The 69,430-nt window shown below is 41.0% G+C and overlaps 8 protein-coding genes across 10 annotated transcripts; 5 read left to right on the plus strand and 3 right to left on the minus strand.

Moving 5' to 3' along the window:
- Positions 1-234: 234 nt before the first annotated feature.
- LOC133954526 (ATP-sensitive inward rectifier potassium channel 12-like) lies at positions 235-9,796 on the minus strand. The gene is made up of 3 exons (XM_062388987.1): positions 9,555-9,796; positions 3,559-3,737; positions 235-3,046 (listed from the first exon to the last, which is right to left on the minus strand). Exons 2-3 carry the CDS (start codon positions 3,648-3,650, stop codon positions 1,414-1,416), a joined length of 1,725 nt encoding a protein of 574 aa, XP_062244971.1. The 5' UTR covers positions 3,651-3,737; positions 9,555-9,796; the 3' UTR covers positions 235-1,413.
- Positions 9,797-26,121: 16,325 nt separating this feature from the next.
- On the plus strand, positions 26,122-32,104 carry LOC133954424 (TRIO and F-actin-binding protein-like). The gene is made up of 11 exons (XM_062388848.1): positions 26,122-26,271; positions 26,504-26,572; positions 26,717-26,806; positions 27,001-27,095; positions 28,375-29,020; positions 29,126-29,360; positions 29,820-29,919; positions 30,070-30,229; positions 30,843-30,956; positions 31,571-31,657; positions 31,759-32,104. Exons 1-11 carry the CDS (start codon positions 26,140-26,142, stop codon positions 31,903-31,905), a joined length of 1,875 nt encoding a protein of 624 aa, XP_062244832.1. The 5' UTR covers positions 26,122-26,139; the 3' UTR covers positions 31,906-32,104.
- Positions 32,093-34,264, minus strand: smdt1b (single-pass membrane protein with aspartate-rich tail 1b). Its single transcript, XM_062388849.1, has 3 exons — positions 34,086-34,264; positions 32,496-32,654; positions 32,093-32,351 (listed from the first exon to the last, which is right to left on the minus strand). Exons 1-2 carry the CDS (start codon positions 34,245-34,247, stop codon positions 32,517-32,519), a joined length of 300 nt encoding a protein of 99 aa, XP_062244833.1. The 5' UTR covers positions 34,248-34,264; the 3' UTR covers positions 32,093-32,351; positions 32,496-32,516.
- A 1,133-nt stretch (positions 34,265-35,397) lies between these two features.
- zgc:158803 (LUC7 domain-containing protein) lies at positions 35,398-42,070 on the plus strand. The gene is made up of 10 exons (XM_062388041.1): positions 35,398-35,964; positions 36,429-36,523; positions 37,159-37,257; positions 37,910-38,020; positions 38,287-38,430; positions 38,737-38,913; positions 39,009-39,163; positions 39,258-39,287; positions 39,793-39,993; positions 41,058-42,070. Exons 1-10 carry the CDS (start codon positions 35,904-35,906, stop codon positions 41,293-41,295), a joined length of 1,311 nt encoding a protein of 436 aa, XP_062244025.1. The 5' UTR covers positions 35,398-35,903; the 3' UTR covers positions 41,296-42,070.
- Positions 42,071-42,806: 736 nt separating this feature from the next.
- Positions 42,807-46,747, plus strand: pane1 (proliferation associated nuclear element). The gene is made up of 6 exons (XM_062386990.1): positions 42,807-42,952; positions 43,805-43,881; positions 44,581-44,679; positions 45,200-45,279; positions 45,487-45,578; positions 45,777-46,747. The coding sequence occupies exons 1-6, from the start codon at positions 42,896-42,898 to the stop codon at positions 45,924-45,926; spliced, it is 555 nt and encodes a 184-aa protein (XP_062242974.1). The 5' UTR covers positions 42,807-42,895; the 3' UTR covers positions 45,927-46,747.
- Positions 46,748-48,895: 2,148 nt separating this feature from the next.
- Positions 48,896-51,059, minus strand: mb (myoglobin). Its single transcript, XM_062387974.1, has 4 exons — positions 50,920-51,059; positions 50,127-50,212; positions 49,799-50,018; positions 48,896-49,348 (listed from the first exon to the last, which is right to left on the minus strand). Exons 2-4 carry the CDS (start codon positions 50,207-50,209, stop codon positions 49,208-49,210), a joined length of 444 nt encoding a protein of 147 aa, XP_062243958.1. The 5' UTR covers positions 50,210-50,212; positions 50,920-51,059; the 3' UTR covers positions 48,896-49,207.
- Positions 51,060-51,715: 656 nt separating this feature from the next.
- LOC133953841 (serine hydrolase-like protein) lies at positions 51,716-58,341 on the plus strand. 2 transcript variants are annotated; one of them, XM_062387973.1, is made up of 13 exons: positions 51,716-51,908; positions 52,730-52,873; positions 53,851-53,964; positions 54,555-54,596; positions 54,736-54,755; positions 54,863-54,937; positions 55,990-56,099; positions 56,180-56,259; positions 56,376-56,410; positions 56,525-56,601; positions 56,693-56,780; positions 57,593-57,685; positions 58,222-58,341. In XM_062387973.1, the coding sequence occupies exons 1-13, from the start codon at positions 51,851-51,853 to the stop codon at positions 58,246-58,248; spliced, it is 963 nt and encodes a 320-aa protein (XP_062243957.1). In that variant the 5' UTR covers positions 51,716-51,850; the 3' UTR covers positions 58,249-58,341. The 2 variants fall into 2 exon arrangements, with proteins under 2 accessions (XP_062243957.1, XP_062243956.1); XM_062387972.1 differs by having other exon boundaries at positions 57,593-58,341.
- Positions 58,342-61,038: 2,697 nt separating this feature from the next.
- On the plus strand, positions 61,039-66,494 carry LOC133954391 (serine hydrolase-like protein). 2 transcript variants are annotated; one of them, XM_062388789.1, is made up of 12 exons: positions 61,039-61,171; positions 61,743-61,886; positions 63,000-63,113; positions 63,228-63,269; positions 63,376-63,395; positions 63,482-63,556; positions 64,444-64,550; positions 65,169-65,248; positions 65,327-65,364; positions 65,500-65,576; positions 66,039-66,126; positions 66,209-66,494. In XM_062388789.1, the coding sequence occupies exons 1-12, from the start codon at positions 61,138-61,140 to the stop codon at positions 66,335-66,337; spliced, it is 948 nt and encodes a 315-aa protein (XP_062244773.1). In that variant the 5' UTR covers positions 61,039-61,137; the 3' UTR covers positions 66,338-66,494. The 2 variants fall into 2 exon arrangements, with proteins under 2 accessions (XP_062244773.1, XP_062244774.1); XM_062388790.1 differs by having other exon boundaries at positions 65,330-65,364.
- Positions 66,495-69,430: the final 2,936 nt, after the last annotated feature.

Consider the following 69,430-nt stretch of genomic DNA (forward strand, 5'->3'; position numbering starts at 1 on the left):
TTTTTTCCAGATTCTTAAAAACTCTGAAGTCTCCTCCATCCGGTGAACCCGTTCATTCAGGAAGACTCTACATCTAGCAAGTTCATTGTTTTGATTGTTATTTTGCTTAGTTGTTGTCAAGTGTTTTATCAAATTGCATCTAATTTGTCTCAAGTTATTGTTTCACTTAAAAATCAGTTGATTAATCAAGTTAAGATCAATTGTTTTTGCAGGGCACAATCTCATACAAAAGGGAGGAACCAATTTGACGAAAGGGTTCAGAATTTAACCTAACTGTGACCCTGAATTTTTGTATCAAAATAAATGTATTAACCTGCAATAGTTATCGAGACATTTCACTCAAAATAATGGCTTGAAATGAAAGTTCAGGGCATCACCAAAGTAGTTATATGTTGTGTGGCAAACATGAATATCTTTGAAAAATGTCATTACAACCCATGTATTAAATATATGTCAATCGGTGGTACACAAAATAACTGAGCAACAGGACTTCCTCTAGATGTGTGTCAGCATCCACTGCACTGCACAAACCGCACACAGGAGGTCCCTAGTTGAGCAGCATGTGGTTTACAGGGTGGATGGATGCTGTGTAAATGCAACAGACGGTAAACAAATACAATTCAGGCATTAACACTACTATTTTATTGGATGTTTTGTTCAGACACTGTTGCAAAGAGTTTTATGATTAAAGTACGAATAAAGTGCTTGTTCTTCATCTGTACATGTGTAACTTGTTGTTTCCTTTGTCCTTCATTTATATTTGTCTTTCTTTTGTTGAACAAACTGTGATAAATCATGAGAGAAGAAAATAATTAATTTATAAAATAAGTTACAGAACTTAGGCCAGAAGACAGAAGTTTAAAATACAGAGGTTCTTTATTTTTAGTCAGAGAAAAAAAGTTTGTTGAAGTTGAGCATGTGAGTCATGCTTCCTTAAAGTAAATAGGTTTTCTCTTAGAACATTAATCTGCATATGATGTATGATCATTTTAAAATGAAAACAAAAGCATACCATATTCACAAAAGAAGAAAAGAATGGAAATCAAGAACAAAAAAGCTTGACTACAACTGTTGCTCATACACAGGTTATATTGAATAAAACAAGAAACCAGTAAAGTTTTAGAGGTTCCTCTTGAGAGAAATATCTGTTCACTATGTTCAAAAGTAGATGAGCTGATTGTTTTATAGATACTGATGTCGCAGCTGTGAGTGTGCAATACCTGAAACCAGAGCGAGTTATGAAATAAAGCTGAGTTGAGTTTGTGACAGCTGCAGATGAGATCCTTCTCTTTCAGCACATGTACTGATTAAAATGTGTCCACAATCTTAAATGTTTTACACTTGTTCAATACTTTGGTTGGATGTACACAGTCATAGAGAGGAAACAAATGGAAGGGCAGCCATTACCATGGATTAAACTCCTGACTCTCTGCTGATGTATAAAGGTAGGGTGGGCTGTAGTCTGTCAAGGCTGATTTGATTATCTGTGTCCAGAACACACAGCATCTCCGCTGTCTGCTCCTCCACAAATGTCTCCTTGAAACCCGAGTGAATGTCATCTCTCATCTTTAATTCTCTGTCACTTCTTATGTTCAGGCTTCCCGCCTCCTTCTTTGCGTTCTCCTCATCCTCATCGTCCCCACAACACAAAGCTACCTCGTTCTCGTAGCAAAAAGCACTGGGGGAGTGAGGGCCCAGGAGGCGGGACGGCCTCGGGGCAAACAGTGAGGGAGACCTGGAGTAACTCGAGCTGGAGGAAGAGGACTGCCCACCACGCACCTTCATGTGGCTCAGTTCCCTGGCACTACAGTGAGGCGTGGATGGCACTTCATAGGTCTTATGGAAGCGGGAATAGTCCACATGGTAGCGGTCACCCTTTTCAAAGACCACAGGCTCAAAGCGGTGGCCCCATAGAATCTCCTTGGCTAAGTAGGAGGTGCGGGCCTGAGTGGTCATAGCTGTGGCCTCGACCATTCCTTCCAGGATGACCACGATCTCAAAGTCCTCTTTGTGCAGGTCACTACAGCTCATGTCATACAGAGGGCTGTTCTTGTTGATCTCGTGGACCACCACCAAAGGCGACACTAGAAACAGCCGATCCAACCCGTCATCATAGCCGACGTCAATGTCTGTTTGCTCCAGAGGGAGGTACTCACCCTCTGCCGTCACTTTTGGCTTAATGAGCTGAGCACGAACATGTGCTTCAACTATGTGACTCTTGCGCATGTTTCCCAGACGCCACATGAGGCACAGCTTACCATCCCGCAGGGCGATGACGGCATTATGCGAGAACAGCAAGGTCTGAGCCCGCTTCTTGGGCCGCACCATCTTTGCCATGATGGTGCCGATCATGAAGGAGTCAATAATGCATCCCACGATGGACTGCACCACCACAGTCACCACAGCGACTGGGCACTCCTCAGTGACACACCGGAAACCATATCCAATGGTGGTCTGGGTTTCTATGGAGAAGAGGAATGCCCCAATGAAGCCCTGGATGTGGAGAATACATGGCCGCCATTCGTCTTTTCCTCCCTCAAAACCATTCCGAGGATCCCCGTCCTTAACAGGGAGGTGAAAGTCAAAGTCTCCATGTGCGAACGCCACTCCCCAGAAGATCAGGCCAAACAGCAGCCAGGATAGAAGGAAGGTGGTGGTGAAGATGAGTAACAGGTAGCGCCAGCGTATGTCCACACAGGTGGTGAAAATGTCAGCCAGGTATCGTCGTGGCTTGTCCTCCATGTTGTTGAACACCACATTGCACTGTCCGTTCTTCTTCACAAAGCGGCTGCGCAGGTGGCCGGTGCCCAGATCAAGGCCCAGATGACATGAAGGTGGTGCACGGCAGCTGTTGTGGACAATTGGCTCATTTGTTACCCTGAGAGACAAAGCCCCTCTTCTTTCTTCACTAACTGGACACTCTCCTCCTTCCTCACCTTGCATACAGGCCCCCGCCAGGGTCTGCTGAGTCAGAGGACTGTGGCCATTGTGAAGGCCCAAGGTGGAGATCTTCAGGGTATCTTCATCTGTGGAAACGATGCTGTATCTGGGAGAAGCAAGAAGAAGAAAAAGTTTCAAGAGAATTGACTAAACACCAGGGTCCCATTTTTAATCTTTGCAATGGCTCTAAAGCTTTCTATTTTCACACTCCACAGGGTGAATGGAACCTTAAAATTGAAAAGGAAATGATTTTCAATCGTAGGTAGCAACTAACAGTCACTAGCATCCTGCTGAGTTAATGATTCATGCAGTGTGGAGATAGGAGATGACGAAGGTCCATTGCTTGTGTCACAGGGTACATCTCTTTCGTCTTATTGTCAGAAATATGCTATGGAAAAATGTAAAATTAGGCGATCATTCCATATGACACAACCCTGTTGCTGACAAGCTTGTTTTAATTTTACAGGTAATGTTACAAGAGGGAATGGCTCATAGGAAGAACTAACCAGATTGTTTTGGCAAATGTAATTTAAGCAACCAAAATCTGCATCTACACAAAATGTCTTTGATGTTTCGTACCCATTACTTATGCACACACTATTTCCCATCCCCTCTCACCTGTTGACTCGCACCGCTCCCATGGCACCGGTGATCATCAGGCTTTGTCTGCGAGGGCAGTAATGCAGGTTGGGGCGGGCAGTTCCAACCATTAAAGTACTGTTGCTTGACTGGGGGGAGGTATGAGCTCAGGTCTGTCTTGCATTTGTTATCAGCACTGTTTTCTCATGACACATTTTCTGTCAACAAAGGGGACAAAGAGGAAATTTCTAAAGTCATTCCAAATGTGAAGGTCAAGGACGCTGTCTTAAACAAAACAAATCCAATGGGACCATACAGGGGTTAAACAAGAGGACATTGACTATGAGTGTTTCTGTCTTTGTCTGGCATGTTAGCATGCTACGATTCAATTATAACAAAATATGCTAGCAGCTGTGTGAGACCATAATTAGCCACATGAGTGCTGTAAGCTAAATGCTAAATGTCAGCATGCTAACCTGCTGACATAATGTTTTCCATGGTCACCGTTGTTTCACATGTTAGCATGCTAACATCACATATACTACTGCTAAGATTGAAGGGGGAAGTTTAGAGGTAGTTGATCATAAACTGTTTGATGGCTAAAATTAGATTTTGACTCAATGCATGAAAAGGTCAAAATCCTGTCCAGTAGATGATCAGGGACCAGGGCTCACCAATGTCGTAGTGAAACTCATGATGCTAAAGAAAGATCAGCCAGGTCACTGTCTGGAAAAGTTTTAAGCTAATCCTGTTTTGCAGCTTGCACCACCCTTTGTGTCTTTGCGGTTTGCTCTATCTTTTTTGTCCCCAGATCATCTCTATTCTTATCTATGTGTGTCTGTGTGTATGGGGCATGGTTATCTTGTTGCAGTTCCCGTCAACTCATCTAAACACCTCTGTCTCCTCACCTCATCTGTTTGTCAATCCATGAAATAAGGATTGATATTATAGAAGTTCAGTTTATCTCACAGTTTCGTTATCTTGATCCTGCTTGATTGCAACTTTTGCCGTTGAGAAAATCATTACTCCATTTGCTGTTAATACAGTACATTCCAGTGCGCTTTGCCCTTTTGCTGATCCCTCTCCACCCCAACTCATCAATGATCGTCCTGCCTTTTCCATGTGCCAACAGAGCAGGGATGTCTGGTATCTGGTAAATTGGGAGCCCCAGGGTCATGAGTCTTACATTTTTGGCTATAAAATGGTCAAGTAGTTTCATCATACCCATAACAGTTTCCAACCTCTTGTTAGAGAGGTGATACTTTTGCATATGGTTAATTACCTTTCACCTCACTTTCCATCTGACCTTGGTGTACCTTGTTTGTCCTCCAGTTCGTCTCTCTTCCTGTCTGTATGTATTTGTCCAGGGGTTACCTGGTTGCAGCTCCCACCTCCTCACCCTTGTTACAAGACAAGATTCAACCTTTGCCTTCAACTGAAGTTAATACAATCTTGAATAAAAGTGATGGACAGGTCAGATTATCATCCGTAGAACCACGCCACTAGCGGGGCTAATACTCAGAATCAAAAACCCTTGACTACACATTTTGGCCTTGCCCTAATGCACGGAGCAGACCAGACAGTTTTGTGTAATGACAGCTTATTGATTAGGTCCTTGCTAGTGGTTAGCCTCAGGTACCTTCAGGCCAACCAGTAGTGGAAAACAAAACAGCCATTGGAAGGGACAAGGTCTAAAAAAGAGATGAATCAGTGGTAATCTACTGTTAGAGGAACAATTGATCTGCTGTTTGGCCTGATGACAAGGTTGGAGGGTGATTTCGCCCGGCTTATTATGTCAGCAAGCTGCAAACCAGGAGAACAAAAAAGCAACTGGTTGCATAACCGACAAAAGGCCACACGCAAAAACCAAAGGGCCTAGTGGTTTATGTTATAATTTTATGTGAGTCTCATTGGCTGTCATGAATTTGCAGACAGGATAGGTCTGTATTATTAAATGGTAGTAGTGTATAGTCTTGGGAAAATGTCTGACAACTGCGGTTTAAAAGCCTTCGTTCAATATCACTGTCCCATCAATAACAAACACAAGCCCTGCTACACGCATGGAAACACACTTACGCTCATAAACACACAAGCAGCAACTTTGATGGGATTTGGCGTCACATAATGGGGGCTGTGTGAGTGTGTGTGTGACGCTTCCTGACTTCTTTCCCTGTGACACCAAGGACAGATGTAACGAACTGGCTCCTGATTGGCTGGATGAAGGGTGATTTTCGACCAGATAATCCCAAAAGGGCAGATGATTACGTCAGCTCAATAACTCCCACAGCTGGAGGAGAGTGTCATCTGCCGGGAAATCATGACCTTTTCCGACAGAGATCTTAAAGATGTCAGCCAATATGCTGGCTCACACAGGTCAGTCTGGTGTCAGTGCCTGAGGCAGTGTGCGGGAGCCGGACAGCACAACCTAGTTCACATGTTGGTCTGTTTGGATTTTCAATGGGGGCAAGAATGAGTGACTGGTGTAGATGTCGTTTCATTTAATTTTTTTACTTTTTTTTCCCCCATTTTAATCGGTGGGGGCTTCCCAGCATTTTCATAACACTATCATTTGATTGTTGTTTTTACTTATAGGTACTGGTATCCCAAATGATGTCAGCTAAAAAAATGTAGAAAAAGTAAAAACACATTACAAAATGATTAATCTTTATGATTTCACAAGGATTTCTGCTTTATCATGGTATAGATTTATTTTCTCATGCTTCCTCAGTAGTTGTTCATCATCTATATTTACCAAACCAATTTGCTTTATACTATGTAGTTCCGTAAAGCACCAAACATTATTGCCATCCTTGGAAATAATAGTTTCCTAACTCCATCTCCATGACAACAGAGCAAGCCTAAAGTTGATAAGCAAAGGTTAAAAAGCCTAAAAGTAGGTAACTGGAACCTTGAGCCGGATTGGTTTGGTCAGAATCACATGACATCAACTCAAAAAGGAAAACTTACTCTTCTCTGATGTAATCAAAACAAAAATGAAGTCAACTTTACAAATGTAAATCTGTTTGATTTGTTTGCTGGAATGTGTACTAGATTCAGATTTGTTTCTGCCCACAGTGCTCAGTATTTAATGACTCATGACAAATCGATCTCATAATTATATTTCTGTTGCCCTGGTGAAATATTCAATTTACGAGCTTTATTCACACTGTATTTCATGTTTGAACAACACCGAGGTAATAGCAGAGAGAATCTTTATTTTTCTTAAAGATCTTGGGAAGGTTTTGATTTTAAATAATTTATAGAGTTTTTATGTGTTTTATTTATTTCTTGTCCCAATTCCTATTAGTCATAACATTGTTAAGAGAAGTCCTATATGACTAAAGTTTATTATTATTATTAAAGCGTAAAATAAATATTCATGTTTTCATTCTTTAATGGCTACAAGTGAGATTTTGCATGGATGAAAAACTATGTGTACAAGTCAAAACTAAATAAAAAGATGAACACAACATTTGCTCTAACACAGCCGACTGTTGTCACTTCATACCTGACTGATGTATATTTACTTTCTTATCTAACAGGCGCCCTGGGGGAGAGTCACAGTAATTAATGGTCGATCATAGTTACTGTATTAGTCGTCTCCATAGGAACATCTCTACTCGATCTATGGGGAAGATTTGCTCTCTCTCAGTGTGTGAGTGTATGCGTGTGTGTGTATGTGTCTCTGTGTGCGTGTGAGACAAAAAGGAGAGGACTCTTTCACATTTCAACTCATAAAGACAAAACTTCTCTTAATGAACAGGGGACAAACCTTTGAAATTCTACACCAATTGCACAAAGAGTTTTACCCCTCAACTTTCACGGGAATATTTTTTTCTGACGTCGCTCTTATTGTAAGTACGTCAGAGGAACCAAACTGACGTATATTACAGGATAATCCCATGCAAAAGAAAGGATAGAGGAAGCCCTCGTCAAATACCAGATTACTGTGTCTCTTAATCTCCCAATCTAAACAACAGTATGAAAGGTGGATGGCTGTTGCTGTGTGACCTGGTTTAAGACCTTTTGTGTAATCTGAGATCTGATGATATGAGAAAGGAGGGAGGGAGGGAGTGAGGAACGGATGAGGAAGGAAAAAAAGGACGAAAGAAAGGACGAGAGAAAGGACGAAAGGACGAAAGAAAGGACGAAAGGACGAAAGAAAGAAAGAAAGAAAGAAAGCATTGTAAACCATCAAATGAGGTATGGGCTACACAGGTGTGAGGTTTTCAATGGGAAAAAATACAGTTAGGATGAAGAGATTATGATGTCACAGGGTGTTACTATAGTGTGTAAAACCATTTCCAGAAAAGTGGAAGAATCACATACACAGACAGATGCACACGCAAACGCACACACATGCACACACCTGAACACACACACACACACGCACACACATGCACAAACACACTGATACCGAATGCGTGAGAACAACTAAACAATTTGTTTTCTGTTCTTTTCCACCCAGTCTAGATGTTTTTTTCTAAAAAGCAAAGGACTATGTGAGAAAGTGTGAAAGACCTACATTTGGTCATGTTGTGCTTTGTGGGCAATTGTCCTTCGACTTCCTCTCTTTTTTTTTAAATAGTCTGTACAAGATGCTCACTGGAAAGTTACATTTAAAAAGGACATACTGGTCCCTGAAGACAACACTGGGAAACACAGTGTCCTACACAGAGGAAAAAATGGGTCTCGAGTGCCGGGAACTTAAGACAGGAATTTATTTTGACTTTCTGTAATTGAACAGGCTTACAATATTAGAAATAACACTCAAAGAACAGTGATATACAAATAATGAATTGTAGTATTTTTTCACAAGACAAAATTATATGGAGGAGGTGGAGCTTTAAAAACTGCATTAGTCAATTAATGTACTTATAATATTTTGGTATTTAATTCTTCATTCTACTCCAGTACGTTGATGTTACTGAAGATAAAAAATAACTAATCAGTTATTCATCATGATATTATATAAATTAATAAATATTAACCAATGGTAATGAACCCATAAACATTCTATTTTATTTTTATTATAATTTAATGACATTGTTTTGGGGTGTATTATCCTATTTTCTTTGTGTGATTAAATTTGCTTTATAGTGTCCAGACATGTAAGTCAAGTATTATTCAAATAAATTTGATACAAAATACACTTAATGGTACAATTCTACATTGTTAGATACTTTACTAGTGCAACAGATACTTTTCTTAGTCGTAATGCAGGACCTTTAATTATAATACTTTCCTTGTTTTGATATTTTTTGTAGTTTTTTCTTTCTAAGTTTTTGTAGTTTTTATCGTAATAGTTTCAAATCAGCACATGTCTTGACTCACACCCTAAATGTTGTGTTGTTGTTAATTGTGTTGTACCAATTCAAAATAGCATAGAGACATCAGGGAAGTTGTTCAAGTTTGTGAAGATGTCTCAAATATATATCAAAATGTTTAATCAAATCAATGGTTCAGACAGTTCAACCAGAAGTTGTGACGGGGCAGTTTGCAAACTAAGTAGCAGCTGTGACGTGTGTTGGTTTCATTGAGGCCACAGGAGCTGTCCAGTGCTGAAAATCAATCCAGGCCCTGCAGGAATAATCGACAGCAGAGAGCGCAGGGAGGAGGGAGGGGGGAGGGGGGTGGCAGAGGCGGCCCAATACTAACCTAACCTTGAAAGTGATGTTGGCCTTTAAAAATCTTTTCCTCCATCTGTTTACAACCCCCCCCCATTTTTTACAGTCGACTTACTCGACCTCATGAACGTTTTGTTGAAGCATCGATTGTGTTTTCTGAGTAGTAAGTTCATTAGTTACTCGGAAGGGACAGACAACCGATGCAGGGGTCATCGAGGAGGCATTCCTTATTATGCAATATTGAGATGTAGTGACTCAGAAGAGCCAACAAGTTAGAAAATGCGATTTTACGGCTTAAAACAGGATGTTACGGTATAAAACAGGATTTTGTTTTTGATTATCATACCATTTCAAACCAAAAGACCTCAGCATAACTTCCACAAAGAATTTTAAAATACAAAAACTTACCTTGGTATATAACTGCAGACTGAATCACTTGGAGACTAACACTGGTTTCCTCCTCATAAAAATATGCTTGCGTAGGTTTACAGATGGCACCGTCCGTTCTTCCTATTTTGTTTCCTATTAACACACGAGCACCTTCTTCACGACTCTGCCCCCAGATTTCTCCTGCACAAAGTTGCACATGTCTCCACACTGATCCTTGTCTTGTTGCTCCATAGCAGCTGAGCAGAGTCGCTCCTGCCTGGTGGTTGTGCATCTGCCCCGATCCCTGCTAGCGCGTGTGCGTGTGTGTGTGTGGGAGAGAGAGAGAGAGAGAGAGAGAGAGAGAGAGAGTGAGAGTGAGAGTGAGAGTGAGAGTGAGAGAGAGAGAGAGAGAGAGAGCGAGAGAGCGAGAGAGAGAGAGCTCTGATTATGTTCCTATTTATATATGCTATTGTTTTCCCCACTGTGTGGAGATGTGGATGTGTGAATTGTATAATTTAGACTCTAGCCCACTCAGACAGATGCCCTGACATACCAAAAAAACAACAACCCACAAGTGAAGACTTTTCTAATCCTTCAATATTCATGTAGAGACTGAGAAGTGTCTCTGAGGCCTTTTACTGCGTTTACATTTTGTTTGTATCACTTTGTAATATATATTGTGTATTCATAAATTGCTGCATTGTACATCTGCAGTAACTTAAATAGCATACTCCTGAATGCATACAATTTGCAATTTTTTTATTTTTACCTTTATAAGAGGGTAGATTACATCACAAAAACTACACCTGTCAGTTTTACTTAATACAGATCGGCAACACGACATACTCCAAATAGAGATGCATTATCTCCCCCAAGTAGAGTCGTCACAGACTTAATATCATAACCTCAACGAAGGGTGGATTTACTGCAGGACTGTTTTGCTACAGATTATGTTAATCTAGCAAGGTGTCCCTAATAAACTGGTAACAGAGTGACTGTCCCCAAGACCTGTATTAGTGTTCAATTCCAGAGATATGGACTTGAGTCCGACTTGATTCCGACTTGAGACAACTTGAAAAGAGAAGAATCAGTAAGGACTTGACCTTGACAGAGGTCACTCCTGACTTCATGTGCATGCATGTGAAACATATGCAAATGAACTCAACACCAATTATGCCTGAGACGGATGGAAATAACATTTTATCTTTATTTGATCAGATCTACGTTTGTATCCGTTGATGGTCCCATAAATGGTTTACTATAAATAAACCTTTACATATCATTATTATGCATCAACCAGTGGCTGGAGGCAATATGTTTCTGCATTGTCTGTCGTTCCCATTCTTGTGAACACAACATGATTTCTTCAAATTGGCTCAAAACGTTCAGTTGGACTCAAAGATGACCGATTAGATTTGGGTGTTCAAAGAACACGTTTTTGACCTCTTGAACATGAGCGCTCAGGCCTGTCTTCAGTTGAAATGGATTATGACTTTGGACTTTGCACGATTTGACCTGAAAAACATCAACTTTTCCCACCTGTTGTACACATGTGTGTAGTTATGGTATTCTTACCTCAATCTAACTTGTTTATTGTGAAAATACGAAGATACAGTCCAACACCCAACTAAACAGTTATTTCAGGAGTCAAGAGTCAAGAGGGAGATATTACAGTTTAGTATTTTATTCAAAACACAAATCACATGCAGTGTCAACCATAATGTGTGAATCAGTCTCCTGAACATAATCACAGAGGCAGAAGGTATTCACTGCAATATCTTTAACTTTCACCAGTTCCCAACATCCTCCTCCTCTGTCCTGCTGCAGGCCTCCTGCCAGGAGCTAACTAGTCAGTGTGGAAATTATTATAGCAGAAAACCACTTTAAGTGTTTCTTAATTCAAAACAAACCCTGTGAATTTACTAATTATTACACCAAAAGTAATGATACAAAAGTTAACATTTACATAAGTAGCAGTAGGGGAGACTTATATACACACAGAGGGGCTCAGGGGTGGTGAATTATAGTTGATGCTCTGATCTCTGTCGGTTCAGGGTTATTTAAGCAACAGTAATGAGCACAGGTTACATAATAGCGCCTTGTTTTCATGTCCTCTTGCAGCAACTGGAACTTTAAGTCCTCAAGTGGCTCTGAAGATGGAAATAAACACATGTTGTTGACATGCAGGTCACAGACAATCCAAAGCTGCAGCGACTAGTCAAGCAAAAGAAAAGGATTATTTCCATAATTTATTATTTGTTTTTTTCATTTCCCAAGAAGAATTCCCAAATATATTTAGTGCATCCAGTTTCTCAAACATGCCATATTGTTTTCCTTTGCTGTACTCACATTTAAAAACCAGAAAACGTATTTCCTGACTCATACAAAAAAACTACAATGTGAGCTGTACAATTAAGTGTTGATTTTCAGCTCTTCGTCGTTGCGGATCTAAATGAAGCAAAGGAACGATAAGATGAAATCTGATTGGGACCCCTAAAGCACCCCTTTCCTTACAGTGGTCTCACTAACAATGCCTACCATATTAACAAGAAATATGACAATGTGCTAAGAATTTTAAAGTTACACGATGTGCTTGAATAACAAACAATTTTTCAAAATACGTTTAATAATAGAAATCAATAGAGCCAACAGTCAAATGTGAATCTTACTGAATCGGGAATCGTGCATAGATGTTGGACATGTAATTGGCCCCTCTGTGTTAATTGTGGCCCGTTTATGGCCCCTGATTAACAAAAAAATCTGCCATCATTTATAATCTGAGATAACATGTGAATATGTTAAACCCAATAGTCCAGTAAAAGAGGGATTTTCCTTTGGCAGGCAGGTTGACATTTGATTGTGTGTGTGTGTGTGTTTGTGTGTGGGATGCTGAATCCATCTGGAGTGCTACCTATGCACCAAAATAATCTCCCCTGCATCCGTTTCTGATTTGTCCCAGAAATAGAGAGAACAGAGAAATTCTGGCTGCTGCGGCCAAAAGCGCTGCTGTGCTAGTTGCACTGGACAAACACCAACACTCTCTATAAATAAGTATAAATGTGAATAAATTAAAAGCAATATTGAGTGAACACAACAGCGTTAGCCATATCCATACGGCTGTGTGAGGCCAGTATCATGGTTTCTTATTCCTCTTTGAGGTGTTATTGGCAATTAGACAAAACCCTTTTAGTTCCCATGGAAACCTTATTTTCTCTCCTCTTCTTTCTGCTCTTTCTCTCGCACATCGATACGCAAACACACACATACTTTCTCTCCACACGGTTTATTTTGAAAACTCCTGGTCTTTTTAGGTTCATGAGACAACATGTGGGTGTTGCGTTGCGGAGGTGGGGCGTTGGGGCTGCAGTGATATGTGATCACGAGTCAGGGGTGAGAGGATTAAGTGAGTGGGCGCGAGGAGGGAATGAGTGGGCTGATGGCAACTCATGGTTGAAGGAACACAATGTCCTAAAGACTGAATGAAACAAAAGTTGTCACTGTGGTGTTGTAACAGTGAAGGTGTCAGTTTGTTAAAGTTCACAAACTTCCCCAATCAAATGCTAGGTGGCATTTTCACTTGGGAAATGTGGGTTGCACCTAAAGATAGGACAATGTCACACAAACAACAAGTTAATACTATCGAAGAATGATACAAAAAAAGTTGCCTGTGTGTCAGCATTTTCATTTTGCAGCCACACTATAGATGTCAAAAGCTTTGTCTAATGGAAAACCCTCTAATTAGAAAGAGTTAAGTCACGCAGCAGGAAGCTGAGCTGAGAGGTGAAGGAAAGGCCGTCCTTTCTGCCAACATGGCCTCCTGTGCATAGAAATAACACTAATCTGGGTGGCAGTGAGATAGTCATTCATTTTAGTCACGTATTTTGCTGGAGGCACTTCTTGAATTTCTCCTTGTTTTCGAGGTCAACGAAAGAAATCGCCACCAAAAATACCCCTCGACACCAATTTTGAAAAATCTTCCCCTCAGACCATTTTAAATATCATAAGCAGATGATGGGAGCTACTTTCTGTTCGTGCCGGCCGTCTCCGAGGCCCCGCTCGCTGACTCCCCCTCGAACGCCATGCGAGCCAATTTACTCAGACGCATGCAGCTGCCTCGTGTCTCACTTTGAGAGCTGATCCAGGTCAACGTGTTTTTAGAAAAGCAGGCCGAGGGTGGCGGAGGTAGTGCGGGGCAGTCACTCCCCACGGATGAATAAATTGCCTCTATATCAGGACTGAGTACAGTGCTCTCCACTATACACCAATAAGTCATGTGCGCTTTGTTTTTGTCTTTGTTGTCAGCTGAATCTTTGACTTCTTTGACATTTCAAGAGCTTAAACCTGCAGAGTGAAATTCTGTAGTCTCCGTCTGACAAGGACAGGAATTACACAAACACTGGTGACATATTTTAGATACGTATTCCCTCGCCATCGATCACCTTCTTTTTTTAGACTGTGGGCCTTCCTCTGAACTCCAAGTCTCTACTTTATCTGGTACTTCAGACATTTTTTTGCTGCAGTCGCTGTCTCTGTTTTGTTCCACAGTTGCTCTCTCTTCAGCTCTGACCTACCAACCGTTGCTGGTTGACGTAAAATGCGTCACTGCTGGTACACCAGTATGGGAATTTCACCACAGAAACCATATTTAAAACCCTGGCATACCGTGAAACACATAGAGATTTACCTGGTAATGATAGGCTTTACTTGTCAAGGGCCTCGATGTATAAGGTATATTAGGTTGTAATATTACGAATTCTTTCTCATAATATCAGGAGAATAAAGCCATCATTTTAGGCAAGGTGTCATAATGTTTATACAAATAACAAAATACTTGAAATGATTGTGAAATAAACTGAGTTTATTCTGAAAAAAGAGCAATGCCTACCTGAAGGAAATGTCCGGTTTTGGGGAGGTGGAAATGTTTGGTCGTAAGTGAGATTGGTTCAAGATTTTGGATCCAGAATGTGCAACGAGAGCATGGCTCCCTTTACTGGCTGTTTACTAAAAATAAGTTTCCTTTATTCTTGTGAAAATTACGACTTTTACTTTTCGGGATGTTCTAAGAGTTAACTCGTACGTTTCTTCTTAATAACAATTTTAGTCTCATGATATCACAACATAATTCTCGATGCCACCGATTTTTTTTCTTCAACATGGCTTAAACACTGTATGGATTTACCTGATGCTAATTTATATGTGAAAGTTCTGCATTTCAGATTTAACACAAAAACAACAAACTGCTGACATTTCTGGTTTTTGACCTTTTTCTTGACCTTAAATGCAATATTGACAACTTCTTTCTGAATATGTAAAATTATGTCAAACTTGAAAATACAAGATGCCATCACCTGCTTTTCTCCTGCATCTCACCATTATTAGACACCAAGATCAACTTCAATGCCTCAAATAACACAAAGTACACATTTATATAATTCATTGGTTTGTTGGTCAGACTGTGAAAAAGATGGTTAAAGTTGGTAAGTTCAGAAAGTTGTTGTGTGCAGAAGGACTGGTCATTGTTCAATACTTCCCTTTGGAGAGGGGCGGGATTATGATTAGAAGTGCTGGATCAATTTCTGCCCTCCGCTGAGTTGATGATGAATTGATCAATCATGTATGATCGGTTATAATAAATTAAAAAGGCTGGTACAGGTTCCTTTTCTTTGTTTTTATAATATTTGTTTCTTCTACCGCAGACCACAGATGATGGACTGGAAGAGAGAGAATTGATTACACATGATAATGTTGGTCTCTCTGCCCAAAAATGCAAAGAATGTTGCATTACATCTAAAACATCGTACAATGGAGTACAATGAAAATTCAGATATTTCAAGAATGAAGTCATAATGTTATCATAGTAAAGTCATTTGTCATGTTAGAAAGTATCATTCTTTTCCCTGTGTTAAGATAAGGAATGTGAAGAATCATGTTAAGTGATATAAGCTCACAAATGACATAATGTTTCTACTGAATTAAGACTATATTCTTGCAGCCAGAAGAAAAAAAAATTCTCCTCAAATATGACAAGATTCTTGTCAAGTAAATAACGTTATCCTTGAAATATTATTATATTTTTCTTCAACATAGCCCTAACAATTACATACAGCTCGGACAGTGTTTCAGTAGAGAAGTCCAAAACAAAATGTCACGGTTTTGACGTAAAGTAGCTATAATACACCCGGTTAAAATGTTTAGCTTCCACTTAGTTTAAAGTTGTGTGAACTGAACTTTTCCATCTACATTTCCATGGATACTGTCTCTACCCGCTTAATATAGCATCTGCTGCCAGAGCAGCTGAATGCAGCATGTGACATACAGCAGAAGACAAAAATATCTCTCCTTAATTGTCATTTTACTTGCCAGAGATGTTTAATTACACTCCTCTGTCTCAGAGGTTCATGTGACACACAAATGTGAGCTTAGAAAACTGTAATCAATCATCAAAATTTCAGACGTGCTTTAAGTTTACACAGTGTGCTGGCACACACACACACACACACACACAGACACACACACACACAAATTGGGCTTTAACACTCAGCTCTCGTCAGTCATTTTAAGACATTGCAGAGTAGCTCACTCATAAACACTCTGTGGATGTTTGATGTGACAAGTAGGATTAAAAAGCGGATGGTGCACGGCTTATTAATTTAATTATTCTTATTAAATTGGAGTGTTCATGTTGGCACCAGTGCATGTATGTGACTGTGTGTCTGTGTGTGCAGCACATAGGGGAGACGGAGACAGACTGGATGTGAGCATTCAAATGTTGTGTCCACAGGTGTCCTCCGTTTGTGCACATCCCTGTATTGTACTGTACTGTATATGTGCGCACACACAAACACACACACACACACACACAAACACACACGCACACACAAACACACACACACCCACACAGGAGAAAAAAAGGCAAAAACAAAAGCCCCCCCCCCCCCCTGTGGCTCTTTCAAACACTGACAAACCATGTGGGAATTAAATCAACTAATGATGTCAACAGCTTTCACACACAGAATCCACTGGCTTGTAGGAGTTTGCTGTAAAAACAAGATTAAGGTAATACCTAATCCCTCTGTGATTAAAACAAATATTATCATATGATTACTCCTCTATTTCCCAAAATAGATTTAAATTAACTCTTCACTTCAGCACCTGAGCATAATTCCCCGCTTTTTTTCCCTTGAGTAGCTTTAAGGGTGTAAGGATATTTTTACTGAAATATTCTTAATATTTCCCTCCAATGCTGCCTGACCTACGACATGCTGGTGTTTAGCATTTAGGACACATACATACAACTAGAACAGCCAATCCCGGGGACTCATCACTAGAGGACATTTACAGGACCCTCCAAGGTCACCACCTTTTCACACTTCTGCCCTCCGGAAGACTCTTTACAAGCTTTTATTTAATTGCCATTAGAGTATTTATCTTGCAATCCTAAATGCATAATAACATCACATGCAAGATGTGTTTGTTCCTTCTTTGGTCCTGATTCCTCTCTGTAGCTCCTCCCTGATTCAACAAGTCAGTCGACAGGGATGTTCTCCTGACCTTGGACTTAAGGCACTTTTAGAGGCCTGTGCCAGGATCAGAGGGAGAGGCTTCCAATTTGGGGACTGATGTTTTTTTCTGTGCATTAACCCTGTGTTTATTTTATATTTATATTTTTGGGATGTTTTTCAAAGTCTTCTTCTGCTTGTACACTGTGCAGTGTCAATAAAGGCTTGAGTTGAATTTTTCAATAGAATTTACAATCAAGTTTTGTGGATTTGGCTGCACAACATCAGTTGGAGCTGATCTACTGGCTTGTCACCAGTTCAGTCTATTGACAATTTAAAATATTTTTGATTTCTGTTTGAAATGATTGATCCTTTATCAAACTATAATTTCCCTGTTATTATCCTTTTGGACTTATCATACTTCAATGTGACATCCTCACCGATGCTACTAACAAGGCACCTGGTTCCTCTTTCTGAATGACCTCTGTGTTTTACTCTGGATTTTAAAAATAAAGATGGATAATGTTCATATCAGGGTCAAGATGCAGTATACAAAGAGAAAAAGATTATTAGATTAATATGACCACCTTTATTGCACATGTTATTATAGATACACATTCTATAAACGGCAACTTTTTTACAGCATTAGCCCTTTTATAATGTTTTCTTTTTTAACTTTTTATTCAGTACCAACACATTGTAACTCTGGCCTCTTTGTGGCTGCACAGTCAGACTAACCATCTGTGCAGCTCTGTCCATGAGACATCTGCCAAGAGGAGTCAGCGCCTCGTTCCACTTTCTATAGATGATGATATCCGATAGGACACAGTCAACACAGTCAACAAACCTTCCTGGATTCAGGAAGGTTTGTTTTATTTGACAAGCCTCCGTCGCCTTCGTGGTCACTGAGCTTTCAGGGAAGGATCTTTTCTTGGAGGTAAAACTTACTACACTGTTTCATCTTTTGACTCCGGATCACATTCATAAGGTAGAGTATGTTGTCATTGTGTATTTCTGAAAGTGGTATTTGTCAGATATAACACTGGAGGATTCCCTCTTCTTATTGGTACCGTCACAATGTTCTGCTCTGTAGTGTAAAGCTATCCCAACCATAGTGAGGTGTGTTTCAGTCGAGTATATGCTCATGCAGACTCTTTCAAAGAGATATGACATTGTTACATTGTATTAAATTACATGACATTGAAAACTGTTAATGATAAAAAGTTATTTTGTTTAAGTTTGGAGGGATATTATTCTGCTTACATGCAATTAAAATCAAAAGAATTAACCTTTAATCTTTTAGAGCCTCTTCATAACTAATCATTTCAAAGTTTTGTTAATTGTTACTCATATTATGCTAATAGGCTGTTTCTATATCCCACCAAGAGCCTCCTGGGAAATAACAATTAAAACCAATAGCTCATTTAGTGCCAACCTGCCTGAGAACACCCGACTATACAGTCTATGGACTAGACGTGACAAATGACAGGAAGGAGTCAGCGGGATCAATATGGCGCCCCCTGCTGAGGACCATTACTGCCGTCAGTTCCAGCCAAACACCTTTGACCCCTCCCGCTGCAGCTCCTGCCTGCGACCAGAACATATGCATCTCAGCAGCAAGGCTGCGGTCGCCGCTGCTCCACAACAGGACAGTCCACACGAGTGGGTATGTACATGAATCACCTAAAGATTTCTGTCATGTATTCAAACATTTTCAAGAATTTCACAGAATAATGCTCCAAAAACAATACAAATATTTACCCATGTAGAAAAGTGACTAAAGTTCAAGAAATAAAAGATACAACTCACTTGAGAGGGGAAATCTTTAAGGCCTGACCAGCTAAACTCCAAGGAGCTTGTTAAGGCATCTTTTGATCCAATTCAGGGAATGCATTCTTTGGCCTCTGCATTTGAAGACCACTGTCCAGATTTGTGCCAACAAATGTGTCCTTCCGCCCCCCAGCAACAGAGGCTCCACTGGGTGGATCCTTCCCAGCCCGACATATCCCATGATTCATTGCACTTCTGTGACAAACTGGTAATGGCAGCAAAAAGCGAGTTGAAAGAGGTCAGAAGATTATTTTTTTTACACTTTTATGTACTCAAGCAAACAGCTAACCTCACACACATTAAAAAACAACTTTTCAACATTTTGAATCATGCAAAGAGCTTTTTATACAGAGCTGTTGTCAGGCGACGGCTGCAAGTGTGGGACAAGCTGGTGATGCAATAAATAGACTAGTTCAGCTGCCTGGACTGGGTCCTCTGCGGGAGGCAGTCCCTGAATTGAGACACAGCCATGTTCTGCTCTTCTTCTCCCATCATCCTCATTTCAAGCCTCTGTTCCCCCCCCCTCATTTCTCCAAACCGGCCATGTTCCATCTGCCCAGCAGAGGTCCACTCTCTTTACTACCTATTCACCTGAGTATTATCTGCTATCACCTGAGATTCCATGCACACACCTCTTCCTAGTTTTCTCATCACCTCAGTCAGTGTACATACCTGCCATCTTCACTAGTGCTTTGGATTATCTGTTTCTGTTCGCAAGAGATCTTGTGCACTGACCTTTGTTCTTGCCTCCCGTGGTCGGATTAACTGTTTTTTTATTGGATTATTTCTGCCTGTGCCTTTATACTTCCCTCTTTATTCATCTATCTACTCATGCATAGGCAGTTTTATTTAAAAAGCTCCTTCACCAACCCAGTTTTGGTTAATCTGTGTTTAGGTCCTTCCTGCTTCACAGAGCATGGATGTTTCATTATTTCCCAAGACATCCAGAAATCAACTAGTACTCTAGAGCTAAAATAAGTTCAGGCATAAATATCTTAGAGAAAATTAACAGTCTATAATTTCTGTCCAAAAATGTGTAACTAACTAGCAAACTTCATCAGTTGTAGCTGTAACAAAATATCTGATAATGACAATTTCCAGGAGATGATGGAAGTTCCTTGCTCTAACTGTCTTTTTACTGTTTCAGGCATGTATAATAAAATGTATAACTTAAGTGTAAATTGGCTTGTTTGGGACTGTCTCATTCTCTGCGAGGAAAATTTCTCTAGAAGGTCCCAGAGTAAAAATCTCGAATGCAACTTTGTGCAGTTCATCAATTGCAGTTATAATCTTTAATGGAGTCACTTGTGATAGTTTCCTGCTGCAGGGTCTTCTTTAACTCATTGTGCTGTAGCAGACTGATGAGGTCATTACTGCTGCCTATAGGAGGAGTGATGGATAAACACAGTTCGCTATGAACTCTTACAGGTTTTTTTCCCAGCACACATCTTGACTTGTCAAACTTCATGTGTAAATGAAAAAGTTAATCACTAGGAAAGTTGGAGAGAACAGTCATTTTTAGCAGGAACGACTGTTGTGTCCTCTTGTCATTAATGGACCCTGTAATCTGAAACAAAGTTAAACATGTTACACAAAGCTAAGATTTATGCTGCATTGTTATTTTCAAACAGTATATTTATGTCTCTGCACAGGCAACAGCCATTAGCAGAAGGTTTTAGTTTTCTGTCTTGTTCTTGTGTATCTCAAAAGTGATTTGAAGGAGAATTTGGTACAAACCTGCAGTTGGTCTCAATTAAGAACTGATCGGGTTTACAGTCAAAGGTTAAATTTGCTGTGACCTCACAAGTTTTCCTTGTAAAAACTTTACCAGAAGAACACCATGAAGGGATTTCTTCAATTATGAGCCATTCTGGATAAATGTAGTTTTTTTTTAATAAATGTGGTAATAATTGTGATATTAAAACTGGCATTAATGTATTTAATCAAATAACGGACATTGATTTTGTTTTACTGCTTAAAACATACATTTAAGTTACAGTATCTCTTTAACAACAGGATCGAGTTAAAGTGCTTTTTAATGACTTGCTGTCATTCAATATGACAGGTTGGATAAAACTGATCCACAGCTTGCACACTGTGATGACGTGCAACGTATAACACAATCACCAACTGAAACCCTGTGTAGGTGGGGGAAGGACAAGGTGGCATTTGATTCTGTATCATTAATTAATGAAAACTCCTTACATTCCCTGGGGGCTGAGTTGTAATCTGATATGCCGCCCATATGACGCATACAAACATGTCAACTCACACAACACTGGCCTACTTATGGTCAAGTATGCAACAGAATAAAGTCAAGGAAGCTATTTTTATCAACCTAATTATGTAATGCAGAATTTGCTGTCGTCTGAAAACCCGTAACAACGTTTTAATTTCTTGAAACCTAGCCATCGAAGCCATCGAAGCCTAAAATGAGTAGTACGGTTTTCTGTAAATGTGACATATAACTAGAGAAAGAAAAGATGAAGACGAGGAAGAAGAAGAGTGGGCGGTTCTGGTAACGCAAAAGCACTAGAGCAATGAAATAATGATGAGCATGACCGGGGACTAGCTTGAGTTACGTCCTGTGCAGTCTAAATGTATCGGCTTAGTGAGGAGAAGGAAGGAGGACAGAAGGAGAGTAGCCACTGGAACCCTGACAGCAGATTTGACTGAGAACAGTGAGACGCCACCGTAAGTGAAATATGTCTTAACCTTGGGAAGTGGTTTGGATATTTAATAGTGTGTGCAATGAAAGTTTGAGTTTATGGGTGTTGTTTGTTCTTTAAAATGTGTGTGTGGAAAGACCAATCAGATATATGCTGTGTTCTGCTTTTCAGGGTCATAATGAGGCAGAAGTGACTTTGTTAGAGCTTTATTTTAAAATCATTATCTGATAACGTGTATAATATAAAAAGAAATATCAAGCTTCCTGTAACAGTCTAATTAAATGATTCAAAAACTTTACATTTTTATCTTCTGACTCATTCCAAATGCTTCAAATGTGTTGTTGTTGTGTCTTTTTCACTCCACACCAGGATACAGATGATGATGATCGCGCCCCATCCGAGGTGACAAGCGCCAGTAGCGATGATGTCAGCGGTGGATGGACGTACGAGTGGAGTCTTGTCCACAGTCTAAGTCCTGAGTGGGAACTTAATATCTGTGTCACTGACATACAAGCCAGGTGACTTTCCAGTAGCCTGATTTTCCAAAAATACTAGAGCTGTAACTGGAGCTGCACTAATCAATATCCTTACACCAGCAATGTGAACGGCAATAACCACATGCAATGAGAAAGACCTACTGCAGCTAGTTTCATTTCTGGAAATTGGGGGGGGAAGGGTCATCTATCCTTATATTTTAGTCTATCTTCTTTTTAAGGTGAAACAAAATGTAGTAATAGAGTGGTAACGACCACAACCAGAGGGTTTTAAGCCAAGTGACGGCCCAGTGTACGTATTTTATATTTTGAAATCTTATCAAACTTCTTCATCTACACTTTTGTCATGACTGTGCACGACCTCATCCAGCTCTCCAAATCAGTGGGATTGTCCTGAGAGGAGCAGATCCCTCAGCTCAGAGAGGCACTGTGTGGCCCAGAGAGATATGACCCGGCTGGACCCTTCTCCCCACAGAGCAGCTGAAAGTACCTGGATGGACGAGAGGAGGGGCAGAGACATGTCCCGCCGGCCATCAGGTCAGTCAAAGATCTAAGCTTGGAGAATAGGCAACTTCTGTGTCATCTTTTAAAGCGCATATAAGCATACAAAATGATGTGCTCCATGATGTTTCCATGTATATAAGAGGCAATGACCTCAGGCTTGTATGATTTTCAGAGACCAGAGGATTCAGGGAACAAGAGAGTGGCTACTTCTCTCCTAACAGAAAAGGCGATGGTGAGCGGCAGATGGAGGAAGTCAACAAAAGGCCGTATCGTTACTACGAGCGGGGACACCCCCTCCCAAGCAACTACACTTGTGAGCCCAAGGCCTGCGTCCCCTACAGGAATGTCAACCTTGGCGTCCCCTCCCAGAGGAGGAACACAGACACGTACATACAGGAAGTTTGGAGAAGCGAATCCCCACAGAGGTACACGTACCACTCCAACTTCAGACGGGGAACTGACTCAGAGAGAAACTCGCCAACCCGTCACAGCTCCGTGAGTCCTGACCGCTACAAGCTACCAGAATATCCTGTTGGACCTCAGAGAGGGAGCTCCCTCTGTAGGAGTCAGGCTCGCTCGCACGCCTCATCTCAGCTTCCATCTCATGCTCCTTCTCGGCATCCATCAGGCAGGTCCAGTCCATCTCGCAGGAGACGGTCCATTGCCTCTCGGACCGGCTCCCCTCCAAGGGCTTCCCCTTCTCACAGGAGAACAGACTCCTTCCAATTACAGAACAGTGACTATGAGGGTCCGAGGGGATGCAGCCGAGAGTCCAGGAGTCCATCGAGAGCTTCAGTCAAGCACAGTTTGGACTCTGAGAAACTCTACAGGAACCTGGAGTTTATCTCCCGCCGTGGCTCCTCTGCCATTCAGCAGGACTCTTACGAAGCATCTCAAGCATCTCCAAAAAGAACAAGCAGGAACAGCTTGGCCAACACTCACACTCGTAATAGCAGGGAAGAATCGCCAGCCAGGAACATGTATGGTACACACAGCCCCACGCCGCGGAGGGAGGCCCCCTCCAGAGAGAGCAGACAGAGTCCCTCTCAGGGCTCATGGCAGGGGTCTGCACACTCCTTACTCAGCCTCCCTCCATCCCATGGCTCCTCTACATTGAGACAAGGTGCAGACTGTCAGGTGCTCGGCAGTTCAAGGTCCCATGATGCATTCACTGAAGCTGATAAGGGCACTGAGGGAAACAATAAGGTCAGCACCGACAGGAGCAGGAGCAATGTGAGACGAGGCATGGAGGTCTTGCTGATCTCTGAACCCAAGAGAGAAGCAGTAGAAAGCGAGGAGGTGAGAATCCTGTAGTGTTTTTATCGGCATGGCACAACATCAGTTTGTTGCTTGACAACTTAAAATCATTGGATTGATTGCAGACTTTCCCTTATTTACACATCTGATGTCAGAGTCATCACCCTCAACTTAATAACCTTAAGCTCAAAGATCAGCCTAATAGAGCTGCTAAGATGACTGTTGACTCTTTTTCTCAATATCCTCATTTTAAAAGCATTGTTTCAGCATTCAGCAACACAGAAAAGTTTCGTAAGGGGTTCAAACAGTTACAGACGAGGCTAGTCAAGTTTAAAAATAACTATATTTATAACATTGAGGATATAACCCAGGATTAAAATGCATGCTTGTAGCTTCAGTATTATATGCACAAATAAGATATTTGTGTGTCCACAAAGCCTTTTCAGACATTCACAAAATATTTCTACAGCTACAAAGCTTTTGCTAAGCATTTACAATCTTTAATTTGTGATAATTTTTGTTTGTTTTAGACATTCAGATTCACAATTTTGGCACACACAATGTTATATACAGCTGCAGGCTGCAACTGTTCATAGTTACAATGTACAAACTTCCCATTTTCAACTCTTCACAACACTCAAACAGCTGCTTTTAACCGATTCCACTTCTGTATCGCAGGTGGGGATGACCATAGACGACTACATTGTTCTGGCTGATGTTCCAAAGATCCAGGTGGAGTCAGAAGAAGAAATTCCTGGACTAAGGAGGAGGAACCAGAGTCCCAGCCCATGTAGAGACCCCAGTATGAGGTCATACAGGTTTGTAATATGCTACCTGGTGCTGTATGGCATCATAGTACTGTACAGCATATATTCATGTACAAGCATAACAGAAATCTGTACATGTATTCTGCATTCCTAGTGTAGGTGTGTCTTGAAATACCTTGGCAGTTGGAAGAAAAGTGAAATAATGGCATAGCAAGAATAAAATAATGTGTCTTTCCTCTACACCATAATGTGGACCTGAAGGGACCGAGATGTAACAGACATCTACAGTTCAAGGCCAGATGAGCCAGATGAGAGGGGCCGGGTCCGGGAGAGAGGGAGAGACAGACGAGAGAAATGTCGGGACACCGAGAACGGACGGTCATCTCGGAGGCCGTCAGCAGCATCTCTTCATACACAGGTTCGATGAAGTAATTTACACAAAAGAATCCATGCCGAAATACAAACAAAATCCTTAATCTTGCCTGTTTGCTCTGCCAAAGAGTTCAGATCATCAGAGTGGAAAACACAGATCTTCAAAGCCGAAGGAGGAAGTTTCTCCTGAACACCTGCAAACACAGGTGAGCAAGCTCCCATGATTCCCTGCGTGTGTATCTATCACAGTGTTCACAGGAAACTGGGTCATTACATGGATTCATTCTAAAGTGGCTCCTCTAGGTTTATTTCAGCAGTTTTTTACGTCAGGCGCTCTCACAGAGGCGCCTTGCAGTACAAATACATTCAACAATGCTCTCTCTGTGTTTCAGGCCAGCATGTTCATATGATTTATCGTCTTTATTATTAGTTTCTAGGATGGTTCCAGTCAGTGTATCCTCGAGTCTGAAACACCGGAGTCAGCAACACAAAGGGACATATGATCACAAAATGAAACCTTCAAAATGTAATAATATAAAACTTATCATCCCCCAACACTTTGGTTAGTGGCACTCAGTAAAGCAGAGGTCTCCTGTCCCCTAAAGATGCCTGTTTTTAAACAAAGATCCATGAATTATTCTCTGGGCACTCAGAGAAAAAACAGCCTCTCTCAATGTTAAAGAAAGTTATAAAAACGTTTCCAGGATTTGCATCCCAATCCACACCAAAATGTAATGTTTTATTCCTGACCCATATCACATCCTTCGATGACGTTTCATGACGCATTGTCCTGTAGTTTTTGTGTAATCCTGCGAGCTAACAAAATAATCTGCAATCAAACAAATCAACAAACAAACAGACAGGCGTGGAAACATAACCTCCTTCGTGATGACACTATGGTGATTTCCTCTGTCTTTTCACATCATATCTCCCAATCTCTCCATTTTTTTCCTTCCCATACCGAACATGTACTGGACATGATGCGATACGTGGTGAGTTCTAAATACTGCAACAGCAGCTGTTTGCTTTCAAGTCAGTCTCACAATGTTTTCCTCTATTCCTCTTCCCTTTTACCTCATTTATCACGCTTTAGAAACACTACAACTCTTCCTCTTTCTATCTACACACACTGCAGCATATTTCCCTCTTTTCACGCTTTAATATTTTGCCCTGCTCTCTATGCATGCTTCACAAGCCTGTCGTACTTCTCACAAAGACACACTCATCTGCCAATGACAGTTTGGCTTCCTGTAGTTTTACACTCTAACTGCTACAGAAGCTTTAAAGAGCTTGTTCTTGATACTCTAACTGCAGAACGCTGTTCCTTGAAGGGGTGGATGTCCAGACTGGATGAACAGGGGAAGGTAAATAAGATGTTTTGTAACTTAAAAAAAATAGTTTTAATTCATCCAAAATAAGGATAGTGTGGTTTTCACTCATAACTTATGTTGTAATTACAATGCCATACACAGAGACAGAATCAAAACACTGCAGTGAGACTTTGTACTTAAAATATCCACACACTTGAAAATATTCGTTACAATTTATTTGTGTTTAACTTCACAGTGTAATTTACGTTTACTGTTTCTTGCTTAGTGGAGGAAACACTGGTTTGTTCTGGGTCATACTTCGCTGAGGTTCTACAGAGACTTGGAGGCTGAGGAGGTTTGACCCGATGATTACTTTTTCAGAAAACATCTTCATAATAAGTTGGACCCTGTCATCTGTTTCCTTTCATTCTACTTCTTGTTTGTTTGCTGCGGTTTGATGTTACATGACTGAAATTGAGCTCTTATCATTGTGCTGCAGTTGGATGATCTGGATGGAGAGATCGACTTGACTTCCTGTGTGAACGCGTCCGATTGTGACGTACAGAACAACTACGGACTCCAAATACAAGTACTTGCTCATCTACTGTACTTGTGCTCATCGTGTTGTGCAGGGACAGATGGCCAGTCTGACACCTAAACCACCCCCTATTTCCACATCAAACTTCCTGTTTAACACTGTGTGTGTGTGTGTGTGTGTGTGTGTGTGTGTGTGTGTGTTTGTGTGTGTGTGTGTGTCTTGCTCTGTCTTTTGATCTCCTCCAGACAAAGAGAGCAGTGTTCACTCTCTCTGCTGTGACCTCCAGAATACGGCGGAACTGGGTGAAGTTACTAAAGCAGGCTATCCAGAACAACAAGCAGTGAGTCCGACTTTATCCTGGATCCTTTTAGCTGAAGTAAAACAAGAAGTACGGCTCTGACAATCTCAAATATATCAAGAAAAAGTATGTATTGTACATAAACACCCAGGACAGGTAGCTATCGTGTCACAGGGCCAACATACAGAGACAAACATCCATTTACTCTCAGTACTACACGTATGGCAAATATAGAGTCTCCATAAAACCTATAACCCCAATCTGCATGTCATTGGACTGTGGGACGAAGCCAGAGAGAAAAACATACAATACATCCAGAAACATAGAGACACAGACACTAAATACAAAAAATGTCACCTATACAGTCAACAAGCTGTTGTCAGACATTCTCTAAACTTCGGAGATCATCTGCAGTGAAGGTGGAAAGCAAATGTCCAAGTGAGAGTAGCTGGAGTTGCTGCAGGCTTTCTCCGCCTAGCCCCCTGGTATAAAGTCTGCAGTAAGTCCGGAGGCGCTGATTTGAGAACACAGCAGGAGATCCCGCCAGTGAGGTGGGGGGGTGGGGGTTGATGACACCTCTTACACGCCATAGATGCAAAATATAAGAAACTAATATTTCCGTACGAAGAAGCACGCAAGTTTAAAGCACCGTACAAGATGTTGAAAGTTTGTATTGATAAAATGTGTTGCTGATGTGTCAACACATGACCTCAGCAGCGGAAATAATACTTTACATTCTGCACCTGGCTGCTGTGCAAACCTCTGATGTAAATCCTGTGAAGAATTTGCTGTTTAGTTTAGTTTAGTTGAACCTCCCGTTGCGTTGCTCATGTTTGAAACACAAATTGCTGAGAAAGTCCGGACCCAGTTCCCCCGGAGATCCTCCGTAGGCAATGTGTGAAAACGACTCAAAGGACAAATACAGTGAAGGGATTTGATAAAAGACACAACATTATGCAATGCGCCAATATCCAATCATGTAAACAATACGCAGGCAATCGCGGTGATCGCCTCATACAGAAAATGGTTGCTACTTAGAAAAAGGCACTCCATTAACATTGCTCATTTAAAAGCCTGGACTTTGCACTTAGTTTATTAAAAGTCAGAATGTCATACAGGGTGAAGCCCGAGAAGTCAAACCTACAGAAATCCTGAATCTAGTTCTTTGAATGTGTATTTTCATTTCACAGGAAAATTCCGCAGCAGTGTGAAGAAATGCAGACAGTGGGGCTGGGTGGTCTGTGTGTAGTGAACCCCCTCTATCATATTTCCTCTGATGTGTAACTCTACCCTGCTGGTCTCTCCCTCATTCTCACCACAGCCAATCAGACACCGGCAGTGAGAAAGAGAACCCCAGCTCCCGGAGACCGTCGTCATGCCAACCTCTTTCTCGCTTAACCTGCAAGGAACCTGGTTATGAACCAACCACTTCCACTTCTACCACAGCTGCAATCTCCCATCAGGCCGAGTACAACCGCCGCCACCAGAGTGTAGACGGCCATCTGCACTCAGACTTATCTCTGGCCAGTCACAGAGGAGAAGGGGAGGGCTGGGACCGCGAGCAGGCGAAGAGATTGGAGGAGAGGAACAGGTGGTTTGAGGAGGGGGTTCCCTTCAGTGAGATGGGCTGCAGGTGGGAATCCATGGAGCTGAAGAAGGGGAGTGTGCCTGTGCCTGTTATCGAAACCATGGACTCAGAGGTCAACAGGAAGTGGGTAGAACTCGAAACGCTATCATTTAGGGACATGAGTCCGCAGTCTCTTATTGGAGCCCAGGCTTCTCAGTCAAGCCCCCCCCAGGCACCACAGTCTCCAGTTACCACCCAGACTCATGAGTCGAGCCCTGAGGAGGCCGAACACTCTGTCACCGGTTCACAGGCAGAATTAAAAAGCTCCAAGGAACCTCCCACTTCTTTAAATGATGTCCAAACCATTCAAACTAATAGAGCTGAATCTCTTCAGAAGGAGGTAAGAAGAAGTTGTAGTTCCTTGCAAAGAAAACAATTGTAATGCTATTATCCATTCGTAAAACACCAAAATCTTGTTCCTTCACTCTTCAAATCTCACTCCCAGGCTCTCTCCCTGCAAAAGCAAGTGGAGAGCATCAAGAAAGAGCGTGCAGCCATGGGGATAGAGGTGGACAGCCCCTGTGGCCCTGGGGCCCCCTGTAGGGCCAGACTGGAAGCCATGGAAATTGCCCATCGGAAAGCTCTGCAGGAGCTGCAGGAGAAACACAGGATGGAGATGATGGAGCTGGAGCAGCAGAGAGACAAGATGCTGCAGGAGGAGAGCGAGGCGGCTGCTAAAGGTAAAAGAAGATCAGGAAGTACAGTTTGACACAAATCATGTTAGGTTACAGATGACGTTTCTCATATATGTTTAAACCATTGTATATCTGAGCTTCAAGGTTCATTATTGGTCTTGGAAACATTAGTTTGATAAAAACAATCGTATGCCGGCTTAATTGTTTTCAAATAATTAGTGTTTTGAATTGCTGTCAGAGAAAATTATCATTGTATCATGGGGTCAACCATATTTCCATTGATCATTTATTTCCATCCTTAAAACCTGCACTACAAACACATATTTTATTTGTATTTATGTTTGTCGTTTAAAATAATAATTGTTTATTGATGCTGTCTTCTTGATATCTTTCCCCATCTAACGGCCTTTGTGTTATTTTTAAAGCTGTATAGTGAAGCCAAAGATAATGTTCCACCCTGTGGACAATTATGATCCTCAATAATTCTCCAACTGTTACTCAAAGCTATGGAGGTTCTGAGAGCAGCTCACAGAGAGGAGGTGGAGAAAGCCAGGAGGTCGTCTGCAGGGGCCGCTCACGTGGACACGTCACACAGGGGCCACATGTAAGTTTAGAACAGGCACAAAGAGTGATGTTCATCTAACAGCCTCTCGCTGCAGGCCTCAGAGGTTTTGCTCTCGACCATGACCCTTTGCATGGAAATTTTGGCGCATTATAATTTGCTCCATGACTTGTTTGTTTGTGTGTGTGTCAGACCCCAGGCAGAAGTCTTCCACAGTGAGTTAGATGTGCTGTCAGAACATTACTCTCAAAAGTGCCTGGAGCTGAACCGCACTGAGCTGAGCAACAAGAGCCGAGAGACCGAGCTCGGCCACAAGGAGAGAGAGCTGGAGCAGCTTCGCAGAGAGAACCAGGTTAATGTAGAATACAAGTTTGATTTCATTCTGTGTTAATATGAAAAGTCCCACTTTATAGACTAATGTAATCATATATGAGATTCTGATTTCTTCTAATAGGGTCAGTAGAGCACATACCTCCGCCAAGCCCAACAGTCCCCTTGAACTCAATAGAACTGCACCAGATTCAAACACTCACAGATCAGTTCACTAAACATGTCAGATTTTTTCCATCAAATCCAAGAAATATTTCCTAAGAAATCAGTGAAAAAGTCAAAGACGTCGGTCTAACAATGATGGAGAAAAGGTTAAAGAAATCTCAATCCCCACAAAAATTGAAGGTCCCTCCTGACCCATCAAGTTTCTTAGGAATCCATACTGTTGTTTTTTGTAACCTCGCTCAAAATCAAATAAACTCCTTGGTTTGTTCCCTTAAGATCTCTTTATTTTTAACTTTGCCTGCACCGTCTGTATTGTTTTTGTATGATCAGGACCCACGGAAGACTATAGGCACACTTATGTGCTTCTAATAGGGATCCTTAAATAAACTAAACTAAACCTAATAAGGTACACCATTACTAAGCATGCAAATTCACACCATTTCTTCAGCTAAATATTCTTTTATTTTCAGGAACTTAAGGCCAAACTAGCAGAGGAGATCAGCCGCATGCGTTACTTCATCACAGGGCAGAGGTCAGACACGGTGTCTCTTGGCAGCGCTGAGCGCACTGCGTCAGATGTGGAGGTACTGACTGATACTAATCAAATTTTATGTTTGTGACTAAATAAGACCCATTTCAATCTCAAGGCAAGTGAAAGTAGGTGATTTAACTTTTTAACCGCTGAATTCAGTTTATTTTATTGCACCTGAAATATGAACCTTCACATGAAGGACAAATGTTGACCTAACTTTGATCATGGGGAAGCAAAGCAACATGTAACATATGTGCTGTGGGATTTTGAGGTCACATTATATAAACTGATCACAACTCTCACTGTTTTACCTCTTATCACCAGTAATTGCTCCCTGGCTATTGTCACACCTTTCTGTGTTTCTGATATGATGAGCAACTGTGGGTGATCAGTCCGGTGCAGCAGATAGTGCCACCTACTGTCTGAATTAAGTATCACGTTTTAGAATATCAATATTGTTAATGCTCTGTTGGTTGCTGTTTATTTTAAAACTCCCCTTTCTCTGCTTCCTTCCTGGTTTCACGTGGCTTTTCGTGTGCTGAACTCTTTTACCTTAATGTTGAATGATAAAAAAATCACAACGGTAATCTTAAAATAATAGTTACAATTGCAGTCCCATACGTATTCACCTGGTGATGGTAAGACGTTGCTTTTTATTTCCTTCAGATGCTGCTGAGAGCAAAAGAAAACGAGGTGCAGTATCTTAAGAAAGAAATCAGCTGTCTGCAGAATGAAGTGCAGTCTCTCAGCAAGGTGCGTTTTCCAAACTGCCCTCTTGCATTATAAAAATACACTTCTACCTTATATTATTCTTTATACGGTCTGTTTCAAATTTGTCTCCAACTTGACACTAGGAAAAAGGAGCAGCTTATGAGCATTATAAGGAGGCCTACGTAGAGCTGAGTGACACGAGGGGTCGCAGCCAGCTGGAGATGGGCTCGCTCAACGAACACTTGAGACTGGCCAACGCTGCACTTCAGGAAGGAGCAAGACAGACCTGACCAATGAGGACAGATGTTTTTACTTTATCTGGAAAAATCCAAGCAAACGAATCTAACGACATCTTTAAATCACAATAATGTGTGTTATGAGTGGATCTGGCTTAAAAGAGTCAGAATAAGAATTGTGGCAAAAAAAAAACTCTGAACCTGCAATACCATGCGTAAGACTGTAAAGATTAAACAAGTGTTTTCCACATGTCATCGACTCTGTTTATTGAGTTGACAGACAGAAACATGCATACAAGAGTGATAGCTCAACTAGCAGTTTTATAGCCTCACACGATATGAATTTTCTAAAATAAATTTAATGTATAACAAGATATGTAGCACATCTGTGATATGGGAGATGGTTGGAGGTAGAAGGAGGCATTTGTAGTCAAAATGCTCCATCTTCTCCATCTTCCTTGGTGTGGCTGGTATGCTTTCAGTCAGTATTGCAAAGCACCCTGTGGATGTAAATGACAAAAATAACATCACTGCAAACATGAAACTACACCCTGTGAAAACAGATAAGATTGTCCACAAAAAATGTCCTATCAACAGGGTTTAAAGGTTGAATAAGGTGCGGCTAATGCACACTCGGAGTGTACCCTTTATTCTCTGAAGGTAGTTCAGTCGTCGTCATCATCGTCCTCAGGGACAAAGATGTCGTGTTCCTCCAAGAGAGCGGCAAAGTTCTTGCTGATGAGAGTTCCCACATACAGGAAAGGCACCACCACCACTGTCATGCGGAAAAGGCCAAATGGTGTCTGGAAAACATGAGGAAGGAAATGTGACATCAACATTGAAGATTAACTTGAAATGTGACACATGAACTGTCTCAACTTTCCCCAACCATAAATTAGCTCTCTCTTCAGTTTGCTGTAGAGGAGTTCTGTCCAGATTTAGGATCATGGCAACTGCTTCCCTCAGAGCTAAACAGATTAGCAGCATCTTTGATGTTACCACAGCAGAGTAAAGAAATGTTTCTTTGCTCAAAGGGCTGGTGGCCTGTTTCGTGTAAATGCAACACAGCTGGATCCAGTGGACATAGCAACTGAATCCCGCCCTGGCAGCACATAACCCCCACCCTGATCCATCCTCACATCCCACATCATTTAGAAATTCCTCCTCCTCTCCTCTATGATCTTCCCACCCCTAAGTATCAGTCTGACCTCCTCCTGGGTCTGCTCACCATCTCCTGTATCAGCGTGAAAACGTTTAAGCTGACAGACCATTCAGTGTGGCAGGCCTCACCCTCTGGGACTCTCTCCTGACAGAGAACGGCCACGCCTCATCTCTGAGCACCTTTAAAAAAACACCTTTACCCACCTGGTCACAAAGGCTAGTTTCATCATGACCCCCTGGTATTTCTGCTTTTGCTTTCTGTCCTTGGTTTGTTGTATTTTTCGCTAGCTTTCTAAAGCAGACTTGGGTAAGTTGAAAGGTGCTGATTAAAGCAAGTTTATTCTTATTACTATTAAGAAAGATGTCAACATCAATCTTAAGACCTTCATTATCTTGGTGCATGTAACTCATAAATGATATTCATCGGTTAACCAGAGCTAGTTTTTGGACATAGCATCATATCATATATTTTTTGCCCTGTGGCTCCCGCTAGGTTAGAGTCATGTTTCTCCTTCTGGCCCTTGAGGTGAATGTTTCTGTTTAGTTCTTATTGTGCTGAATTGACTGAGAAAAAGTAAAGTAAATGTGAGACTAATGTGGACTTTCCATTGAATCAAAAATGTTCATTGTAATTGCGCACACACACACACACACACACACACACACACACACACACACACACACACACACACACACACACACACACACACACACACACACACACACACACACACACACACACACACACACACACACACACACACACACACACACACACACACACTTATTACTCGTCGAACAAAGCAGTCATTCACTCTCCTATTTAAATCATATTTCGACTGACTACATTAATAATTCTACTTATCTCAAGGATTCAATTTGTGGCAATTACTTCCTGAAAGAGCCCTTTCGCACGTGTAAACATGTGTCTCATTGGTCGCCCCGAGGAACCGAGCGCGTCTCCAGCCTTCCTATTGGCCACAGCTGCTGTCAGTTCTGTGCTACAGCCCGCCCTCCCAGTGACTAATTTCTGGTCGGTTTTTCTCGTCGGTAACTGAGGCAGAAACACTCACTTTGTCCGGTTTGGGTAGGATGGCTCCGGAGGACGTCGACACTGCGGTTCGGATCGAAGTGGTCCTGGATATGGTCGATGATTTGGAGCCGCTGTTTCGGCCCAGTAAGGCCCCATTTCTGGTGAAGAGCCGCAGCGGCTGCCGCAGTACAGTCGTCGCCATTTCTACCAGTGTATGACGGAGAGGGAGGGGCTGAGGTATTTATTGTAGGCGTGACGTATAAAAAACAACTTTAATAAATAATTACGATTAGAAAAATACTTGATCAATTGAGCCCTGATATATAGTTATAGATAATTGTGTTCGTTAAGTGCAAATTTGATAAAAAAACGTCATTAAATGTCAACAAAGTGGACTCCACGTACTGACAACTTAGATAGTTGAAAAATAAGCCATTATTAGCTAGTCAGGACTGTCCAGTAATGATATGATTAAATACCTTATAAACAATAAATATTGAAAGTCCATTTAGATGTGTGTAGAAATTTAACCAGAGTGAACAACTCATTTACAGTGTGAAGACAATATTCACTTAAAACCCCATCAAATGCAGCAATCTGTACTCATTGTCCTGAAGACCATCTTATCCACAATCAAAATAAGTGGGACTCAGCACAATACAAATGAATAAATTGGATTTACCCCCTCCAAATCACAAACATCACATTACATTCTCAATGTAGAAGTAAATTGATGTATGAGGACAATCGAGTCATAATTCCTTTTTTTCTGAGGAACCTTGGCTCTAAATTTAAAAGTTTACAGCCTATAATGAAAAATGTGAGGTAAATCCAACAGAATCCTTATAATTGCCAAAAGTTGTTATATCTACAATTATATTATAAAAAGCATAACTGTTTAGTGTGACAACACTGAAAGCAGTTTACCCTTAATAGTTATTCAACCAATTATCAGTTTTAGTGTAATTGAGTAGTTGAGGACAATGATGTAAATATTTGTTTCTTTGTACTTTGGCTTTTATGGGTTCAGTGCGTAAATAAATATACAATATTCCTATAACATTACTATTGTGTTTCATCTAAATTGTACAAATTGTGGTTTTCCTATCCTAGAATGGGCACTTTATATTTACATCTGGAGAGGCCGAAATGTTTTTTCCAAGACATGATTTTTTTCGACATAAGCTGTATTTTTAACATAAAGTGGGAGATCCGAATATTCATGATTACAAAAAGCTGCATCACCGATTATGTAGAAGTATTTTCATTTTATTGTTTTTTTAAATAGTGACGCGTCACCACACGGACGGGCGCGCGAGGCTGACTGCAGCACTTCCTCGAGGCGTAGGGGGTTGAGCGCGCTCCGCGGGGACGCGCACGGAGGGGAAGTCGAAAGACGGAAGAAAGGACGCAGAATAAACTTGTCAACTAGTGACTGGATTAACACACAGTCCCAGAACATGTTACTACAGGGTCGGAGACTTGTTTCCATGTGAATTCAGGCCGCCCACCTCCCGCTGTGTCGAAAACCAGTCACCGCTGCCCCCACTCGCCTGGTGGACTCCGGCAGTTTTCAAACAGACTTGCTCCACCGACCCGGGGACGTTCACCGTCACAAAGTCACAGCTAGCCGCCGCTGAAGTGGTGTAAGAAGAGCTGAGTTGTACTGAAGAGACCCACGACCAGCCGGTCAGCTCAGTGGGACTCTGGGTTGGGTCCGGCGTGAGGGAAAAGTGGTCCGCGGCGGTGGTGGAGGAGAAGCCGCGGTCGAGGCCTGCAGTCGAGGAGGCTGCATGTGTGAAGACCACAGCTGGCGAGGAGCGACCCGAACAGTTAGCAGCTGAACACCAAGACCAACATGTCGGCCCAGGCACAGATGCGGGCGATGCTCGACCAGCTCATGGGGACGGGGAGAGACGGTGAGCTGGGTGGTTAAATTCGGCTTCTGGTTGAAGCTAGGGGCAATAATTGTGAGTTGTAGCTAAGGCTAGCTAAGGCTAGCTAACCAGGCTGCCACACTGTGTCAGTTAGGCATGCAGGACCAACCGAGCTAGCTCACATGAGGACAGCTAGCCGCTTAGCTACCTGTTGTCTTTGAGTTTACATGGCAAGTTTAGCTATTAGCATCGTCTGTCAACACCATCCTGCGAACTTTTTAACGTTTTACCTTGTCATGGGTAATGTGCTTGTTTATTCGTGGCACCATTCCACCATTTTTATTTTTGGCTAAATTTGTATAGCTTTGCAGGTAGTTGCTACATATGTTTGACCCATTCACTATATGTTAGCGAAGTGATTTAGCCTGTGGTTGTTGTCTAATCATGACTCTAGTGGACTGAAGTCGCGATTACATCTTCTCACTCGTGTGTTTTTCATTTTACAGGCGACTCCATGCGGCAGAGAATCAAGTTCAGTGATGAGCGGGTCTGCAAAAGTCATCTTTTGGATTCCTGTCCTCACGATATCCTGTCAGGCACCGTGAGTATCACGTTTATACACACACGGGCATTTACACTGAGTCAATTATCATGTATCATACAGTCATTAAGTAGAAACGCAGTAATAACATTGGTGTTGTGGCTGCTTCAGCAAATCGGATCTAAAATAACTAAGTGTAATCAATAAGCGTTGGATTCAATCTTGTGTTTTCATGACTGCAAAGTAAGTCATTGATAAAATACATCCACACGTTGCAACTCAAATTGAAAGGAAAAAGCACTTAAAGCGAAAAGGATAGATAGCTCCGATGCAGTTTCATTAGGAATGGTTAAAAAATGTTGATCGAACTCTAGGTCACTTAATCCAGATTTTGACGGCTAAGAATTGAATTGTAAACTAACTTGGTTATTAACTAAGACAGGGCTTCAACAACAGGGCAGATTAAATTGTAGAAGCAACGAGTACAAGATCAATACAAAACTGTGCTATTGTGTCTGAACTTTGTATGTACCCTAAGGCACTGTCACATTTGCTGTGTCTGATGTGATGTCATTTGAATTCCCTTTGAATGAGAATTAAGTTTTACATTAGGGATTTGTTAGCACACTAGATTTCCAAATGAGTGATATGATGTAATGAAACATAACGTACTGACGTCTGTTTAATTCATGCAGAGAATGGACCTGGGGGAGTGCATAAAAGTCCACGACCTGGCCCTCAGAGCAGACTACGAGATTGCATCCAAGGATCAGGAGTACTTCTTTGAACTTGATGTGAGTACCACTCAGTACAGTCACTACAAGCAAAGCTGGCTCAGTGATGTTACCCCTGATGTGGGAGGACAAATCCATTAAATACATGCTAACAACTTTACTGATGAACTGTTGATTCCTGCCAAAGCAGCTGACTCAGATTCAAATTATGAGGCAGGTCACATCAGACTAGTTTCTCTCGAGTTTTTCTTATGCATATCAGTGTTGTCATATGCAATACAAATTGTAAAGCCTTCTGTGAAGAAAATTCTGAACATATTGAGCTATATGCCAAAAAAAGCTTGACTTGATTAAGGATTTAACCTATAAGTGACAGCTTTGTGATGTGCTTCAGTCTTTTCTAAGGATGTCAGAGTTTGGACTATGCTGGAGGTTTGATTTTAAAGATGCTTGAGAGACCGCTGGAAAAATGGGCAGATGTTTGTGAGCACATTAGATAAATGCACTATATAGCAGTCTTTTTCAACAATATATGACACATTTAGAACTGTAGAAAGTATAATGGATGTTTGTTTGGCTATGTATATTTATATAAATTCATTTTGTCTAGTAAAGTATTGTTTTACACAGAAAATATTCCTCTACAATTAGCCATAGTATATATTATGTTGTCACTTACAAAAATCATTGTATTCTGTTTGTTTTCTTTCAGGCGGCTGAACACCTTCAGTCTTTTATTGCAGACTGTGACCGCAGGACCGAGCTGGCCAAGAAAAGGCTAGCTGAGACGCAGGATGAGATCAGTGCTGAAGTGGCTGCAAAGGTGAAGAACTTACAATGGCAGAGACAGTTATAAGACTTATTAAGAAGAAACTTTTGTTGATGTCAATACAGGATCCTGTCTCTCCAGAGCAGTTAAGAGATCTCTGCATATATTTTTTCCTGTTCTTTCGGATTAAGTGCTGCTCAAAACTAATTGGGTCTTATGTCTTCTAATCAGATAACCAACTGGGTGTCAATAATCTCTGAAAAGATTAATCTTTTACATCTTGAAGCTTATTATTTTGTGTTTTATCCTGCCATGAAAAGGCTGAACGTGTCCACGAGCTGAACGAGGAGATCGGGAAGCTGCTGGCCAGGGCAGAGCAGCTCGGGAGTGAGGGGAACGTAGACGAAGCACAGCAAATGCTGGAAAAAGTGGAGAAGACCCGGGCCTCAAAGAAAGAAGCAGAGGTCAGAAATTGTATAACTGCTTGGTTGTGACATTTTATTGTGTTGGAATAGTTTTAATACTTTTAATTATGTGTCGCCTGACAGAACAGAGGTTTTAAGTTTCTCGCAAATATGTTATAGGCATTAATAACTTTACTGTACATCCCTGATGAGTCAGACACACATTTATATCATCATATTTGAAAATGACTAACTTTTATTTTGGAGTTAATGAGTGTATTATTCATAAAAACGTCGCTTTGCATCATGAATTACAAGTTTAAATTGTAATATATACTCATTGTGCTAAACCCTTTGCTCCAACAGGACGTGTACAGAAACTCAATGCCTGCATCCAGCTTTCAACAACAAAAACTACGTGTGTGCGAGGTGTGCTCGGCCTACCTGGGTCTCCACGACAATGATCGTCGTCTGGCGGACCACTTTGGTGGCAAATTGCACATTGGCTTCATTGAAATTCGGGAGAAGCTAGAAAAGCTAAGGGTAAGAAATGCCCTGTAACTAACAAATTCTGTTCAGTAAAGACCTGTGACAAGTGTATTTATGTCTTTACTCTTTTACTATCTTTTTGTATCCAGAAAGCAGTAGTAGAGAAGCAAGAAAGACTGCGAATGAAAAGACGAGAGGAGCGTGAGCGAGAGGATGAAAAAGAGCGACAGTGGGAGGTAGAGCGGGAGAAAGAAAGAGAAAAAGAGTGGGAAAAGGAACGAGAAAAGGAGAGGGAGCGTAAGAGGTAAGAAAGTTTTTCTCTTTCTTCCACCATGTACTCTGAAAGGGTTGGGGGACATCTGGAGACTGACACGTTCTGATTTCTGTTTCTGTCTCAGGTCAAGATCTAGAAGTGGAGAGCGCTACAGGTATGTCTGCCTACATAAGTTTGTCTGGGTCAGAAACATATGAATGATAATTCACAGAATCATACAGACTCATGATGTAACACTATGCTCAATCTGTTGATTAAGTTTGCTTAAAACTCAGCATAAACTAAGTATTTGTACAAATTCCATTGTTAGGGGTTGGCTTGTAATGGTTTTACAGATGTATGGGGATTCAGAGCGATGTTTGGCTAGTTGTGTGGCATGTGTGATATTATTCACAATACACTATAATATGAATTAGTTTTATGATAACGCTGCTATGTTCAGAATACTGAGCTTCCTCTGTTGAAAATTGGTTATTGTGTGGACAGTGTTATGGGAAAAAGTAGTATAACATAGAGCCAAGTATTAAATCGCTGTGGTTACTGTCTTTTCCAGCATGAGGCCTTTATCTGACCATCTGGTGCTTATAGCCGTGAAACATACATGTTCTTTTGTTTTTTCAATCAAATCTGAAAAACTACTTTTGTATTAATTTCTCTAGGGATGGTGGCAGCTCATCTTCTCATCGCTCAAGACGCCACCGCTCCTCTCATTCCAGAGAAGAAGGTGGTGATAGGGATCGAGAGAGGGAGAGTGGTGATAGGGATCGAGAGAGGGAGAGAGAGCGAGAGAGGGAGCGGAAACATCGACACAAAGACAGACATCGCTCACGCTCCCACTCTCACAGACAAAAAAGGAAGAGGTGAGGCTTTTATCCATCCCTGTAACCTGCATAGAGTAAACCTCCTTTTACTTAGGCTTCAAAAGTGATTTGTTGGTCCAGACTTGTGGGTTTGTCTGAAGGCTGGAGTAACATGTTCTGCTTCCACAGAGGAAATTGATGAGTTTTGGTGCCTCGCACACAATATTTTTTCACGTGCATCCTGAATGACAGGCACCCTAAGACTGCTTGTAATAATGAGCATCAATTATTTGTTATGTATTCAGCTTAATTTTTACAATCCGCAGCAACAAAAATGAAATTTTCACTCTGAGACCGGAATTTATTTTTCCGAATGAAGTTAAGAATAATAAAGGGCAGACCTTCTCTGTTTTTGCCTGGTGTGCTGCTGTTACTGAAGGAATGCTCTCTGAGATTTCTGTTGCCAATAAGTAACTTAACTCAAATGTTTCATTAAGGAACATATTGTTGTAGTTTGATTTCAGAAGTCAATATTATTTGAACATACTTGTGTTAAGAGCTGGATTGTGGTCTTCACTTCTCAGATTCAAACCTTCACAAGTGCTGATATTGACCTATGGGCGAACACCAATATGAGTCTGTAATTACAGTTTGGTTATGGGTTCCTGACACCAGGGTGGTGCGTGTAATTATTAAAACCATTAATAATGTCTCATACGAGTTAATAATTATGCAAAAATTATTGATATACTTCAACCAGTGCACATCATTTACTTATTAAAAAATGTATTGTCATCTTCTAAATATATAAGAAATTGTGATCACTTTACTCCCTAACCCTACAGTGAAATTAGTTCCAAATTAAACAAAGATAAATCGTCTAAATACAACTATAGCTCAGGTCCCGTGAGTTTTTTTAAATGAATGTGATTATAAATTTTAAGATTACCGCTGTAGCTTTTACTCAGTAGCTCTGGACTACCATCCAATAATTCGATATAGAACCATACTTAAATACTATAACTGTAATAAAGCTATAAACTACAAGACAAATCTCAAATTGAAATCAAGTACCTCAAGTACATATTCTGCTGCCGTTTGTACTTACATTCTTTTCCCCACAGATCCTCCGGAGATGGATCCTCTAACACCCAGGACAGAGAGCGCTCGGTGTCCCAGGAGAGGTTGAGAGAGGCCCCAGGAGAGGGATGGCGTCAGGACAAGCCAGATCAACGGGACTGGGAAGACAGGGGGAGGTCCATCTCACCGGACACAACCAAGGCCAAGGAACGAGAAAGATCCCTGTCGTTGGAGCGAGACCGACGTTCCAGCTCCGGAGAGCGAGAGTCCGGGGAAATATGAACAGGAGGGGAGGCCTCCCCAGTCTTTGATTTGGATATATTGTCTAACAAAAAGAGCATGGGAGTGAGTGGGTGGGGGGAGAGCTTTGTATATGTGTTCATGATAAAACATGTACAGTAGAGCAGCATTGACCAGTGGGAACTTAACAAGGGGATGAGGGAACAGCTTCAGTGGTGGCGGTCATGAAAACATACAAATCAACTTTTATAAACCTCTGAGTTGGAGGTCTGTTGTCCTGGAAGCAGCACAGTCATACCCCTACGCCAACCTGTCAATGATGACAGTGATGAGAGGGGACTGAGTGTCGAGTCAGCAGAGGCCCTTCTTTAAATCTGTTTTTATTTTACTCACATGAAGTACTGTTGTGTTTTTTTTTTTTTTTATCATTAGTTTAGTCATGTTATTACTGTTTCTGGATTTATTTACATGGGTTGGACTCATAAATGAGCATAACCCTCACTGTGATTTTAGGCAAATGAGCTGTGAATGACTGGAGGCACCTCTGACGCCTGCGTTGTTTTTTGCTGCCTTCAAGCCATAACATTCTCATTTGGGAAAAATTTGATCCACATTCTTGAGCTTGACTGGAGAGTTGAGGTTATTCTGTCCAAACAAACACATGTTTCTCAATGAAAGAAATATTTCTTATCAACGATGTGCATATTTACAAACTGACCGCTCATGGCCTGCTTGCTGTTATACATCTGGATCTACAGGAGGGATTTATTTTGCTGTGCCACCGTTGTGAATAAAATGTTCTGCTTCCATTCAAAAACGGTGTTTGACGAGTGTTTTGTTCAGCTTTACTTTCTGATTGTTTGGTAAAGATCCTTTTATTTGTGACATTGCAGCAGAGGACCAGTCTTTTAGAGCTATACAACACAATTGTGCAGAAATATACAACCAGCTGCCACTTTATTCGGTACTTTTTTATATTCTATTGACGTTCTGTCTGCTGCCAATGATTTTTAAAAAAAATGTTGACTGTCATAGAGGATAATTAAAGTATGTTTTACTAATGACTACTGGACTAAATTATATTCCGAGGTATTAACACCCCTGTCGTATTTACCTAAGGACCAACAAATTTGAAATCTATAATGTCGCTGAGGAGAGTGCTCTGTTACACTTTGCATACACTTAAAATAAATTTCAAAAATTACTAAAAAGAACTGCAGAAATTAGACACATCCTAGAAGAAAGAACCATGAATTTTTGGTATTTTTGCATAAAAACCAAAACGACCATAATAGATGCAAATCAATTGACTGGTTGTGTTGGATATGAGGTAATGCATTTACATTTATAACAAAACATATTTATAAAGTTTTACAAAGGTGAATATCTCCTGCTGAAATGAAGAATAAGCAGAAAATTGCATGAAAACCGAAACAAGTGATCGTGAGCACTGAGGTGCAGTACACTCAGCCGCCTCTAGGTGGCAGAAGCTAACTGGACATGAGGGAAAAAAACTTCCTGGCGCGATGACGTCAGACGCAGGTTCGTAAAAAAGGGCGCGAGGGAAGATGGACGCTTCAGACTCTTGTTTTTCTCACATTCACTAAAGTTGTCATCGTTTGTCTCGTGTTTTGAACTCAGCATGTCGTCTCTCAAACCTTTCAGCAAACTGCCCGGTTTGAACACAGCGAACATCCTGGTGAGTGTGTGTTCGTCTTGTCGTTGCCACCGCGAAGTTTATTCAAGAGTTCAGACCGACGCCATGACACAACAACATGTACAATATGGCTGCTCGTGCCTATGGCTCGTGCTGCTCAGTGTGTGTCTCCTTTCTCTGCCATTATCACAACACACTGATGGAGCTGATCTACACGACACAAACCACCCGACCTGTCTCAAGCTGTGTGTTGTCTCATATGTTGTGTTCCTTATTGTTGCGCGTGCTCCTGGCCTGAACACTAGTCTGAATATATCTCTTCTTCGTATTGACGAGTCATTTTATTTAAATTTTAGGTTGCCATTTTAAAAGCTGGCCAGGAACAACACATGGAAATTAGCTTGTTTAGCTAACTCTGGCTTGTTGACACTTATTTAGCTGTTTAATGAGCATTGTCTCTGTCAAATAAACAAACAAATTAATGAAATTGAGTTAAATCTACCCTCTGATTCAAGCTCCTGCTGTCAGATAAAGGCTCAGCACACTGAGTCGTACACAAGCCCTGTGTCCTGTGAGTCAATGTAGCTGGGTCGTTTTTAAACTTGCATCCAACTGATTTTTTTGTTCCCTTTTGTACTTAATCTATTCTTAGTTATTTCACCAATCAATCAAGCTTTATTCATGTAGCATCTTTCAAGCAAATAAAATTAATTCAAAGTGATTCAAAGTATTGTGATGTGAGGTCACTCGTCTCAAGTTGTAGAAAATGATGTGACAGGCCTCTCTATGTAAAATGGTTATGGATCAAATAAAAGAAGTTCAAAGTGTGTGTGAAGTGTTCTCGTCTGGTTTTGTGCTGATTATGAGAGTTGTTTTGTTGTTTTTTTCCTCCAGCTGGTGGAGAGTGAGGAGCAGTTTCAGCAGAGTTTAGCAGACGCTCTGGTGGAGGAGACCTCTGTCACTGTGAATGTGTGAGTATTTCTCTGTCCTGTTCAAACCACTGACCTCAACTGTCTGATGCAGGAAATCTTCATTAAAAACACAACTGCAAACACATCCTTGATTACTTTTCTTCCTTTCTGTGGAGTCTCACCGATATCGTTTTTTGGAAAGAAATAACGATATTAATGATTTAAAAAATTGAATATTGATATTTATTTCATGAAACTGGGATCTCAGCTGATATGCATTCTAACTTGCCAATGATTCCTTAGTTCTTTCCCTATGACAAAGAAAAATCATTGGAGCTTGATATTTGACACTTTAACCATGAACTGAATTATAAATAACTATAGATAAAAAGAAAACACAGACACAACCAAATATATAGAACTTGAACAACTTGTAAACCTAGATGCAAATCTGTTCCACGTTGTTTATTCTATGAAACAGAAGTTGTCATATCGCCGCCGATCTGCTAAATGAAGGTTCTCATCTGATCAGAAATACAACCAGCAAAGTCAGATGTTTCTGAAAGTGCAATATTGTTGATGCTCAGTTTTTGAACCTTCATACAACCATCTGTAGTCGTCTGAGGACATTAATACTTTGAAGCTGTAAGCATTGGGAATCTTTCCCATCCTTACCGCTCATCCCCTGTAATGTGAATTGACGGTTTGCTGCTCACCAGTGTTCATCCTGACAACGAGCTCATTTCTTGTACCAATCAGGAGACTGGCCAAGAGTCTCCCTCTGCCCCTGGAGAACGAGGAGAGTCGTCCAAGAATAGATCTGGTGGTGTTCATCATCAACCTGACCTCAGAGCTCAGGTAACTCTCAAACCCTTACAGGAACATATTTAACACTCATTTGCTTTTACTAACTGAGCACACAGGTAAAATACAATAACTCCATATTGTAGTGTCAGTTTTCCAGAATGAAACTTGTGCATCGTCCTTCAATGAGCCGCTTGCAGCTGTGAATTCATTTCTCTTTCTCCTAAAGCGCACATATCACTATTAACAAACGTCAGCCTATCTGCGATTTAATTGTGAGAGAAACTCAACTGCACAACATCAACTGCTTTTAGTTGATTTCATCTTTATTCTGTCAACTCTTCATTTAACAATGTTTTGCTCTCACTTTTTATTTTGTTGCAAACACAGACTTAAACATATTCTCAGACCTCTACAGACTGATATCACCTGGAAGATGGAATCCATCATTATTGAAAAAAACTACAGAACTCTGCAGCATTGTGTGGTCTATTGTTTTTCATGACAACTCTAATGTATGAATGAATTGTTAAAGCATATTAACAGTTGATACTGTTATTTTCTTTCGTTATAGTTTTCAGTCAGCAGATGCTTCCCTGAAATACTTGGACCCTGGATATTTTCTTGGCAAAGTCTGCTTCCTGGTCACTAATGGTATGATGATGAGTGGAATCTTTTAAGTATTGTCAAATGCAGATAAAACTGGAGAAGTAGGAAAATATTAAATGAAGCAAACATTGTGGATCATTTGTTTGTAATTCATATGCTTTATCCTTCTTTAAATGGCCAAGTCTTAGTACAGTCTTTTCTGTTTGATTTTCTCTCTGACTGTCTGTGCTCTATTGTTTCTGTCTTTCGTAGCTCGTAATGCCTCAGTCCCCACAGAGCGCCTGGACACTGTCAGAAAGCTGGCTGCGTCCCTCCACTGCCCCCTGTTGTTTGCAGAGGATCAGGTTTGTCTCTCACAAACATTAAGGATGATGTTCAATTTAAGACGTCAGAGAAGTGCATTCTCTGTGGTATTAACATGGCAGTTTAGCCACTTGCGTGTCTGGCTTCTGAAGCTAAGGGTCAAGGACTCTAAATGTTTCTGCAGAGCCTTGTTTACAGTGTCTTTAAAAGCAGCCATGTGTATTGTTCCCCCCCTCCAGACATCAGATGGTGTGACCAACGCTACAGAGAGGCTGCTGACCATATTGAAGGTGGCGGCCGGCCTTGTTCCTCTGGCTACAGCGCTCTACCTGTCCAACCTGACCCAGTGCACAGTGCCCCTGGACATCGACCAGCCCAGCTTTGACTAGTCCCAGTGACCGATCTACCCTTTTATCATGTGTACAGTCTATTTATTTGTAGTGGTGGCCTCAGAATGGTGTCTCCCTTTTATTCATTTTACACAACATGTTTGTGCTTTGGTTCATAACTGCTGCAGCCTACAGACATATTGTTGATCTATCATACCACAAGATATTTAGACAAGCCACAGGAAAACATGTAAATAAGTAGAATATCACTCAGGAGACTGTGTATCTATGCCGAGCCCCAACAGTCTTAGATTCAATCAAGTTGGACCAAAATTCAACACACCCATAGATATCAGTTCTTTAAATCAAGATCCATGAATTATTCCCTAGGATAATGTATTATTGAATTGAACAATTGTTTGTGTTTAATTCATTAGTAGAAGACTTTCAGTAAACACACACATGATACAAACAATTCCGTCCGTTCAGACCTGGTCTCCAGACTGTAAACACGTGTAGAGTCTGAGCGTGAGCGATATCTTCTTCACTGTTAGCATTGTTTCCTCCGTGTGTGCGGGACAAGTAACAACCTTATCATTTGTATGAACAGGTGGAGTCTGGTCACATGACTGTTCCACCTTCAACCTGAGCAGGGGTCCGAACAGTCAAATGGAAACATCAGTGTTGATGTGCAGGTCTCTAAATTTAACTGTGAAGTGATATCAAATATCGACACGATGCTGCCACAGAATATTTATGTTTTGAATAGTGTAAATAATTAGAACATAGTTGTCTGTGTACTTTATATGGAAATGTTACATGGTTTCATGGTTTATAAATTATACAATTATTGGATATGTAAATACATGAAAATAAATCTGGTCCATAAAAACAAATTTTGAAAGTTTATTTTCAAATCATTTTCACTTTGGACGACTGAGATCACAAAACATTAAATAATGAATTGAATCTTCACTGAATTTCCTAATATTGAGATATTTATACAAATTAATTTATAGGGTTATTTGAATTTGTAGTTTTATTTATTATTAATTACATAAGAAGAATACGGTTCGTCTCGTCACACTATGGACATGTAGCCAGTCTGCTGTTGAGCACCAGTGAGTTTGGCCCCGGTTCAGTGGGCAGCTGGTCAGGGGAGGGGGGGGCCAGAGGTTCTGTGCCTGGTGTCACGTCTGCGTTTGTGCTCGGATGCACACGCACACAAACACTATTTAAAGTTAGCTTATCATCCTGGCAGTTGTCCATCACACTTGTTAACCAAATGCTGTCATCACGTCAGAAAATGGAAGGACACCAAGGAGTCAGTGGGGCTGAGGAATGTCGGTGATAACACTCTTGGTTCTGTCCCATTAACGCTTGACTAATGAATAACAACTTCACTGTGTGTGAACTCTGATGAGGCAGCAGCTAGGTGTAGCAGCCCCATGACCTTTATGACCTCAGAGGTTACAGCCACTGTCAGACTGTCCTTTAGTCAAGTAGCTCCCCCAATGCAAAGATCTCTTCCCAATATGAGACCTTAACACATCTGGTAAGATCTCAAGAGATGAAACATTGAATTAATTCATCAGTCGGTCATCAGAGAATGAAAAAGGCACAAAGCAGTCATCAAGCAACCAGGCTAAAAGTGTACAGATGAGCTGATGTACCAAACACCAAGGGTTTCATTACTTATGCAGGTTTGTCATTAGTTTTGGAAGAAAGGAGAATCTGACCTGACAATGTAAGAAAGTGGAGGGATGTCAAAAATGTAATAAATCTGTCAGTCCTAAGAGCAGATATTGAGATATTTCACTACAAGTGAAAACCTTGCCATGATGATGTTCAACAGGAGAAAGAAGCTTACAGTCAGTCATTTGGATTCACCCTCTGGGGATTATGCATATCTGGGCCATATGTCATGTTTTGTTCTATGAGATATTTCAGTCTGGACAAAGAGATGCACGGACCAGTCAAAGTTGTTATACTTAGAGCTCTGCAAACACCAGTGCTGAATGTCAGATATCTTCTGGCTCCAGTCTCTCACGTCTCCGTTTGGCATTTTCACCTGTTACCAAACGTAATACATAATCATTTCTCTTTAATATCATGGTAAATGAACTGTATTTATATTGTGCTTCTCTAGTCTGATCCACCAACGTGCTTTACACGACATGCCACATTCACACTTTCCTGCAGTGCTACTATATCCTGCACTTTTCCTCACACACTGTCAGCACAGCCTTCAGGCGACAACTTGAGGTTCACTATCTTGATCATGGACTGAAGGAGCCGGGGATCAAACCAGCGACCTTCTGTTTGTGTCTCCTGAGCCCACTGTGCCGTGGTTCTCTGACACAATCTGACTGAGAGATTTGAAGACATCACCTCAGGCTTGAGAAAATAATACAATGGGTATATTTCATTGATTCATACCTAACCTTAAACAACACAGTAGTCTATGAGAGTCTATGCTTTCACACCTTAGGTTTGCCCCCCCCCCCCCCCCCCCCCCCCCCCCCCCCTAGCAAGTCTCAAGGTAAACCTGAGGTGTCTTCTCGTCTCCTTCTAAAATTCAATCTGACAGAAAATGCTTCAAGGGTTAATGTCTCTGACTCTGATACGAGGTCTCAAGTGATTATTACTTTGTTTTTAAGTATCATGAGTGTTGAAAGGCATCATATAGAATCATGTTTCACAGTACAGTTGAGTCTTAATCAAGGAATAACACATTAAGGTTCGGTGATGAGATTTAAACTCAACACTGGATGCATTTGTTTGTAAGTGTGTCTGTGTGCGCATGTTCTTGATGTGAAGATTTTTATTCTTGACCTTATTCTTATCTGGATCATCTGACTCTAACAATGAGCTGGATTTAATTTCAGACCTCATAAAATATCTAATCAAAACGTTCCTGTCACTCATATTTAATTACATTTTTGAATACAAGCAGCAGTGGAAACAAAATTTAAATTGAAAATGAAATTGAAGATAAAGAATATGAAGATAAAGAATAGAGAGCACAGTTGAGCAACAAAGTGTTTTATTGGTAATAATTTTACAGAATATAGATTTTTGTGTCCAAGATCAATGTTAAGATAAACCATGTATTACGGAGCAACTTTGCATCCAACTCAATCTAATACAAATGTGCAAAATTGCATTTTAACCTTCTATGGGATTTACAACTCTCAACATCTGGAGCTCTGATATACAATAGTGCTGTATTCATTTATTACTTAACATAGATTATACTTTTATTTTTTTAAAGCACTTGCATGCAGAATATTTCTTGTCTTGTAATTGGACATCGACATGTCTTGGGTCAAAATTCATTCTCAGCCTTCGAAGCCCAGCTCCTTGTAGTTTGCTTGAATGTCAGCGATGACGACGTCCATCACGTTCCTCAGAGCCTGTTGCCCGGCTGCATCCAGCCCTGCCCTCTCCTCCATGACTTTAGCAATGACCTCGGTAATCAGCTGTCGACAAAATACAGAGGAAGGTTTTAAAATCAAGCTCGGAAGATACAAAATCAATTTGATAACTTTTAGTCACACATATTATGACAGTGGAACTCAGGAGAGAACACACATCTCTGTGAAGGCCCAACAGTTCCCTCATGAAACCACATTTGACTTCACTAGATGTGGATTTTGATTTGGATCTGCAATGAATTGGCACACACTTATAAATACAACTATCAGTCCGCTAAACATGTCAAGATTTGTTCATCAAGATCTGCGAGTTATTCTCTGAAAAAAAACTCAAATGTTGATTGCAATGTTGAAAAAAATCCCTCCCTGATCCAGATCTGCCCCCAAATGTCATTGTCTCTTCCTTGGGTCAAGCCCCACCCCTTCACAAAAATTCCATGGAAATCAGTTATGGCGTTTTTTTGTGGAATCCTGTGACCTAACAAACAAGGTTACCCTGAAGTTGTTAATGGCGATCTTGTGCTTGGTGGCGTGGCTGTGGGCCAGAGGTTTCAGGATGGCAGCGTGGTTTCCTTTGGCCTTCAGCAGGTCACCAAGTTTCTTCAGCACAGTGGCGCCGTGAGCGGAAACAGCTCCGTTACCGGCCAGGTCACCATGAGGGATGCCAGCAAAGTTGGGGAACAGCTTCTGAGTGTCCGGGTGCTCCGTGAACAAACTGGGAAGAAAAAGAAACGACAGGATTCAGGAGAGATAATACAGCACCAGGGCTGTAGCTACCTCTGAGGACACAGAGGTCATTGAAGGTCTCATCAGAGCCACTGACCGGGTCAGAACCAGGTTCCCGTGGGTGGTGTAGTCCGCCTCCACTGGACCCCAGCACTTCAAAACCATGTCAAAGTCAGCCATGATCTGAGGTGTGGAAGTGGAGGATGATTAAAAGCATTCCAGAACATTTTTCTCTGAGAAACATCAGGGAAAAAATCGGAGAAGTGCCCTGATCACATGACGTTTACCTAGTCTACATAAACATCTTCATCCTTTTCTTCTGTTGCTACATCTCTTCTATTTGATTTGATGTCCAGAAGCCACTTTAATCAAGGGCAATTATTATTAGAAGGAGCCAGATACATGTCCCCATCTGCCCTCACTCAGTCTGTGCTGTGGCGTAAGTGCTGCCTCCGCTTCCTCGATGTGCAGTGAAATCAGATGGACTGTTGGTTTTCTTTAAAATACACATTTCTAATGAGAGCACAATCGTCTGCATTTGTATTTCTGCCAATGTCATTTGCTCAGAAGCCGAGGGTATATCCTTTGATTCAGGGACTTTGATATTATGAAAGAAATTTATATATTAAAATTTTATTTAGCACAAGACATTCTGCAGCTGGGCTGGAGTTGGTTTTCGCCTCATCTTAAATGTTCGGTAAATAACAGAAACAGGTTAATGTCAAATTATCCTGGACCACTAAATGTCAAATCATCAGCAGTTTGCTTTAACAAAGTAGTTGCTGTGTGTAAATCAAAATCAGCTTTATTCTCTGTTAATATTCCATCAATCAACACTTTTATATTCTAAGATTGTACCATGAAAGTATTTCAAAGCAGACAGTACGTACCAGTGGTAAAATATCCTGCGTGATGATGATACCAAATTCTTCTCGACCTGACTTGCCCCCCCCTTAAAGCTGACCTTTTATACTGCCTCCCTCTGTCTGGTTTTGCCAAATTATTCCAACCCTCCCACCGACGTCTCTACCTCTCTCACTGCACTTCTCCTACATGTTCACAATATCCCCAACCTTAATATGGAATCTTTTATTTCCACCTAAGCACCATTTGATAAGTTATCATCTCTCTGAGCCTTCACATGCCAGTGAAATCTGATCTGAATAAAGATGAACATATTAAAGACATATCAAACAAACAGTGTGCATATGTGTGTTTGTGTTTGTTGCCTCTCTGAGACCTTTCCCAGCATAAACACTGACCTTGTCAGGACCAGTTGACATCATGGGGACCAGAGCCCTCTGCACTGTGGTGTGCTGGAAAGTGAGTTTCAGTTTCTTAAGAAGAGGAGTCCCCTGTGGGAAGATTAAATCTATACACTGTTTTTTCTATGTTTGTGATTTAAAGATGAAACAAAGAAGGTGTGTGTTTGTCCAGTCTAATTGGATTTAATTGATCTTATTTCAACCCGATAAATTTAATTTGTTTTCCAGGATAATTAAACCTCCCAGGGGGCGCTGGGTGAGCATAAAACAAACGACAAGATATTTAACTGATAGCAATGACACAATAAGGACTGTGTGCTGAACAGTGGACTGATACAAAGACTGAACCGATACTACACGTCAACAGCAGGGGGCAACAGAGCTCAGGTAGTTACAGTGCAGCACTAAACCAGAAGAAGAAGAAGAAGAAGAAGAAGGAGGAGGAGGAGGAGGAGGAGCCTGTGAAAGAGTTCTGTCCTCACTGGTTCCTGTTTCCTAACTAACATCTTGAATCACGTGTTTCAGGTGTGAACTCAGAGCAGAGGTGTTGTCCACCATGATGCGGAGTCTGAAGAGCGTCAGGCACCTGAACTCCAGCACTGTCAAACAAGCAGGTAACTGTGTGTGTGTGTGTGTGTGTGTGTGTGTGTGTCTGTGTGTGCAAGTGTGCAAGTGTATCTGTGTGCGTGCGTGTGTGCAAGGTTGCATGTGTGTGTTTGTGTGTGATATTTAAGAGACTCACAACTAAATATATATATATATATAAATAGCATAAACTCAATATGAGGTAGGATACGTAGATCTATTCTAATGTATATGTCACATTTCTGATGAGTCATATAAGCAGTGAATCTATTAAGGAGCCACAGGTTGTTTGATGTGGTTCTTTTCTCAGGTTTCTGACATTTCAGTCACAGGACGACCACTCGTCAAATGATGAGTCACAGTTGTCAGGACTACCATGACAACGACCGATCGCCAGTTTAGTGTGAACCAACAGTCTGAAGTCCAAACAAGTTCACAGAAAACAGAGATAAAAGAAACATTGAGAATTAAAGACAAGATATTTTTTACTCAAACGTTGTTTCCGTTTCCTGTCTGTCAACTAATATGTTAATCAACAAGAATGGCACCTAGCAGAGTGTGTACGTCCGCCAAGGCCCAACAGTCCCTTTAAATTCAATCAAGCTGCATCAAATTCCACACACTCACAGATATTAGTTTCCTAAACATGTAGGGTGTGAAATGTTCCCTGGGAAATCAAGGAAAATGTGTTAAAACTCTCTTCCCCGATCTGCTCCCTGATTCGGATCTGCACCAAAATTCTCCCCTGATCCACACAACATCCTTCCACCAGGTTTCATGGTAACATGTTCTTTGATTTGCGTACTCCTGCTAACTAGCTAAAACAGATTGTGTTGTGTTGTGTGTCCAGTGTCGGAGCTCTCTATTCCAGTCCCATGGGGAGAGATCAGAGGAAAAGTCTGGGGTCCGGATCACGGGCGTCCTGTGATGTGTGTGCACGGCTGGGCTGACAACTGTGGAACATTTAACTCCCTCATCCCCCTGCTGCCCAAAGGTACTTCATGTTTGTTCTTTTATTTTACGTCTCATGTTAAATGTTTACATTGCTTCCAGCAGGCCAGTTTGAACTCCTCATACCGGCAAGTTCTGTCAGTCTTTAACTGGTTTCTGGACCTACAACAATCAGACCTGGTGCCATTCTGCCTATAGATCCCTTTCACCTGAATCTTACACACTGCACCTTTTTTAAAGCTGAAGTGTGAGAGCAGTGTTCTCTCTGGTTCACCACCACTGAAGCCGAATAGTAAATGTCCCTTTATTCGATGTAATGTGAAGACATAAATATCATCATCGACTTATTCAAAAAACAACAGCTATCAGTTTACATTTTTGGGCAGAAGTTGTATAAAAAAAAAAAAATTGTCGCTCACAACGCTGGACTGTTCAGACTTAAGGCTAGATTCCACTCTAGCGTTTTGCCTTCAAGATGCTCCTCCCGTTGGACACAGGAAAAGTCTCAGATTCCTCAAATAATATCTTTATTACACATGTAAACAGTTATATCATTGTTAAATACAGTATCTAACTGATCCACAGCTGTTAGCAAAGAATTACCAGGTTAGCAACGTTCGTCACTGTTTCAAAGTTTATCTGTTTGTGTCCGTCCAGACTAAAAAGCAGCCCTGGAGTTTTCAACCTCAAACAGAGTCAGCAGTATTTCTCTGTTTTTAGCCGCTCTGTAACTCAGCAGGCCTGGACGCCAGACGTATCCGTAACAGAATTGATGCAAAATATGTTAGTATTGTGGATGTGGCCTTAAGCCAAAGACACTGTCCTGCACTCATTTACCACTGCCCTTTACCAAGACACTGATATCATAATTGCAGCTGGTTGAGTCTGGAGTTGTTTTGCCTCTGGGATATGACGTTCTGTTTTTTAACACAGTCTCCAGGGATTTACTTTAGAATGTTTTTCATCTTAGAATATAGCTCATTGTTTTCTCTGATTCTTTCTGTCTGTGCGTCCTCTCAGAGTACAGATACGTGGCGTTGGACCTCCCAGGTCACGGTCTGTCCTCACATCGTCCTCCTGAAGCTTTCTACTCCTTTCCCTTGTATCTGATGGACGTACGCAGAGTCGCTGACGGTATGTGAGTTCAAGAACCGGCAGGTTTAGCTCCTAGTTCAAATCAAACATCCCTGTCGCAGCATCAGATTATTCTCCTTTGAGCTATGTAGCTACAGTTGTACGCAAATCAGCCTTTTCCTCACTGCAACACACTGTTCACTTTTTAGTTAAGGACAAATTTAATTAATTTCATTGTTTTCTTTTAAAATTTGAGTTATCCCTGATGTGTAACGACGGAACAAAGTTAAATGAATATTCACCTGAACAGTGAAGGTTCACCGTTGAAGTCGGTTGGAGGAAAACAAACCCAAGGTCGACTTACTGCCTCTTCCTTGAGCTTTCAAACACATCTTACAATGTTCTCAGCTGAGGACAAAGACGATGAAGACGACTATGTCCATCACATTCCGACGACTGCGTGACCCTAACCCTAACCCTTTTTTAATCAAAGGTTTTACTTAATTTTGCATCAACTTGCAATAGCAGTATATGAATGCAGAAAGAAATTAATATAATATTATAGAAATATATAACACACTGTATCACTCAGACTGTTCTGTGGTGAGATATTGAGCCTGGTTGATGAAGTGTGAAATTAACTCCCGCAGCTCTGCAGTGGAACAGATTCTCCATCATAGGCCACAGTATGGGTGAGTGCAGCCACACAGCAGAATTGGAGACATTTACCATGTTAGAATATTAACATATTTATAATATGTTGGATGGATGTCACATGATATATTTATTACGTGTGTGTCCTGTCCACCTTCTTCTTTTGTTTAATTTCAGGTGGTAACATTGCTGGATTGGTAAGTGACCAGATCAGAACAGTTTTCAAATTGTGAAAAGACCCTAATTATTATTATTATTAATTATTTATCATTTCTGTATTGGGTGTGTACTTTGTGTTCCACAGTTCAGCGCTCTGTATCCTGAGAAGGTGGATGCTATCGTACTTCTGGACTCATATGGATTTTTACCTACAGATTTGGTACTTTAACAGTTTTTACCCTGGAGACTCGTCCCTGCAGGACTGTGCTGTGATGTTGAGAGTGAAGAACGATCTTTAAATGTACATCTGTGCATTCAACCTATAATCTGACTCACAAATGTATATATTTTTTCAATGTTTTCCCATTTTAGTTGTTCCCAAGTATTTTATCTCAGTGTAAGGACTTGGATTTCCACAGGGTCTTAAAAAGTTAAAAATGAAATAATCTTAATCTAAGCCTTAAAAAGTACTGTCTATGCTAAGATACTACATATTATGTCTTGAATGTTTTAAGAGATAGTTTTGGGTGATATGCATAGCATCTCTGTGTGTTGTAGTTCTTTATCAGGGATACAGATAGTATTACATTATAATGAAATTACAAAGAGTCCAACACCTCGCTCAGAATTTATCTCAGTATCCACAGGTTGGATGTGGGTGATGAATACTACTGTCTCTGCCTGTAGTTTGAGATAATGTGGTATTTCCATAGTTTTTATTATGGTCTTCAAAAGGTCTTTAATTGATCTTGTTGAAATCGGCAGAAACCCTTAGCACAAACCTGAGCTCCAAATTCACATTTAGCATTAAACTACTGCACAACTTATCCACAAACATTATAGCCCTAACCAGCAGAACTTTCCTGCTGTTGCACCTGACACCAAAATGTCTCTCTCCAAGCTGAACGGAAAGGTTCACCTGGAGGACAGTCCGTCTCAAGTGGGAGGGACAATTGTTTTTTTTTTTCTATGAATTTTTATGTGGCTGAAAACAAATCTGTCGTTCTGCTCCAGCAAAACCATCTTCAAGGGACTTTTCCACAAAAACACACAGAGTAGGTAGAAGGGGATAGAAGGACAAGTTGCCTGACTTCAAAGTGCATGTAGTTTAGGTTTAGGTTTAAGATGCAATGCATGGTGGTAAGCAGCAAGGATAACTATATGAATAACGATGCAGCCAATAGGATTTCTATAATCCCCTCTTGTCAGTAATGTCTTATCAGTAATTGTCTCGTCAGTAATATTGAATGGAGCCCCTTCCTTTTCTTGCAGAAAGAAATTCCAGAAGTGATCCGACAGGGCCTGGATGAGATGCTTCAGTTTGAAGCAAAGGCAGAAGAAAGGGGGAGACGAGTTTACACTTATGAGAAGGCAGCTGAGAGGTATTACCTTCACATTTATACTGGTTTAGTAACTTTATTTGTGCAACTCTTGTATAAAAGGTGTATTTTCTTTGTTTCAGGCTCTTGGCTGCCAACCCGACTCTGTCTGAACAGTCTGTGCGCATCCTTTTAGAGCGAGGTCTCGATCAAGTAGACGGAGGTCAGTCTGCTCTGTTGTTTGTTGCTGCTCCTCCTCTGAGAACACAATTCTTTTAATAGCCTCACTATGTTTATTGTCCTCTCATGCTTGTGATATAATGTGTGGTTCTCTTGCAGGAGTTGCATTCACTCGAGACTTTCGTCTGAATCTGGTAAGTTGCTGCTGAACCGCTCCAGCTCATCACTTACTTTCTTAAAGTTCTCCCAAAGGTGCGTAATAAGCCCATGTATTGCAGCTATATTGTGTTTTTGCTTTGTGATGACAGAAAAACATTGTGCGCACCACTTTGGAGCAGTGTCTTGAGTTCCAGAAGAGGATAACAGCCTCCACCCTCGTTATTCTGTAACTGCCTCATTTTATATATTTCAAGCACTCAACTCCAGCAGTACAATGCTGAGCCTCACTAAGTGTGGACACCTCTTTGTCTTTACAGAGCAGAGGACGGCTTTGAGAAGGTGTTTGCTGAACGAGATGGAAAGAAAGCTTCGTCAGCTCTTGTGCAGGCCTATAGGGACAGAAATGTGAGTGTGTTTCTGTAGTAAAGTGGGTGCACCTGCGTCTTTGTGTTTATTTTTAGCCGTTAAGCCTGTGTGTAATTGTGCCCAGTAGACAGACAGCTGCAGAGGTGCAGACGAAGCAGTGTAGTAAAAAGGCTCAGTGTCTCAGAGGCAGCATCGTTTGTTAGATCTGTGAACTAAGACCCTAACCTACATACTGTACCTGGTCCAGTGCAGCTGGTGGGAGAGAATGAGGAGAAGAACAAAGCAAAGTATATAATTATATATATGCTGACAATGAAATAATGTTAACCAGCTTTGAATAATAACAATAATACAAAGTTTTCTTTTTTGTTTAATGCATGTGTTTGAAAGTGACTTTTACACTTTGTACATTTATAAGAACTTTATGATTAGAATGTTTTCACCAGTAATCTCAGGCCACCTCCCCAATATTTGACCTCACAGGATTTCTTTGATATTCAACTGTATATTAAATTCCAGGTAGTAAACAATGTTTGATAAGACTGTCCTCTACCTTGCCGGAGGTTTGTGGTCAACTTAATGCATTTTCTACTACAAGATCAATGATAAGACAGCAGGCAGCTCGTTTCAGAGAGAAGCCTTGAAAAACCTCCTGGGTAACAACAAACAGCCACAGTTAGAGACTCGCCAGAATTAAGAGAGTGAGAATTTTGACATTCTCCAAGTGGCCAGAATTATGAACATGACATTATAATAAATGCTAATGATGCTCCATACCTGCAGGAGTTTTTTGAACAAATTCATTTTATCTCTAACAATCTTCTAACTGTGTGTGTGCATCTGTATTTCAGCAAAGCGTAGTGAAAGTACCTGGTGATCATCACATCCACTTGAATGATGCTGAGGTCGTCGCTCCACTGGTGTCGGACTTCCTGCAGACCCATGTGTGTGCGCAGTCGGACAGACTGACAGATCTACCGACGTCTAAGTTATAGGAAACACATAAAAAAAAAACTACTAACTTAGCCAGCGCAGTCAGTCATCCACTGTTTTATAAATGTTTTATGGGCATTTTTACGTCATTTTATTTATACTATAGTGTTTTAATTTAACCTTTCTGGCACATGTGATTTTAAATATTTTAATATATATATATATAAATATATATATATATATAGAGAGAGATTTATTCTAATGATGGTGGAAATTTTCAACACCAAGTTCTTGTTAAACTCTAGTTCATCTGTAAACTACTGAAGGAGGGGATCAATGAAATGCAGCGTCAATGTGTTTTTGATACAGTTTGTATTTTTGTACTCACTGATCAAGTGAATAATCTTGTTCATGATTCCATCCAATGAATCACGTCTGCATCAGAGGTCAACAGCAGGTTTTAATGCAGTTCTTTGTGTATTTGTATTTAAACGGTAGAATAACACCTTTAACCCAACAATGCTCTGAATCTTCTTGTTATTTACAGTTTGAAAGGAGGAGCACAGTTGCGTAAATGCCTTGAAGCCGTTTGCCTCTGCCGACCAGTCGAGTGACAGTTTACATCCGTGATTGTCCACACTAACAAAATAAATGCTTTGAAAACATTTATTTAATTAAAGGTGCTGATTGTGTTTTGTGCATACCAGAGTATGGACCTCCACCAAGACCCAACAGTCCCCTATATGAAACCACATTGAATTTATTTGATCCAGATTTTGATTTATTTGGAACTGCCCCAAATAGCACACTCATTAATCATCTTCCTTAACAAGACAATATTTTTTTTAATCAAGATTCATTTTTGATCCATTGTTCTCTGAGACAATTTAGAAAATGTTGAAAAACATTCTTTACAAAGATTCCTGGATCCACACCCTGATCAGATCCACACCTGAATTGCATGTGTTGTTTATTTCATTAAACTCTACCCTTACACAAAGATTCATGGAAATCCCTTGAGTAGTTTTTGCATAATCCTGGGAACAAGCAAACTAACAGATGAAAACATAACCACCTTGACCGAGATAATAAACTCAAATTTTGGGCAGGTGGTAACTCTGACCTGTTGGTGGTGATACAAACTGATGTGGGTTCATCCTCTGAGGACCAGGAATGTTTTGGCTAAAGAAAGATGGTGTTTGTTTACATACAATTTATATACTGATGCAGTAAGCAGACATAAATATTGTTTTAAGAAATGTCAGAGCTTCACACAGAAGAAATGAGTGGAATGAACAGCGGCTGCAGAATTCTGTGTTCAGCTCAATCTGCAGCAGAAAGTTTGAAATGCTCTTTGATGTTTTGAAGTCTGCTGCGGGAATTCAATATTTCATCAGATGTAGTACAGTGTCTCATGTTTAGTCTCGGAGGCTGGTGAGCAGTGGGAAGGAAGGTTGTGAAGTCTGAGGAGTAAGTACAAGTATTGTAGATCGTGTTTACTACAGGGTTTGACACATCTCCTCAGCCACCACCGTGTCAGTCTGTTAGTTTGTTTATTGGCTTATCATCAGGTTTAAACAAAAACTACTGAACTCATGTGCACCAAACCTGTTGGAAGCATGGGCCCTGGGCCTCTAACTCATTAGATTTAGGAGTGGATGTGGTTTAAACTATGTTTTATGACAAATAATTCAGCAGAGCTATCAGACATTAACATTCCTCTTGTATTGTTATATTTCTACTGAAAGAACTCGTCAACCACGTATAGGATGGATGAGCCTGTGTGATATATTTGCTTTGTTAGTGCCATTGTATTGTACCAACCGTAATAACAGGCAAAGGGTGACACTCGATTTATTAGATTCCATTGAAACTGTTAAACCAGAGCTAAATAAGAAAATCATTTTTTAATTTTACAAATATCGCTCAAAATTTATTTTTAGAAATATATAAAATTGATTTATTTTACAAACCCCCCAAATTAGACACTCAGTTACCAATGTAACCAGAATATCACTCAGTAGAATGCATACCTCCACTTTTTAGATTTTCACCAGGGAATAATTCATGGATCTTGATGAAAGGGGGGAACTGATATCTGTCAGTCTGTGAAACGCAATGTGCTCTACCTTGTGCCATCCTAGTTATCTAACATTATGTTAACTTTCACTTACCAGATGACTGGGTTTTACCAAGTTGAATCTTTGAAGTGAGTGTAAACACAGTTATTTATACCACAGAGGAACAAGTCCTGCCCCACTTCCAAACTAACCTGTGTCCCACAAGACTTGGAGCATTTCTTTCCTCAGTCTTTGTATAAAGCTGAAACACGATGCTGGGGAATTCTGGCCTCATTCTGAGATAGACAGAGTATCTACCAAGCTACACATTTGTCTCCCAACTAAGAGCAAAAAACACACAGCTCCCATGAGCCGTTACAAACAGACGCAAAACCTCATCAAATCCATGTTAAAGCCTGAATCCATCAATGGTTTCCAGCACCTTTTTCCACTCACTGTCGCCAGGAGGCTGAATCCATATGATCCACTGTCCTGTAAATAACCTGATGCCTTTACATAAACATATATAATTAATTACCTCTGAGACGACTCCATGCAAAAACAAGAAGAAGATGAGTTCAACTAAGTAAATCCTCAGATCAGAGAAATTGGGCCAATCAAAAGGATTCATTTTCTCAATTACTGGTGGATTAGAGACAAGACATGTCTCCATCTTAGTGTAACTGTTTTAATTGAGCAGGCTCCATGAATGTGACTGATGGGGTTTGGTAATTAAATTAATTATGTGATTTAAAAGTTGTTTCGTATCGATGAAGCATTGGAATCAGTTTGATTTAGAGTTGAATGTCAGAGGATAAATAAGTACGAAGACATTTTCAGCTGTTTAACTGGTCAAATCTTTGTATCTTTAGTCTTTATAATGTTAAGAGAAACTGTCGGCCAATAGCCAGGATATTAGAAACACTGATGTCATGAGTCATAGTCCTCCAAACACACCCTGCAGTCCCTTTTAGCTGAATCTTACCAAATCTTCCAAAATGTCCAGATTCTATTTATTCAACTGTTCTGCAACAGCCTCATGAAATTGTATCTTTAAAAATAAAGGTCAAGGTGTTTTTCTACATAAAGAAGTGTGGATGGGGTAATAATCAGTTAAATGAGCCTGATAGAAATGGGTCGTATTACAATGCGGCCTGAGGCTTTCGAGGAAAAATCAAAAAAACGTAAAGCCAAACTTTAAGCAGCCCACGTTGAAGAACAGAAGGAAGTGAAATATACACAAACATGATGTCCATTTAGCTGAAAATGTTTTTTCCACTGTGTCCTTCGCAGCAGAGGAGGCTGCCTGTGAGACCCAGCGGAGGGAAAGTAGTTCCCTTGGAGTCTGTCTGCAGGCACCACAACCCGGAAGTGCGCAGTGAAGTTTGTCAATTTGTGCAAAGATGCACGCGTCAGGACCTCAGCTGGACAGAGAGGGTGAGAAAGTGTGAATAATGATAACAATCCGCGCTGTGTGAACGTGTTTCCTTCAGCCTGAGTTAGCACCAAAGCAGAGTTGATGTTGTAAACAGGCTCCACGCGCGGTAGTAAAGGTCATTGTCTCTGAGCTGCAGTTTGATTTACAAATCTAACGGTGCATTGGAACAAAACAGCAGCTTATTCACTTTAACTTTTTATTTAGACTTCAACTGAGAATCATCAGACACTGAAATAAGTTAATAAAGAATAAGTTCTGTGAAGTGTAGCTCTTTTATTTTTCTGTAAACCATCAAGTAATCTGTGGGTTTCTATGTCATTTATAACTTATGACTGGGTCATAATATGATGTCACAGTGAACTTGTGTTTGAGCTGCACACTCACACCTGTGTTGTTGTGTTGTGTTGTTTTGTTTGTTTTGTGTTGTTATGTTGTTTTGTGGTGTGGTGTTGTTGTCCTGTGTTGTGGTTGTGTTGTTTTGTTTTGTGGTGTTTTGTTCTGCTTTTTTGTGGTGTTGTTTTGTTTTGTGGTGTTGTGTTATGTTGTTGTGTTGTTGGGTTGTGTGTCCAGTGTCAGAGCTCTCAGTTCCAGTCCCATGGGGAGAGATCAGGGGTAAAGTCTGGGGTCCTGATCAGGGCCGTCCTGTGCTGTGCCTGCATGGCTGGGCTGACAACTGTGGTTCATTCAACACCCTCATCCCCCTGCTGCCCAAAGGTAAATCACGACCCACCAAAAATGAATTGCAAAAATTATCAACAAATTTAGCATTAGTGAATATTATTACAATTCTTAACCGTACTTCATTTAAATTGACTGCAAGTGTATCTCACTACACTGACTGAAGACTACATCAAGTTTTTACTGGATCGATAATGCAAATGTGAAAAAAGTACTGGACAACACGTTCAGTGGTTGTGAGAAATCAATGCGTTAGACCAGTGGATTCAGTGAGTTGTGCCGCGGGATACACATTGGACCACAAGGTGACTGCATTTACATACAAACATGCTATGTTTTTTAAAGAGGGTTGTAATTACATGGAACTTAAAAAAAACTACTTATTCCATGATTGCATGATTCGAACAGAATCCGTCCTGCAGGGTTTCACCATGTCTCACCTCAACACTCTGGACCAAACACCTGGGGGCTATTCCATCAAAGTGGCTAAACGCTAATCCTGGTTTACTTTGATAAGTCTGGCTTATTTAAGTGAGGGATCCATCCCATGACAGTCTTAAATTAATTCCTTCAAATTCAACATCATGCTTTAGAGCTAGCCTGCTCTTAAGCATGAGTACCAGGATCACGGTCAAGTTACGTTTAGCCATGTATCAAAGAATGTCGGACAAGCAAACGTTTTCAAAGTAGTTTGAATACAGTTCCGTCCAGAGTTTTTATCACGCTCTTTATGTCTGTAGTCAGAATAACAAGAAATAATTTGTATTAAATGTATTGTCTTAAGTGTTAAGTTTTCATGCATGGACAAATAAAGTTGCTGTCACAGTCTGTTAGCACGTCAAAGTATTGTTGAACTGTTTATCAGTTATTTTTTCCAAGCCAGTGAAAAGGTCAAGCCAATTCAAGCTTGACCAATTCACTTAAACCAGGGTTAGTTTAGCCAGTTTGTCTCAGCTCAGCAACAAGAGCTGCTCTTCATTCACTATCACGTCCGACATTTATAATCCACACAAATATAGCAATTTGATGATCTGTGATTGCTGTGCGCACGTATATCGCTTACGTTGCTAAATATCACTGTACTAAACAATTTATTTAAAACCATTATTTAACATTATGTTTGTTATAAAAAAATGTCCGTCCTCTCAGAGTGCAGATACCTGGCGGTGGACCTGGCAGGTCACGGCCTCTCGTCGCACCGTCCTCCTGGAGTCTTCTACTCTGTGCTCGAGTACGTGGCGGATATTCTCAGAGTCGCTGGGGGTGAGTGCGATGAATCCTGCTCCATGATGTGTGAAATTGAATTATTAATTTGTTGCTAATCTCCCCATTGATGGCTTAATAATGGATTACCTTATCTTATCTTAACTCCTGCAGCTCTGAAGCTGAGGACATTCTCCATCATAGGCCACAGTATGGGTGAGTGCACCACCAGGACACAACAGATCACAATCTGTGTGTTGTATACTTTGCTGCGTTGAAAAAGTGAAAGTGTAAATAACATGAAGCCTCTTTGTATTTACAGGTGCAGACATTGCAGGGATGGTAAGTGGCTGATGTGTCAACACACACTGTTCTGCTGTGTTTCCTCATGAGGTGTCATCCTGTTGTACGTGATTGTGTTTCCACAGTTCGCTGCACTGTATCCTGAGATGGTGGAAGCTCTCGTGTTATTGGACTCTTATGGATTCTTACCAACAGATCCGGTACATTTATTTACACCTCAGTCTCAGAAACTCTGTGATTTATTAGCAGACGGTATCCAGGATATTAGAAATACTGAAGTCATGAGTTAAAGTGCCCCAAACACACTCTGATGTCTCTATTAGATAGAATCTGACTAAATATTTATATTTTTTTTTTTCATTCAACTGTTCCACAACATCCTGCTCTAAATTAAGGTATGTGTTGCTTAAAGGAATCAAATCTGTGCCAAAAATGAATCCTTTAATTGTAAAATTCTTCAAATTTAATATATTCAATATAGAATAATATATCATTGAAATGTTTTGCTAATTCTCCCACATCCCCAGAAAAAATACACCTGACCTCAGTTGCTCCAGTAACACAAAATAATGTATTTTATTTATTCAGTTGTACCACAGCCTCCTCTGTAAATTGTTCTTTCCAAAATGAAAGTCCTATTGTTGCTTCAAGGAAAACTGCCTGGGGCAATTAGTCTGTTTTTTTTATTAATATTGTTGGCTATACGTTTTTAAACAAATATATTGACATTAAAATAATCTATAATATAAGTAAATAAATAAATAAAAATAAAGTTTCTCCAATTTGCTCAAGCTCCATCCTCCTTAGAATGAATGCAGGGGACATGACCTCAGGGATATGTTTTATGCACTAATATGTTATATATAATTGGAAGCTGGGCTGCTTATACTGCAAAAGGGTCTGTTTCAAACGACCTGAGGAAGTTGTGTTTGTTGAATAAAAAATCTGGTGGTGAAAAAGATACCTGCAATGATATTGCATCCTGCCTCAGTTATATTCTCTCTTTTCTCTGAAACATTTATATTTTATTGAGAGCTCTAGTTTTCTACCTAATCACCTCATCTTTCTTTTCTATCTCTTCCTACAGAAAGAGATGTACAAGGTGTTGAGGCAGGGGACAGATGAGATGATTCAGTTTGAGAAAAAGACAGAAGTAAAGAAGAGAGATTACACTTACAAGGAGGCGGTTAAGAGGTATCATACTATCCCAGCAGTTGGTTATCACCCCTGTAATCGGCCCAGTTTGTTTGTTTGTTTGTTTGTTTGTTTGTTTGGTTTCTAAGCATGATTGTGTGAAAACTTGGAGGCAGGGTGTGGTATTAGTCAGGAGAGAACCATATTAAATGTTTGTTTTGATCTGCATCAGGGGGTGGATCCATTCCATGATTTCTTTAAGAGTTATTCATGAGCTAATCTGACATGCTCTGGAGACTATATTGAGTGTGTACAATTTGGAGTAGATGCAAATAAAACTCCTGACCTATTTTATCTAAAGTTTCACTGTTTGGCCTTGGCAGACATATGACTTGGTCTAAGTATTGGAACAGTGCTCTGTCAAATAGACTTTACCTTCTTGCTAATTAACATGAATAACAGCTCCAGGGCCAAACCTTAATAAGATGGCGTTTTCTCTTTGTAAAGTTTCTTAATGGCATTTTGTCATTGTTTTCAAGGATGTTAGGTGACTAGTGCTGATCAACAAAAAAGACATAGTCAGATATACTGTATATGCTCTGTTGAGTGTCATTGGAGTTATTTATATTAGACTTTTGTAGCTTGGCCTGTATACTCAAAATACTTTATTTCCTTCAGGCTCTTGGATGCAAACCCCACTCTATCTGAACAGTCTGTGCACATCCTGTTAGAGCGAGGTCTGGTGCAGGTTGAAGGAGGTACGTCTTTATCTCTTCTTCTCCCCCTCAGTGAGGAGTAAGCTCACTGTGCCGGCAGCTGACTGTGTTTCTCTTCAGCAGGTTTTGTGTTCTCCAGAGACCTGCGGGTTAATTTTGTAAGTGACTTTTAACCTCCTGAACCCTGCGTCACATTCAGCACTTTCCTCTCGTACTCAACACACCGGGGGGGGGGGGGGGGGGGGGGGGGGTTATCATTCAGCCCCAATGAAAACATCTCTCTTTGTTTTCAGAAAAACTCACACCGCTTCAGTTTGGAGCAGAGTCTGGAGATGCAGTCGAGGATTCAAGCCTCAGTTTTAGTTCTTCTGTAAGATATACACTCACTGTATCATATCTATAACGCTGTTTTCAGACATGAACTCCTGAAAGTGTTTGCAAAAATTGGGTCGGGACATTTTCTGAACTTTCACATATGAAGAATATGAATGCAGGAGAGTCTCGGGGTCCGACATGTTCACAACAACAGGAAAATGTCCATTCCATTCAGATGAGGGGTGTTATCTGGGCAGATCTTCCAGGAGGCAGCGCATGATGTTTACATTCTGCGTTGGAAATCGACAGCAGAGTCAGGTGTGGTCGGTGTCTGTCCAAGTTGACATCTTCGTTGGCATTGACACGCCCGCTCACTTGCAGGAAAGTTCCAGAAACCGACTAGGACATTAGCCCCTCTTGATCATTTCAGGAAGTTCAGGAGTTCAGTGCATGTCTGAAACCAGCGTATCAATAACTTAACGTCACCTTCATCCTAGTTTCCTCTGCTTTCTTCCAGAGCACAAGGCGGCGTTGAAAGAAGATTTTCCGAACCAGCCCAAGAGAAGTTCACCCCAGCTCTTCTTCAAAACTTTCGGGACAGAAATGTGGGTGTGGCCTCTAGATATATGCTTGAGCTGGTTTGATAAAAATGTCCAGCTAATATCCCTGCGTTTCTCATTCCCTCAGCACAAGGTGGTGACGGTACCTGGCGATCATCACGTCCACCTGAATAACCCTGAGGTCATCGCTCCGTTTGTGACCAACATGCTACAAACTAAAGTGTCATTATCAACCAGGCCGGAGCACAAGTTATAAAAAACAGTCTCCAACACGCCGTCACAGTTCCATTATGTTCTCCACTTGTCTGTAAGATCAACCTGTGCTACTGTATTAAAGCTACCGTGAATTGTTCCTCAATGTAACATACTGAAAAAAATGTATTAAATTAAAATAAAATTTTGTATGGATAAAATTCCTGTGTCCGCCTGATGTGTTAATGTGTCTCACCATTGTTCAACTATCCTCACATTAGCCTTTTTGTGTATCTAAACTCTGTGTTTCCCTTTGTTCTGATCAAATCCTCTGCTGAATTCAACTTCACCTGTTTTAGCGACTGTGCCTATGGTCTTTGAGCTTGACAGGTTATTAGCGTGATTACAATTTAACAGATTTCCACGAAACTTGGTAGAAGGATGTGGAATGGATCGGGAAAGAACCCATTGGGTCCTGGTGCAGATCTGGATCATATCTGTACAGGAGAATATTGCCTTTCTAATTCCACAGATACTCCCTTCTATCTCCCAGCAGTATCAAAGGTCAGGTTATAGATAAAGGCCCAACCTATAGTGCATTGTGGGCAGAACGCTCTGAGTTAGACTTTCATATCTAACTCAGATGCCCCAGACAGAGAGGCACCAACTTCAACTCTTTTCACCAAGATGTAAGGACACCTTACCTCACATATTTTAGGCTTGACTATCCAATAGGATGCAAACACCTACATGCAAAATATAAAGTGACAGAAATTCTAGCCTTTTATGGATGTGCTGTTAGAATGGGTGACACAAGTGGAGGGAGATATACTGGGAATGCTGTGGAAGACACCTTGAGACTCAGGGTAACATTTGCTCAATCTGTTTAACTGCTGCCTGTGCAGAAGAGCTAAAAATGTCATTAAAAAGAATATGACAACTTGTCATTATGTAGGCCATCGTCACTATCGTCACCATCATCATCACTTTAGCATCATCATCATCTTCAGCATCATCATCATCTTTGGATGCACTCCTTTGTCCCATAGCAGCAAGACAAAACATTCAACTCATGGGAGTGAGTAGCCGTCAGAGCTGATATTAGAGGAGCTGTCTCACATGAGAATATCCCCTCTCTCTCTCTCAATGTCAAATAAACTGTGTGATGGCCTCCGTGTTAAATGGAGTGGAATTGATTTTACGCAGCAGGCAGCAAGGCGGCCCGCACCCAGAGACATCTGAAGGGGCTTGCTTCTCCCCCTTCTCCCTTCTCCTCTCTCCTCTCCTCCAACCCTCTCACCCACCCACCCCCCCAAAAAATGATTGTAGTTATATAAGTTTTCCCTCCCACTCCCTCCATCCTCTTTAGTCACCCGCGTTGTCATGCCAACCCCACCCCTCCCCTTTGGACGTCACAGCCAGGAGCTGGAGGATGCAGCCGCAGCGTGCAGCCTCCTCTGTCTCTCGTGCCTCTCGGAGAACACCTGTGAGTTGCTTTTCTGCCGCGGTCCCACACGCACCAGTGGGAGCTGCAGCGCTGGAAGCGATCTGATGATTGTCTCGACTCGCAGCTGCCGTGCATCACTCCCAGCCTCAAACGCACACAGACTGCACTGATTCAGCAGCCTCTACAGGTAACATGCTTCTATCTACTGTCGTGCACTATTTTGAATGCGGGGGTGCCACGACTGTGTTTGTTGTGCAAGTTAAAAATCCAATATTTCGGAGTGTTAAGAAATCCTGTTCATTCCCGTGCCTCGTCCTGTGTTTGTGATTGTGAGGAGGGAGCAGGAGGGATTTCTGAGCAGCGAGTGCCAATAATGGGACACTGACATGCTGCAGTTTGTCATGCATGACACTGAACCCAGCAGAAAGGGAGTGTTTGCAATAAGTACAACTCTACTCATCCAACATTTCTCCTCTCCATCCCCTCTTCCATCATGTCTCTCCTCCCCTGTCTCCTCAACCATCCATTTGTCCTTCTGTCCTCTCCTCCTTCACCCTTCCCTCATGTCTCTCTTGCCCCTGACAGCAGTGATGTCCTGGCTGTTCCTCGACTGGTTCGTCCCCCTCTACCTGCTGGTGTCGGTTCTGGTGCTGGCAGGCTTCGGAGCGTGCCTGTACTTCCTGGAGCCCGGGCTGCAGGATGCCCACAAGTGGAGCAGCAAAACAGTCCGGCATCACCCGCTGGTGGCCAGCGTGAACTGCAGAGATGATGATAGCAATGCCCTCATATGATCAGGAGGGCGAGGCGGCAGGGGCCATCTGGACAGGGGACACGGGAGGGATGGAGGCCAACACCTTCAGAGATGGAGAAAGAAAACGGGAGAGACAAAGGTTGTAGGAGAAGATTATTTGATATTTCAAACCCTGTTCGATCATTCCAACTTTTCTCTCATTTCTGTAGAGTTTTACTGTAGGCATCAGGGGAAGCTGAAGCAGTGGGGGATTTAAAGATTTTTTTGAAATGCACATAGAGGAGACGACCACATGCTGAAAGCGATTGTGAGATTATTGGAGGACATGTTGCCCTTTAGAAACGTTTGTAAATCTCATGCCATCTTATACTCGTGCCAACTTTAACTTACATTTTGTATTTCGACAATCACTTTGCGTATTTCATGGAGTCTACTTATATTGTGCAATTAACCCATTGAAGTGAAGGACAGAAGTGCAATGAGGGTTTTTAAATCCTCTCCGTGGTGATGGCAGCGGCTGAGACGGTTGTGGATTGTTACCGTGCCAAAATGGTGTAGTAGTGACTTTAATAGAACAGTATGTGCGGAATAAACACAAATGATCTATTCAAGGTGCCAAGATTATCTTAGACTGACCAAGAAAACAAGTATTTGGTAACAGCTCCAAGTGTATATTTTTTGATTTCCATTGTTTTCACTTGACAGCATGGTGAGAGTCATATCATATGCTCCTTTTGTTCATACAAAAATAAAACAGTTCAATCCTCATTTCTTTGTGTTTAATGTGTCTGTGTAATTATGAAGTTATTATAATACCTGTGATCTGTGGAGTGCATGTGCGCCATGGGTAGAGCGTAACTACATCTATAATAGTAAATGCAGTCCTTCTATTTAATATTATTGAATACATCTATCAATGCTTCTTATACGTCTACATCCAGTACTTTGGATGACAATGA

Source organism: Platichthys flesus, chromosome 5 (genome assembly GCF_949316205.1).
Source record: "Platichthys flesus chromosome 5, fPlaFle2.1, whole genome shotgun sequence".
NCBI lineage: Eukaryota > Metazoa > Chordata > Actinopteri > Pleuronectiformes > Pleuronectidae > Platichthys > Platichthys flesus.

Coding starts and splice junctions, on each gene's coding strand:
- LOC133954526 (XM_062388987.1), bottom strand. CDS start 3,650: ATGGTTGGAACTGCCCGCCCCAACCTGCATTACTGCCCTCGCAGACAA. Junction 3,047..3,558: donor GGAGCGGTGCGAGTCAACAG/GTGAGAGGGGAT, acceptor TGCTTCTCCCAG/ATACAGCATCGTTTCCACAG.
- LOC133954424 (XM_062388848.1), top strand. CDS start 26,140: ATGACAGTTTGGCTTCCTGTAGTTTTACACTCTAACTGCTACAGAAGC. Junction 26,573..26,716: donor GAGACTTGGAGGCTGAGGAG/GTTTGACCCGAT, acceptor ATTGTGCTGCAG/TTGGATGATCTGGATGGAGA. Junction 31,658..31,758: donor AAGTGCAGTCTCTCAGCAAG/GTGCGTTTTCCA, acceptor ACTTGACACTAG/GAAAAAGGAGCAGCTTATGA.
- smdt1b (XM_062388849.1), bottom strand. CDS start 34,247: ATGGCGACGACTGTACTGCGGCAGCCGCTGCGGCTCTTCACCAGAAAT. Junction 32,655..34,085: donor TCCTACCCAAACCGGACAAA/GTGAGTGTTTCT, acceptor CATGTTTTCCAG/ACACCATTTGGCCTTTTCCG.
- zgc:158803 (XM_062388041.1), top strand. CDS start 35,904: ATGTCGGCCCAGGCACAGATGCGGGCGATGCTCGACCAGCTCATGGGG. Junction 38,021..38,286: donor GTGCTGAAGTGGCTGCAAAG/GTGAAGAACTTA, acceptor TGCCATGAAAAG/GCTGAACGTGTCCACGAGCT. Junction 38,914..39,008: donor AGAAGCTAGAAAAGCTAAGG/GTAAGAAATGCC, acceptor TTTTGTATCCAG/AAAGCAGTAGTAGAGAAGCA.
- pane1 (XM_062386990.1), top strand. CDS start 42,896: ATGTCGTCTCTCAAACCTTTCAGCAAACTGCCCGGTTTGAACACAGCG. Junction 42,953..43,804: donor TGAACACAGCGAACATCCTG/GTGAGTGTGTGT, acceptor TTTTTCCTCCAG/CTGGTGGAGAGTGAGGAGCA. Junction 44,680..45,199: donor AACCTGACCTCAGAGCTCAG/GTAACTCTCAAA, acceptor CTTTCGTTATAG/TTTTCAGTCAGCAGATGCTT.
- mb (XM_062387974.1), bottom strand. CDS start 50,209: ATGGCTGACTTTGACATGGTTTTGAAGTGCTGGGGTCCAGTGGAGGCG. Junction 50,019..50,126: donor GGGAACCTGGTTCTGACCCG/GTCAGTGGCTCT, acceptor TTTTCTTCCCAG/TTTGTTCACGGAGCACCCGG. Junction 49,349..49,798: donor TCGCCATTAACAACTTCAGG/GTAACCTTGTTT, acceptor TTTTGTCGACAG/CTGATTACCGAGGTCATTGC.
- LOC133953841 (XM_062387972.1), top strand. CDS start 51,851: ATGATGCGGAGTCTGAAGAGCGTCAGGCACCTGAACTCCAGCACTGTC. Junction 54,597..54,735: donor CATCATAGGCCACAGTATGG/GTGAGTGCAGCC, acceptor GTTTAATTTCAG/GTGGTAACATTGCTGGATTG. Junction 54,938..55,989: donor GATTTTTACCTACAGATTTG/GTACTTTAACAG, acceptor CTTTTCTTGCAG/AAAGAAATTCCAGAAGTGAT.
- LOC133954391 (XM_062388789.1), top strand. CDS start 61,138: ATGCACGCGTCAGGACCTCAGCTGGACAGAGAGG. Junction 63,396..63,481: donor GTGCAGACATTGCAGGGATG/GTAAGTGGCTGA, acceptor GTGTTTCCACAG/TTCGCTGCACTGTATCCTGA. Junction 63,557..64,443: donor GATTCTTACCAACAGATCCG/GTACATTTATTT, acceptor CTCTTCCTACAG/AAAGAGATGTACAAGGTGTT.